The 72,089-nt window shown below is 39.5% G+C and overlaps 2 protein-coding genes across 2 annotated transcripts; one reads left to right on the top strand and one right to left on the bottom strand.

The window, feature by feature from the left end:
- Window positions 1-15,791: 15,791 nt before the first annotated feature.
- On the top strand, window positions 15,792-33,316 carry LOC308648167 (mortality factor 4-like protein 1; the record flags this gene model as incomplete). The annotated part of the gene is made up of 7 exons (XM_081292850.1): window positions 15,792-16,930; window positions 26,949-27,029; window positions 29,905-29,930; window positions 30,410-30,498; window positions 31,287-31,388; window positions 32,573-32,661; window positions 33,127-33,316. The coding sequence occupies exons 2-7, from the start codon at window positions 26,971-26,973 to the stop codon at window positions 33,314-33,316; spliced, it is 555 nt and encodes a 184-aa protein (XP_081148976.1). The 5' UTR covers window positions 15,792-16,930; window positions 26,949-26,970.
- A 7,596-nt stretch (window positions 33,317-40,912) lies between these two features.
- LOC308648433 (mortality factor 4-like protein 1) lies at window positions 40,913-52,170 on the bottom strand. Its single transcript, XM_081293175.1, has 9 exons — window positions 51,696-52,170; window positions 50,219-50,299; window positions 47,318-47,343; window positions 46,750-46,838; window positions 45,861-45,962; window positions 44,587-44,675; window positions 43,949-44,121; window positions 43,492-43,576; window positions 40,913-41,663 (listed from the first exon to the last, which is right to left on the bottom strand). The coding sequence occupies exons 2-9, from the start codon at window positions 50,275-50,277 to the stop codon at window positions 41,579-41,581; spliced, it is 708 nt and encodes a 235-aa protein (XP_081149301.1). The 5' UTR covers window positions 50,278-50,299; window positions 51,696-52,170; the 3' UTR covers window positions 40,913-41,578.
- Between the last annotated feature and the right edge of the window lie 19,919 nt (window positions 52,171-72,089).

Below are 72,089 nucleotides of genomic sequence, written 5' to 3'. Positions count from 1 at the left end.
ACCAAGCCAGCACCACCTCGCTGGAAGGTCCAACTCCAACCACTGTTCTTCATTTTTAGGGCACATTTTCTCCACTTAATTTTAACTGAACTCAATCATGAGTTCTGTGAAAAATCACTGCCAAGAGCTTTAATCTTCCTGTGCAGATAATTTGAAAATTCGTTTCAAAAATTTATTTCTGTCGGTGTCTCTTTACACAGGAAATCCTTGAGATGTGACCTAACAGCAAGAGCTCAGTTTAAAAGCCGGTGTTATGTCTTGTTAAGGTGCCACGCTTTGGACACCTTGATGGTCCCATGCCCGTGGGAGCCATCATTAATGGGAGCTCAACTCACTGCTAATTCAAAGCGACTTCACTTGCACCCTACTGAACAGTGAGGCTTATGCCTTCCCTTTAAAGGTGGAAGACCACCGTCTCCCTTGCAAAGGAAAGCATTCTACAGAAACTCCATTTAACAGCCTTCCCCAGAATTCACATTGAATTTCCTCACTTCCTTGATCCTTCATCCTTCTGCAAATATTATACACACCCCAGAATCTACTGACTTCTCCAGGGATTTGTTCCCACACTGACAAGCCAAAAAATAACCACCACTGTCTTGGAAGCGCAACCTCCCACAGACTTCGTCTTCTTAATTGTTTCTCTAAGGTAATACTGATGAAAGGAGTTTGTCTGCTCCCCCCACTTTTTTTAAGATGTATTTTAGCATTTACTTCGTGGTAGGCACTTACATTCCCAACAAGAGAGTATTATTAACTCTTTTTACCACCAAGTGAATAGAGGCTCAGAGAAGCCATGCTATTTCCCTCATGACACACAGCTTGTAAACAGCTGAGTCAGAAACTGAGACAAAGCTCAAATGAAGGCTCCTGTATTCTCTTTACTTTACCAGATTGAGAAAGAAATAAAAATAAGATGAAATTTTCAAGATGAAAAATAATTTCCAAACTCAATCTTCCAAACTTATTTTCTACTTAATTTATTATAAACATAAGTTAATAAGTGAAAAGGTCCAACGAGGCCACATCCTGACTCTGTGCTCTTATTGTTGTGACCTTACCATCCATACAGAGCACAAATTTACTGTCCTCTTGCTCCTTAATGTGCAATGTGATTGAATACAAGGGACATTTCGGAGGCTGAGCTTCATGCTAATCATCCGTTCCATAAAGCTTTGGTTGCTATTCTTTTCTTAAACACTCAGGAAATAATGTTTAGGTTGGGACTAAAAAAGTAAAACAAAATGACGTGTATGATCCAACCGGACATGTGCAGTGCACGTTCACCCTCCATTTAGCCATTGTAAAAGCTGGAAGTTTCTGGTGCATCTTTCTAATCACCTGCCAGGCTAAGAAAGCTGGAGAATGTGGGGTGGTTAAATGCTATGCAAATTGATGACCCTCCTTACTCATCAATTTATGTCTAGAAAATGAATTGCCCTGCTGTTTATGTCCTGTCATGGAAGAGCATTTGATTAACTTCTTTTTTCTTTATAGAGTTGACTAACAATTATTTGAAAGGTTGTACTAAAATGCAAACCTCAGGGCTGAGAAGGTAGTTCAGGGGGAGAGTGTTCACCTAGCATGCTGGAGGCCCTGGGTTCATCCCCACACCACACACAAGAGAATCGTAATGACAATAAAGATAATGTGCAGAACCCAGACGTAGCCTATGTGAAGAAGGAGCTTCCCCTGAGGCACAGTTATTTATAAGCAGTAATTGTCTGAGCCCACTGTTTCCCACCCAAGCCGATCAATGATTTAACTTTCTTCACTTTTGCAATAAGAAAATTGCAAGTGATCGTCCCACCGTGGCTTTATTTTTAATTTATCTGTAGATGCTGCATTTTGTATCACCTTGCACTTGACTTTGTGATGTTGATCTGCAAACTTGGTGGTGAGGGAGGTGCATGCTAGGGACCCTGACTGGGTTGTGGAGATTCCCAGACAGGGTGCCACAGCAGAGGCCAAGGCACTCTGTGTTTAGTTGCTTAGAGAATCATGTTATTGACCATCGTAATAAATGGATTCATTTTCATACACGTGGATATTCTCAATATTTTATGTTCCTGCAACTTTGCCCATTGAATGCATTGCCACAGGCAACCAGTAAGTAGATGTGCATATCATTATTCAGCTGGGCCTTTCCAGATTACCCAGTGGCCCCATGCATGCAGCCAAGAATGTCTCACACACTTGCTTACGGCAGGTGTGCCCAGCCAGCCTGCCTGGGGCACAGGGCCTGGGGTGAGTGGTCACTTTCTCTCAGGAGGTGAGTTCCAACACGTCCAGCATGAGGGAGGAGAGCAATGAGCACAGAAGGGTGTCGAGGCAGGTGGACAGGCCAAAGCTGGTCAGCTTCCTAGAAGGGCTTCAGCTGAGAGGCTGCTCAGAGGGGCTGTGCAGAGCTGCAGTGCGGAACCTTCCATCTGAGGAAGAGAGGAACGTAGCCATTGGCTCACTCTGTCTCAGCGGATCTCTCTGCCGGGCATCTCCTGTTTGCATCCCCTGGTTCTGAGGGCTGCAAAGAGGGAGCCCAACACCGTGTACTGCAAGGGTGGAGCCTCAGCCAAGTCCCAAGTGCTGAGAGGGTCTGTGGGTGCAGGGTCTGGCCATAGCACAGGAGGCTGTGCTCAGCCCAGGGAGCTGGGCAGCTGGGTGCTTGCAGACCAGCTGGTGGCCTCTGCTCCCCCTAGAGTCTAGGAGAAGGCAGGTTGGAGGGCTGAGAGACAGGAGGGGACGTGAGAATCTGCGCCTGAGAGGCTGTAGCACTGTGGCAGGCAGCAGGTGCCAGAGTTCCTATGGGACTGTGTCCCAGGAAAGCCACTCCAAGGTCCAGAACTGTGCTCACAGGCATTGTGACCACCTGGTAATTCTCCAGCATTATTTCATGAAATTTTTAATTTTCATGGTTTTGTCCATAGAACTAGATTTTCGCATGCTTCCAGATATTCATGTTGATGTAAAAGACATTTCTAATGCAGTAGGTGTTGGAAACTCTGAAAAAAAATCATGGAACGCACTGGGTCTCAGCACAGTGGCATTTCCCGCTGGGCCACAGAAAACAATGTGTGTGCACAGGACCTGGTGACCCAAGGCCTGCGCACGGTGGCAGCCAGAACTTGCAGCTGATCTAAGTTGGGTTGCCCCTGGTCTAAGGGTCCTCACTCGTCCTGCAACACGATGAAATGAGGGAGCCAACAGGCACCACGGCAAGCCTGGGCCTCCCACAGGCCACAGGGACAGCCAGGGACTGGCAGGGCAGCTGGAGCTGTGGAGTTCTCCCTCTCTGTGTGTGTCTCCCTCTTTCTCTGTCTCCTCTCCTCTTCTCTTCTCTCTCTCTCTCTCTCTCTCTCTCTCTCTCTCTCTCTCTCTCTCTTCTTTTCGCAATACTGCCTTAAATACCTTCCAAGTAACACTCTCAGTACAAATCACAGCAAGAGTGAATAGAGACCGGAAGGAGACATCCGAGAGGGAGGAACCCATGAGTGAGATGGACCCTGCGTGTAAATCAGGGATCCTTTACTGTGATCCAACCCCAGGGATAAATTCTTTTGAACTTTAAGAAATTAGTCAGATTTTGAATGCATGCTGGTTATCAAATGATATTTGAGTACTGCTAGTAAATTCTTTGTGTGACATCTGATTTTTTGAGGAGTGTATTTTGTTTATTTCACTTCTGACTTCACTGGAGAATGGTTGATGAGAATCATCCACCCTCGAGGTGTGGAAAGCAATGTTTGGGAATAAGCACACACTGAGATGTGGCCACACCGTCAAGACATTCACATGTGATGGGGATTTGTGAAATGGCGGTGCTGGCTGTGATTTGCTTAAATATTATAAGAAGAAGAGAAAAATGGTAATCAATAGTCAATGTTTATGGTTGGGTGCTGGTATTTTATATAGATTTGAAATTTACTTATATCAAAATTTCTTTAAAAATATCAAAAAGTTCTTTTCCTTAATTCACACCCTGGTTCCATTTCAAAAAGTTGTGTGTGTGTGTGTGTGTGTGTGTGTGTGTGTGTGGTAGGTGTGTGTAGCATGTGTGTGAGATGTGGGGTATGCATGGTGTAAGTGTGTACGTGTGTGTGGTAGGTATTGTGTGAATGAGTGGATCTGTCTGGTACATCCACAGTGACATAAAACAGAACTATCAGGACACTCAACAACAAATCAAATAAAACTCTAGAATTTCACCCAGATAGTTTTTACTTCTGAAAAAAAAAACTGGACAGAAATTCTACTCCTTGAGGGTGGCCTTTCAACTGGCTACGATTCTGCTTTTAGGTACTGCTTTAGCAGCACCTGGGACAGGTTTCGCCTCCTAAGGATAACCAGCAATCCTTCTTTCAAGGCAGGGACTTGTACTTATTGATGATACAGTCAATAACTCATCAAATCAATATTTGAATTCCTTATTTCAAGAAGCATACAATCTAGAAAGAGTAAGAACACCTATTTTTTTTTATAAAATAGGTTGTACCTTGCCATTTCTCAGGGAATTGAAGATAAAAAATGCTTGGAGCTCAAATCCCTTACATTAAATGGCAGAATATATTTGTGTATTTACATATACCTAGATCCTATATATTGTAGTCACCTCTAGGGTAGTCACAACACTTGAATTCTGCTCTAACTAGCTGTTGGACTGCGTTGTTTAATGACAAGAGAGAAGCGTCTGCACATGTTCAGTATGGAGCCAAGCTTCTTCCCGAATTCTCTCCTTGCAGGCTTGGCTGCATCTGCAGAGGAGACAGAGAAGGCCTGCTGCCCTGGGCAGGGTCTGATGGCCCACAGAGTGTCCCACAAGTGTCTTGCTATTGGCTCCACTTCAGAAGGTGTTCAGACAAAGAATTATTTGAACTGCTTTCAAAAACAGCAAAGAATGGCTTTCAGAAATGGCAACTAGAAAGAAATAAGAAATGAAGGACGGACGGGAGAGAAAGGAATGATGAGGTGCGTCAAGGAGTAAATGTGCGATCTTGTTTGCAGAAACCACCGCTGTGTGCTTTGTGATTCTATCTATCCATCCCTCCATCATCTATCCATCATCCACCTGTCGCTGTTCTGTCACCAAGCTCTAGTGTAGGTAGGCATTGCACAGGGTCTTACTCTAAGGAATACTGGCCAGGTTCCGTTGGACACCCTTACCACTTTCCAAAGACCCTTGTACTTATGTTATAGTCCATGACCACGAGCACATGTGGCTTGCAGCACTGACAGAGCCTGTGGCCCATGGGCCACAGCTGTGACCAAAGAATGAACTCTACCATTTTTAACCTCTGATCTGAATTTTAATTTGGACTGTCTATCATCTGGCTTATTATGTAATTTATGATTTATTAATACAAAATGAAAAAAATATGGGGATGATGGGAGAGACGAGTTGCTTTTAACAGTCACCTTACTTACTTTTGAATTATATCTGAATTCTTAATGCCTTGATATATAAATTCATCCTTATTTGGTTAATCTATACTACTATATTATAATATATCCATCAGACTGAACCTAGTATATGCACAGTGTACTACTGACATGGAGGCATAATGAGACTCACTGGGTTAACCCACTGAACCTCTTTCCACAAGGGTCATGTTTCCTCTTTCATCCCTTTACTTTCCTCCTCCCCCTCCTCCTCTCCCTCCCCCTCCCCCCTCCTCCTCCCCCTCTCTCCCTTTGCTCTTCCCTCCCTCATCTCTCTCTGTCTTGGAAATCTGCCTTGGTATTTAGAACTCAGAGCACCCCCTGGTGCCCTTCTTCCCTTGTCTTAGGAGGCTTTCCCCTGCCTGCAGATCTTGAGATCTCCTTGCTTTCTCTGTGCACTAGAACTTTAAAAACTCAGGCTGAAATAAGAGTAAGAGTTGTGAATGAGCAAATGTTAGGCCCAAGTCAACTGACAACACACAAGCTCCTTGACTCTCACTCTGAAAACAGGATCCGGGCTTGTAATATGTGACAGTCATCTAATATTTTGGAATTGACAAGTGACCTATTTTCTTCTATCAAAGCTATTATTTCTAAAGAATGAATTATTAAATATAGGTTTTATTTTAAACTCGAATTAAAGTGCAGATCAATTTAGATCTGCTGGATGTGGAGCCTCTCGCTGGAGCCGCGCCATGAGATAGAGCTTCGGCATTTGTCTAGCGCCATCTGCTGCCCAAGTCGAGCAGGAGCAGGCCTCTCGTCCCTGTGATTCAAAGCAGGCCCCTGCACAGGAGCTTGGGCTGTTTACTGCAGCATGTGATTGGAAAGGAAGAGAGATTAGGCGAAGGAAGGCTGGAAAAGCCAGGTAACAAAAACCCTTAGGTAGAGCTGGGAAATTAAGATAGACACAGGCACATGCACATACTCCAGTAAATGATCATAAACATTGAGGTCAGAGACCCCTAGGCAATAGCGGGGTGCATGCACACCCACACCTGACACCCATGTAAACAATCTTAAATAATTACCATAGTCATTCAATCAGTAATCAATCAACTACAGGCTTTTCAACAACTCCAAGAATTTACTTCATTAATAAAGGATGCTACTTTTTATATTTTTTTTCTGAAGACAATTTTTCTTAGGAGAACAAGGAATAAAAAGAATTTTAGTGAAAAGGGGGAAAAATAGCCATGCAGATCCCTTAGCACATCATATAATGATTGGAACAAAAGTAAAGTAAGCTCCGCGTGGTCTGAACAATGGCAAAATTAGGGAATACAAATGGCTTCAGATCTCTTCCCCTGCTGGGTAATAACATGAATTTAACTATGCAGGCCACTTTTAGAACTCAGTCTTCCACTCATCTGTTTCTATGGTAGGATCTGACCCTTCACGACAAGAGAATTCATATATTGCAATCATTGCTTCTTCAAAAGAGAGTCGAACTCATGAGCAATACATTTCACCTAGAATCTGTGAAAGTGGTTGTGCAAAATTTATACCTCCCTGAAACTCAGAGCAAATTGTCAGAAAGCACAAGTGGTCTGCTTTTGTAAAGATATTAACTGCATGCTGATTACAAATCTTTACTAATTTTTTCACTTGGTTCTTTGAGTTAGATTTCTTTTAGTTAGACTGTGTTTAAAATTTAAACAAATCAGCATATTTCAATACCTCCTCAATTTTAACTATACAGGGATGTTTATTCTTGCAATATTCGAATTTTTAACTTAGCAAACAAGGTGACAATTGGTTATTTAGAAGTCCAATAAGAAAGCTCGTATTTCAAGCTAGTTTATATTTACATGGTTTTTCCTGTGTTATTTTCCAAGATGGCAATTGTGACCTCTTTCCTGGGGCCGGCTGCACCAGTTTACATTTGGAGTCATTTCTCAGTTTTATAGGAGTGTCTTATTTATCTTCTTGGACCTAAATGAGTTCAAGTAATAGAAGGCAAGAATAGAAAGCTGTAGGAAGCCTGGGGGTGAGAATGGATAAGAAGGCAAAGACACTTCGATATGAGAAGGCTCGCCCTCTCCCAGTTCACACATGCCACACATTACATAACCTCATGAAAACGCGATAGGAATACAATAAATTCCAAACAGAAAGTGCTTCTGCTCAACAAAACCAAATCGTTCTCTTTATTTAGTGACTGGTTTTTAAGAGTTCCATGTTCCAAGTTCACAATGTCGTGACTGGGGTTTACATAGGATGACATTCTTCTTGCATCTTCTTATTTATAATGCCACTTGCTTGACACTCAAAGGTCTGTCTGCCATCAAAGGCCATGGCAGAGAAAGAAATGGAGCTGAATGAAATTGCAACTAAACCCAAAGAGATCAACAAGAGTCCAGCCTGTGGCCAGGGCCTGACTTTCATAAGACCTATAAGATCTGTGTGCCATAAAAGTATATGGTAGTGAATCCTATGGTAATTTCTATGGTAATTCTTTAGATTAAATTTTTGCTGACCATAAGAAACTGCACTAAAGCAATAAGGGGGAGCATCACAGTAGGCTCTTCAAAGGAGAACCAGACTGGCAATGTGCTTACCCTTAAAGGGGCGCAGATCTGGCTCAGGGAGATACAAGCCTAAAAACCTGGTGGCTCAAATCTTGTGACTAACAGATTCGTTTTCTTTTCCTCAAGTGAAAATGTTTAAACAGCTCATGTTTCTGAGCGAGGGAACAAGGCGCACTGTGACCACGTACTAAAGCATTTCACTGGAAAGGAGCTCCTTCCTACCTGGGGAGCTGCGGACGTGTGCGTACACACCAGGGTCCCCAGGTCCTGCTCCAGACTAACGCCTCTCTTGTCCATCATGGAGAACGCACCACCCCACTCTAAGGGCAAAAACCCTGCAGCCCGCTGCCCTCGTCTGTTACCGGTCATTCTCCCTGTGCTGTGCCCTGTGCTGTGCTTTGGTTTTCCTCAAGAACAGAGTCTGAGAAATGATTGGAGAGTGAGTCGATTATTCTGGAGATGATTCCAAGGAACATTAGGAAGAAAGTTCAAGATGTGGCGAGCGAGGAACAGGAGGGAGGGACAGGAGAAAAGCAGTCGTGCATGACCAAGTCACTTCCTCCCGAGGACTCGGGGACACGCAAGACACATGAGGGGTGTCGCACAGGAGGGGAGCCCAAGGCCAAAACTCTAGTCTAAGACCACAAATGTCTTCCACATTCTAGAAATGTAGGCATAGGAATTGTGTATCCTGTGTGTCCTCCTGTCCTTTGGGAAAAGTCAGGTACAGGGGAATGGGACAGAATCACTACCTCTTGACAATATTATCCCACTGACCTTTCAGGGCCAGTGCTATGGATTTAACCCGGGGTCCTCCACCACTGAGCCTGCACCCCAGCCATTTTGGTCTTGGTTTTAGGGTAGGGTCTCACTAAGTTGCCCATGCTGGCCTTGAACTTGTGGTCCTCCTGTCTTGGCCTCCAGAGTCACTGGAGGTTGTACATGTCTTAAAAAACCCCTTAAACAATCATCATAGAAATGATGTGGGATACAGAGAGACGGCATTGCTATCATCAGTTCGTGGATCAAGGAGAATACTGTCCAGTAAAGAGGGCACTGGAAGGGAGGCCGGCACTGTGGAGTGACACAGGGCAGAAACCAGGGGGTTAGGAGGCCAGAGAAGTGCGTCTAACAAATCACACTTACTTCAAAATATCACAATGTACCCGATACACCCACACACTTTTTAATTGTCAATTGCAATAAATAAACACAACAATTAGGAAATCACTTAGGCCTCCCAGAATTCTGTCTTCCATCTCAGGAACTAACAACCTGACCTCATTTCTTTATTGAGGTTCACTTCCTTTGATTAAAGAGTAGCATTACATTGTAATCACCTAAACACTGGTTTATTGGGGGCTTTGAAACCATCTCCCCCTTTTGCTCTGGATTTCCTTCTCGGCCGTGCTGATCTGGTTAAGATCTCAGAACTGTGCTGCCTCCTGCTTGTTCATGGTGCAATGGGCTCCCCTGGGCCGCAGTGGATTCCAGTTCCAGGAGAGAGGTAAGGAAGAGCACACCACTGCGTCCTCCCGAAGGTCCACAAAGGATGAGACAAAGAGGAGGTGGCCTGGGACCTCGCCCACACACGGACTCCAATTGGCTGCAGCCAAGGGAGTCCAGTGCGTATTGAAGTTGGAGCACATGAGCCACGTGTTTGTTTCAGGGACAGAGACAGGAGACTATGGGGTGGGCAGGTCAGTGTTGAGGAGCCCTTAGTCACGTCTGCGTTGCTGATACTGCTGCCTGAAGAGAGCACTTTGGGGGCCCTGCTTATCCCAGGAACTCTCTGGCACAGAACCATCGCCTTTAAATGCCACCTTTCTTCTCAGCCCCAGCCTCCGAAATCCTCCTTATTAAATAGACACATCTCCTGTGTTCCCGAAGCTCACACGGCCTATATTAGGTTTTAGATTTACTTACTTTGAAGTGTTCTAGCACAGTAACTGGAAATGAGATGGAAAGTCTCCTTTCTCCTGTGCCCGAGGTGGGCATTGTGTGCTCGGTACAGACCCCGCGTGTATACATGCGGAGATAACTTGAAGCCAGTCTTTTGTCTTCAATGCATTACTCTCTTTGTGCATTTCTTTTCTGTACACAGAGTAAAATTCCAGGTTTTTCTTTTTCCTGCCACTCTGGTCACCAAGGGCCCTGACTAAAGCTGCTCCCTATTGTTTCACAAGACTCTGCAGAGAGACAACTCCAGCAATGCTGCACCCCCAATTTGCCGTCTTTGGACTCATCAAGCACCCACAGTGAGCCAGGCCCATCTGGAGCCTCACGGAAACCAGAGGAAGCCCCTCCTGCTCTCTGTCCACCACCAAAGTTCCCCACTCTCAGGAATCAGCTACCAACTCAGCCTGGAGGCTCTGGTTACCGCCACAGACCACCCTCCTGCCCCGTCAAGGGCCTGTCGGCACCTGGTCCAGGTCTGCTCCCGCCTCACCTGCAGCTCTAGCTAGTTCCCCGGCGGCTGCATGGCCTGTGCCTCGCCCACAGGACAAGGTCCATCTCCACCCTTCTCACTGGGCTGTCCATGCATGTGTCTCCCCAGGATCCCCTTTCCAGACTGCGCCCCACAAGGGGACAGGGACGACACCTGCTTTGCCTTTGAATGCATAGTGACTAACATGCTCTAGAAATTCAACAGCCACTCAATGGGCAAGCAACTGACAAGTGGTTGAATGAGTGGTCTATGCGACTCTGCCTGCCCATCTGTCTGTCTGCCTGTCTGTCCGCCTATATAGCCTCCCTAATCTCACGAGGCTCCTGCCTACAGTGGCTGCCTCCCTGAGGTCAGAAACTAGATGTTATATTATTATTTTTAATCCTGATCATCCCTATCTTATTTTATAAGCTCATGTTTAAGTGCTGTATTGTATTTGGCAAATGACAAAATCTCCCTGCAAATGTTTAAGTAAGTATTTTAAGATCTTCCGACCTCACCCCTCTGACGTCTAGAGCAAGAAGCACACAGCAGCCCACTCCTCACCACACCACTCATCACACCGCTGGCCTTTCCCGGCACTCTGTTCCCTAACCTGCTGGAGTGAGTTCATTCACAGCCTGGGATTAAAAGCCAAGGTATTTAAGCAACATTTTCTTGTTTTATTTTTCAATGATTTTTATGAAGAAGAAGAAAAGTGGTGCTGGGTCATGTAATGAAGAGAACATGACATTGGGGTCAGCCAGCCTGGAACTGAACCTCAGTCCTGCAATTGTTGGCAGGGATGTGGGGAAAATGGTGTCACTAGTACATTGCTGGTGGAATTGCAAATTGGTGCAACCACTATGGAAAGCAGTATGGAGATTCCTCAGAAAACTTGGAATAGAAACACCATTTGACCCAGCTATCCTACTCCTCAGCTTAGACCCAAAGGACTTAAAATCAGCACACTATAGTGACTCAGCCACATCAATGTTTATAGCAGCTCAGTTCACAATAGCTGAGCTATGGAACCAACCTAGGTGCCCTTCAGCAGATGAATGGATAAAGAAATTGTGGTACATATACACAATGGAATATTAATCAGCCATAAAAAAGAATGAAATTAAAGCATTTGCTGATAAATGAATGGAACTGAGAATATCATGCTAAGTGAAAGAAGCCAGGCCCAATATACCAAAGGCTGAATGTTCTCTCTAACATGTGGATGCTAATCCATAACAAGAGAGGGTAGAGAGGGGAAGTATAGAAATTCATTGAATTAGACAAAGAAATAAAGAGAAGGGAAGGGGGGAATAGAAAAGACAGTAGGATGAATCAGACTTAACTTTTCTATGCTCACATATGAATACATGACCAGTATAACTCCACATTGTGGGTTTTTAAAATTTTTATATTTTTGTAGTTGTACATGGACAGAATGCCTTTATTTGTTTATTTTTAGATGGTGCTAAGGATCAAACCCAGTGCCTCACACATGCTAGGCAGGTGCTCTGCCACAGAGCTACAGCCCCAGCTATAAAATTCACCATTACAAATGGTGGTTGTCAGTGTATTCTGATGCAAACCATCACCACCCTCCAATTCTGGACATTACTATCACTCCTAAAATAAATCCCCATAACCACTAATGCCAATCCCCTTATTCCTCATCAACCAGCCCTGAACAACCAATAATATTTATTTTCTGTTTCTCTGAATTTGTCAATTATGGGCATTTTATAAATGCAATCACAACATACCTTGTGACTGGCTTCTCTCACTTAGCATAGTGTTTTCAAGGTTAATTCATGTTGTGCCAGGTATCAGTACTTATCTTTATTGTAGGACCATTTCCCACTGTGTGGAGATACTGCATGCTGTCGATTCATTCATTGGTTGATGGTAATGTCAACATGAACATTTGAAACATTCTAGAATCACTTGCTAGATTTTGTGTAGAGATTTGTTTTAAGTTCTCTTGGGTCTATACCTAGGAGTGGAATTTCTGGGTCATAAGACAACCTTATGTTTAGCACTTTTTAGAAAGTCCAAAGACATGGCAGTGTTGTACATTCCCCAGAACCACTGGAAGAGGCTTCCCCTTCCTTTGATCCTCTGAAATGCTTATTGTGGTCCCTGTGTTTGACAACAGAGATCACAGTGACCCCAAATGGCATGTCCTATGGCTCTGCTTTGTACTTCCCTGACGGCCGATGGTGCGGGCCATCTTCTCAAACGCTTGTGGGCCACTTGTTTATCCTGTTGGCACAATATCTATTCAGATCCTTCACTCATTTTAAAAGATTTTTTAAAATTCCTGAGCTGAAAGAGTTTTTAAATATGTTCTAGATGCAAGTAATGTGTCAGTTGCAAGATTCGCTCATCCTATCCCATTCTGATTGTCGTCTCTGCACTTCCCCAACCGAGTCCCTTGATGCACATTTTTAGTTTCAATGAAGTCCAGTTCGTTTGTATTATTTTTTTGGCTTGCGATTTTTCTGTCTTATCTAAACCCCTAAAAAGAGCAAACAGCATGGTCTTCCCAATTGTGGCAGCTCTAATGCTTTTGTCTTCTCACCACAGTGCTGCAATGCTCAGCCCTTATGTTTAGGTCTGAGCCGTTTTGAGTGAATTTCACACGCTGCGTTGGGCTGGGTTCTAGCTTTGTCGCTGTGTGGGTGATGTCTAGTTGTTGCAGCACTTTTTTTGATAAAAGTTCACTGAGGTCTTGGTCAAGTATCAACTGACCCTAAATGTAAGGATTTACTTTTAGACCCTCATTTTCCTGCCTGGAACCCAGGACTACACTGAATCAGGCAGCCCTGTCTTGACTCTAGCTAGGCGGGAAGGTTTGGAGTATGTTTCTGGCAATTTTGCTCCCTCATTGAAGAAGGTTTGAGTCTTCCGGGAAATTGCATTTCCACATTAATTCCTCAATTGGCCAGCTAATATTTTCAAAGAAGCCAGCTGACATTTCCGTAGGTACTGCATTAAAGCTGCAGCTCCACTGGATTTTCTTCTTAACTATATCGATTCTTCTGACTCAAAAACTTGAATTTTATTTCATTTATTTGGGCCTTCTTTAACTTTATTAAAGAAGATTTTGTACTTTTCAGAGTATAATTTGAAACTTCTTTAGTTTAGGTAAAAGTACTGCTGGGCTTTTTTCTGTTTTTTTTTTTTTTAATCTACTGGAAATGAAGCTCTCTTCTTAATAATGATTTCAGATTCTGAGTGTAGAGTCATAAAACTGGCTTTTGTCCTTTATCTGGTAACTTGAAAGCCCTGACTTGATTTTCGGCTCTAATAAGTTTTTTAATTGGATTCCTCAGCATTTCCATATCCAGGGGTGGATCAGCAGTTGGAGATAGTCTTGGTTCTTTATCCACCTGGATGCCTTTTTGTTTCTACATTTCCCTCCCTCGTGGGCTGCTAAAACCTTGTGCATGTTCTTGAATAGAAGAAGCAGGAGTGCCCCTCCTGGTCCTGCTCCTCATCCCAGGGGGAGAAGCTCAGTCTGCCAACGTTGGGTGCTGGGTCAACGGGCAGCTTTCCTACATGCCCCTCAGCAGGTTGGGGAGGCTCCCCTGCTCCTGTTTGGCTGCGTGTTCTTATAATAAAGAGTGGCTGGGTTTGGCCAATGCTTTCTCTGCGTTGTTGAGATGACAGTACAGCTCTAGTCCTTTATCACATTGGTGCAGTCACAATCATGCACTACATGAGGATGTTCTGGTCAGTGCTAGACTATATTCACAGCAGTGGCCCCACGTGACCCTGCCTAGACCTGCTGTTGCCAGCTCAGCTTGTGCAAGTACATGCTATAATGTTTCTGCAACACAAAATCACTAATCAACAAACTAAAACAAAAAAAAATCACTAATGACACATCACATTTCTCAGAATGCATTGCCATCATTAAATGACATATGATGCTTTATATGTATGTGTATATATTATATTATATGTATATATATATATATATATATATATATATATATATATATATCATATGCAATTTTTATTATACATACATAAAACTTTTAATGTTTTTCTGGATTTGTCTTGCTAGTGTTTTCTTGAAGAATTTTACATCTGTGTTTGTAAGAAATATTGATCTGTAGATTTCTATGTGATGCCTTTTTACTTTATTGGCATCAAATTTATAGTGAACTCATGAGTTGGGAAGTGTTTGGAAGAGTGTGGAGCATTAATTTTTTTATTTGTTCTTTTTAGTTATAAATGATAGTAGAATGTATTTTGAAGTACTAGTATTAATTCATCTTTAAGTGTTTGCTAAAATTGAACAGTGAAACTATTGAGGCCTTGACTTTTCATTGTAAGTAGATATTTCTATTACTAATCACAATGCAGTACATGCTATAGGTTCGTTCAGATTTTATATTTCTTCATAAATCATTTTTGTCTTTTTAATATTTTGTTCATTTGTTTTAAGTTATCTAATTTGTATAAAGATATTACACATCTTTATATCTAAAATATAGATACTTTTAGAATATTTTAATTTTTGTAAAGCTGTTAATAGGATTCTATCATTTCTGATTTAAATAAATTTAAACATTCCATTCTTATTAGAAAGTGATTCTAAAGATTTTTAAAAATTTGTTACCTTCAAAGAATCAGCATTTGTTTTTCTAGTTTTCTATTATTTGTTAATTTTCTTTCCTTTATTTTATTAATTTCTGATCCATTTTTATTATTCCTATCCTGGTGCCAATTTGGAGTTTAGTTTGCTTTTCTGTCTCAAGTGTCTTAAGGTGTAAGTTTAGGTGGTTGGGTATCAATAGTATACCCAGCTCTCTGTGTCCTTGCACAATCAGATTTAGCTATATTCCCTAAGTTTTGGTATGCTTTGTCTTCATTTGCATTCATTTGAGAGTATTTCATAATTTCCTTTATGACTTCTTCTCTGTCTTATTATTTTTTTGGTGTTCATTGTTTAATTTCTACACACTGAGCTTCAAATTTCTGGGCTTCAATTTGATTACACTGTTTGGAGAGCACATTTGACCAATTTTAATCTATTAAATTAGTGAATGCCTTTTTATAGGGTTAAAAGCTTTTAGGGTTTATCTAGGAGCACATTGTAGTATTTCTCCTGTTTGAAATTATCAAGGCTTCCTTTTAGAGTTTATCCTAGAGAATATTTCATCTACAAGTAAGAAAAAATGTATTGTTATTTTTGCTAGTCTAGATCTACAGATGATTTTGTTAGGTGTGGATGCTTTATGTTATTCATGTCTTCTAATTCCTTACTCATCTTTTGCAGAGTTTTTTTTTTCCTGTTCCTGAAGGAGCTCCCTCGGTACACCACCCCCTCCTGACCTCTAGGTAAATGCATGTTTTAAAGTTTTCTCTAGGAATGGTGTTGAGGATTGCTTTTTATTTATTTTTCCTTTGGCTATATTCTATAAGAGGTCAGAGGTGGGAAATTGTTAAAGACATTGCTTTGAGAACACACCTAATTGTGTCACTAAAGGAGCTCCATCAGCAGGAGAAAAGGCTCACTTTGTTCAAAAAGTTCATCATTCCCTAAGAAATATTGTCCTTAAATGAACACCAGCAGAAGTGCCAGAATGCCTTGTCAACATTATAATAGAGTGATTCTATTCTACCTTTTAGTGTTTAAATAAATCCTCTGGTCAGCCTTGGAAATTTGTGTATTCATATGTGAGTGAATGAAAAATAGAGTGGTATAATCTGATAAATCAGTGTAATACTTTAATGTACAAACTTACTTGAGTAATCTAGATGGTGAGTGTTGGTAGAGTTTCTAATGTGTTTCTGACATACTGTGTTTGTTTTTTGTCAGGGATACTGAAGTATTTTGCATGCATTCTCATAATAACCCTATGAGATATAGGTACTTAATATCTAATTATCCCCCGTTTTACAGGTGGTGAAAATAAGTCAGAGAGCTGTGTAATTTAGTTATTACACATAAGTAACAAGATAATTGATTTTAGGGTTTTTTTGTTTGTTTCTTTGTTTAGGTCAATTTATTATGAACTTTTTTTTTTTTTTTGGGTGCTGGGGATTGAATACAGGGTTTTGTGCATGGTAGACAAGCACTCTACTGAGCTGTATCCCCAGCACCTATTATGAACTTCTGTTTCATCTTTGGCAGTTGAAAAATTTTAAGATATTTTCGTTCCATAGGCTAATTGCTTAGACAGTCTTTAGCTATTTCTAAAACTGATTTGAATAATCTTTTAAATTTGGAATGCTGCTTCTCAGAATATGAAGTTTTCCTTCTTTACAAAACAACTTTAAATAGATTTTCATTTTAGTTGAGAATGGATTTGTAGTACCATTTCCCATTATTTCAGAAATCCAAGGGCTTGCCTCTTGGATCTTTAAAAATTAATTGGAGGATAGAGTCTGAATCATCATGAAAATGTTTTTGAATAATATTTTTATTCCTTTTCAGTTGGGATGAATGGGTTCCAGAGAGCAGAGTGCTCAAGTACGTGGACACCAATCTGCAGAAACAGCGAGAACTCCAAAAAGCCAATCAGTAAGTTTGTTTTGAGAAATGAATATAGAAGTGAAATGTCTGTAAATTAGATTTGGGACAAAGAATGAGCAATGGGAATCAATGTTGGCTGCCTGCCTGCCTATAAAATGATTATTGGTACGTGTCAGTGGTTGTGCTATGCCTTTGACTTCAAGTAATCAGACAAGCCTTTTCTAGGTAAAGGAAATAGCAACCTATCATTGTTTGCATCTGTCTTTAGAGGTTGGTTGAAAACACAGCTGCATGTAGTTGGGAATTGCTATAGGTATAAACTCATTGTTAAAACTACAGTAAGACTACTGTCTTACCTCTTGAGCTCTGTGGAAGGCACAGTTGGTGGGGGAAACGAGGTATTCCTGTTATTACACATCTCTGGGAACAGGGCAGAAGGGACTCTTTCAGACTATGTGTGTATGGTCTGTAAGATAATTGTTCTCATTTACATTTTTTTAAAAGAAAATTTTAAAATATTTATTTATTTTTTTTAGTTTTTGGTGGACCAACATCTTTATTTTTTATTTGTATGTAGTGCTGAGGATCGAACCAGTGCCCTGCGCATGCCAGGCCAGTGTGCTACTGCTTGAGCCACATCCCCAGCCCTCATTTACTTTTAAAGCTGAAGTGTGTACTAAAAATATTGGAATCAAATTAAAAGAAAACATTGGGATTAGTGAATTTTAAAACAGAAATGGAATTTTCAGTTATATGAGACACCTATTACGGTCACTCTTTACTACATTGATTTTAATTTTGGTAGATATGAAAGAGCCAAATATTAGGCCTTACACTCTTTTCCTGAGTTTTGATTTTTGTAAATATATTGTCATTTGTTTAACTTGTTGAAAACTTGGTTCCAGAAGTGTATAAGCTTGGGAACCTTGATTTGAATATAAATTCTAGATTGACATTAAGCTGGCAAAATTCATTTTTTTTTCATAAATACTTATTTTTTTAATGTTTATTTTTTAGTTGTAGTTGTGTTACCGCTGTTGACCGGTGACGAGTCCTTGCTTCCCCGATGTTGAAGAATAACACCAAAGAAGCACGCTGAGGCAAGGTCAGAGTAGAAAGTAGAAGTTTATTAGAGGACAGAGGAAAAGACTTCTCCCAGAGGAAGAAGGGGACCCAAAAGGTGGAATCCGTGGAAGTGCAGTTGTTTCCCCTTTTTATAGGTTTGGTGATGGAATGTAGGTGGGAGGGGTTGGGACACAGGTGGGCCAAAGAAGTCATCCGGGCAGGAAGGACTTTATTATCACTTCTTTGGGATGGGGTATCTTTAAGTTGCTGGGGGCTGTTTATTAACACTTCTTTGAGGTGGACTATCTTCAAATCTGTTGGGGGCTGTTTCCTGGGCTCCATTAACATTCCATTGTCCTGTGTTTTTCCTGAGTCATTCCCAGCATGGCCTCCATTTTAGATTTCACTCGGTTTTAGACCCGATTTACCTAACTACACTGACTACCTAACTTTAAATCTGGCTTCATTCCCCCCTCTAATTTGGGGAGCTCCTTACTGCTGTAAGGAATGGGGGCGAAGACCGTTCTGGCTTCTTCAGGCTGACAAAAGGGGCGATGTTGGGGCAAGCAGTTTTGGAGTCCCCTTTTAAAAATCGGGTCTATCGAGTGGTCCATGATAGAAGTCCAATTGAGAAGTAATAGGCTGGAGGGCCATTTGAGCGATGGGCGGTCTATAAGAGAAACAAGAATTCATTAATATTGGAACCATATTGATGCAGCAATAAATACCACAGCACAGGAATATGCCAATAAGTATGATACCAAAGACAGAGACTAACAATGTTTTCCACCAGGAAGTACCGGAGAACCAGGAGCTAAGATATTGTTCCCATGACAAAGTTGGTGAGGACATGGCTTTTATCTGAGTATGTAAATCTTTAAGGATATTTGTCACATTGCCAGAATTGTCAGGGATGTAAACACAACATTCAGTTTTAATAATAGCACAAGTACCACCTTGGGCTGCAGTGAGGACATCTAAAGCCATTCGATTTTGTAAGATGGCCTTCCTCATAAGTGTTATTTCAGTATTAAGGAGAGAGATACTTTCCTCAACATCATGGAGGGCAGTTTGAGTATAATTGTTTAAAGTCTCCACATGCCACATTACATCTTCTAAACCAATTTGTGGGATAAACAAAGAAGCTAGATGATCATACCAACGAAACACAGATCGTCCCCATCTGTGTTTGAGATTGAGGAGGTTTGCTGGCTGTGTTATATTTGGGGTCCATCTCCCCTGCATCCAGGGGTACCCAATTGTACACCTTCCTATCCAGCCTGGGGGAAGCCAGGGCCATAGGTTAGTTCCACATATCCATTGAGTCCCATTGGGTGCTGGCCAAATAGTTTTTGGCCTAGAAAGCCAATTTGTTCCAAACCAATCATTGGCTTGTAAAACTATAATTTTTTGACATTGTGACTCTGGGGTCCATCCTAATTCTCGAGTAGCATTAGGCCACGTGTCATAAGTATGGTTTCGCTGTTCCCAACAGAGTGGGGCCTTTTGGTTTAAATGCCCAATAGTGGGAGTGAGCCATAAATCTCCGTCCCAAATTTGATAATAACCATCTTTGTACCTGTGACATATTGATGGTGCAGGTAGTGGAAGGAGAGAATTAGATGGGCCTATATGGGATTTAACAGTAGTGGACGTCTGAAGGTTGGTCTGGTTTAAAGTGAAAATCTTTCCATGACCAGGTTGTGATAAAGTTTCATTTATAGGCCATAAATTAACATCTGCACGAGAGGCGTTTTGTAAATAGGGTCTTTCTTTCTTTTGTTGTAACATTAAGGATTGTAAATTTATCCAGTCCTTTCCTTGTAATGGGGATACCCACCAAGGTAGTCCAGAAGTGCTGGAAAGGGGTAATAGTCCACATATCCAGCAATTATCTTTCTGTAACCTAATAGCATACTGTTGAGCCCACATTAGAAAAGAGTTAGCTTCAGTTGGTCTGTTTATGGTAACAAGGAGAAAAAGAAGGAAAAGTTTACATATCACCATTTTCTCTGCGGAAGAGATATTTTAGGTCCTCTACTGGAGTGCAGGAGTATCGTTCCTCAGTTTCTTGGGAAGAAGAAGTCTCTTTGGGTATCGGCTCAGGATGGCAGGCCTTAATCCGAGAGTGGTGGATCCAATTCTCCTGTCCCAGCACCTTTACTGCAGAAGGGGTGGATAAGATTACAGAAAAAGGTCCTTTCCAAATAGGGTCTAAGTTTGGAGAGTTTGAAGGGATGGTCTTAATCATAACTAGATCTCCAGGCTCATATAGAGGTGGAGAAATACCTGGCTCAGACATAGGATATTTGCGAATTTCAGCTTGAAATTTGGCCAATTTTGTGATATGAGTTACTAGATCTGCAGTTTCTTGGTCTTTAAGAATATCATTTCTTAGGAATGGTCTCCCGTATAGGAGTTCAAATGGGCTGAGCCCTAATGTCTTTGGGGTGTTTCTAATTCTGAGCAGTGCTAAAGGAAGCACCTTAGGCCATGGGTAGTGGGTTTCTTGAGTGAGTTTTCTTAGATGTCTTTTTAAAATATCATTAGTTTTTTCTACCTTTCCTGAGGATTGAGGTCTCCAAGCACAATGGAGATGGTATTTAATGCCTAAGGCTTTTGATATCCCCTGAGTGACAGCTGCCTTAAATGCTGCTCCATTGTCGCTCTGTAGACTTCGAGGCAACCCAAATCGTGGGATTATTTCCTGTAATAATGCCTTGACTACCTCTCTTGCTTGTTCGGTCCGGGAGGGGTAGGCTTCAGTCCACCCAGTAAAAGTATCTACCATAACTAATAAATATTGGAATCCATTACTCTTAGGCATATGAGTAAAATCAAGTTGCCAGTCTTCCCCAGGGAATTGTCCTGTTCTTTGTAATCCTGGGGGCTTTTGAGTAGAATTATGTGGATTATTTCTTTGGCATGTGCCACAGGCTTTGACTATTTGGTGAATAGTTTTTGAAAGATCCTTTCCTTCAAATATCTCTCGGGTTAATTTGAGAGTATTTTCTTTTCCTAAGTGGAAAGATTGATGTAAGGTATGTAAAATCTTCCACTGGGAATTAGCAGGTAAATAAAGTTTGTCATCTTCCATTTGAATCCACCCAGAGGGTAAAAGAATACCTCCCTTAGATAGTGCCTTGTTAGTTTCCTCCTGGGTGTATTGAGGTCTTATCTCTGGGGGAGGACCTGTCCATATCAAAGGGGCTAAGGTAGTTATCTGTGAATTACCCTTAGCAGCCTCCTTGGCTTGTTGGTCTGCTAGTCTGTTCCCTTCTGCTATCTCATCTATTCCCTTTTGATGTCCTTGGCAATGAATTACTGCTACCTCTTTGGGTAAATGGACAGCTTCTAGCAGTCTTAAGATTTGCTCATAGTTCCTTATAGACGTTCCCCCAGTAGTTTGAAATCCTCTTTCCTTCCAAATTGCTGCATGTGCATGCAGGATTAGGTAGGCGTATTTGGAGTCAGTATAAATATTAACTCTCTGTTGTTTCCCTATTTCTAATGCTCTTGTTAGGGCTATCAATTCGGCTAGTTGAGAGCTTGTGCCTGGGGGCAAAGATTGTGCCTCTATGGTGTCATGTAAAGTCACCACAGCATATCCAGCTTTGCGTTCTCCTTGTTCCATGAAGGAACTCCCATCTGTGAACATGGTGAGGTCAGGATTGGATAGGGGAAGGTTTTGAAGGTCCTTTCTAGCTGAGTAGTTTATAGACAGGACTTGTTGGCAGTCATGTTCAGGATTTCCCTCTAATTTCTCTGGGAGGAAGGTAGCTGGGTTTAAACTAGAACAAGTCCTTATTTGAGTTACAGGTCCTTCTAAAAGTAGGGTTTGATATTTTAGAAGGCGATTGTCTGAGAGCCATAGTTCACCTTTTGAATTTAAAATTCCTGAGAGATCATGGGAGGTGTAGACAATAAGGTCTCTTCCCAGGGTGATTTTAATAGTCTCAGGAACTAGCAAGGCCACAGCTGCTACTACCCTCAAACAATGAGGCCATCCTGAAGACACAAGATCAAGCTCCTTACTGAGATAAGCTACTGGCTGTTGAGCTGGTCCCTTCTTCTGTGTGACCACTCCTAGGGCTATCCCTCCTCTCTCAGTAACAAATAGGTTGAATTTTTGTTCAGTGGGTAAGCTGAGGGCAGGGGCTTGGAGTAAGGCCCCTTTTAATGCCTTGAAGGCTTTAATCTGTTCTGGTTCCCATATGAGGGAAGTCGTTCCTTGGCGTAGTGTTTCTTTGAGGAGGCTATAGAGAGGTTTAGCTATTTCCCCATATCCAGGGATCCAAAGCCTGCAGTATCCAGTTATCCCTAGAAAGCCTCTAAGTTGTCTTATGGTCTGAGGTAGAGGATATTGTCCTATGGGGGTTATTTTTTCTGGTCCTAGCTTGCGAGTTCCTTGAGACAGCTGTAATCCTAAATATTGAACTTGTTTTTGGCACAATTGAGCTTTTTTCTTTGAGACTTTATAACCTTTATCAGCTAAGAAGTTTAAAAGTTCTTTAGTAGCCTCTTGACATTCCCTTTTAGTGGAGGCACACAAAAGTATATCATCTACATATTGCAGGACAGTCAGAGATGTCTTATCTCTAAACTCTGTTAAATCTTTAGCTAGGGTTTGACCAAACAGATGGGGACTGTCTCTAAACCCTTGGGGTAATACAGTCCAAGTTAATTGAGATCCACTATCTGGCTCTTCAAAGGCAAACAGATATTGTGATTGGGAGTCTAAGGGTATACAAAAAAAAGGCATCTTTTAAATCTAACACCGTGAACCAGGCAGCAGTTGCTGGAATCTCAGATAACAGAGTGTATGGATTAGGAACCATAGGGTGGAGAGGAACAACTGCTTCATTAATTATTCTCAGGTCCTGAACTAGTCTCCATTCCCCATTGGGTTTCTGAATTCCTAAAATGGGTGTGTTACATGGGCTATTGCAGGGCACTAAAAGTTCCTGTCTTTTGAGGTTCTGAATGATCTTCAATAAACCCTTTTTTGCCTCTGGGCGTAGGGGATATTGTCTCTGATGTGGAAAGACAGAGGGTCCTTTAAGACTATTTTGATTGGAACTGCACTTTTCGCCCTTCCAATTTTGCCTTCAGTAGCCCACACTTTAGGATTTATATCACATTCTAATAAAGGCAGACATAATGGTCCTCTTGGTCTTAAATTCATTGTAACTGACGCTTGAAGATTTGAAAGTATGTCTCTCCCCAATAAAGGGGTAGGACATTCTGGGACTATCAGAAATGCATGAGAAAACATCACCCCGTCCCACTCACAACTCAGTGGGGGAGTAAGCCTTCTGGTAATAGGCCGTCCAGACACCCCTTGTATGGTTACAGTATTAGAGGAAAGAGGTCCAGGATAGGAGGTGAGTACAGAATAACTGGCGCCAGTATCTAAAAGGAAGTTGACCTTTTGGCTCCCTACGAAGAAGCATACCCGGGGCTCACATGCGGTGATAGGAGTCATGGGAGCCAAGGTTGAGCCCGGGCCCCTCAGGCCTGTGTAGAGGGGTCTGACTTCAAGGACTTACGCCCCTGAGGACAGTCACTCTTCCAGTGATTGCCTTGACATTTGGGGCAGGGCCGTGGAGGCGGTCGCTTGGCCTTTGGGCAATCCCGTTTGAAATGTCCTTCTTCTCCACATTGGAAACAAGTCCCTTTCGTGGATTGAGGAGCATTTCGTCCTCCTGCACCCTGGGAGCTTACTCCTCTGAGAGCAAATACCAGCGCTTCAGTTCTTTTTCTGTCTCTAAGCTCTTTCTCCTTTTTTTCCTCTATATCTCTATTATAGAAAACCGAAGTAGCAATTTGGAGGATGTTATCTAAAGATTGATCAGGGCCATATGCCAATTTTTGTAACTTCCTCCGGATGTCTGGGGCTGACTGAGTGATAAATTTGTCTTTTAAAAGTAGTTGGCCCTCTGTGGATTCAGGATCCACGGTGGTGTGTTTTCTCATTGCCTCTCTGAGTTTCTCCATGAAAATAGCAGGGCTTTCCTGGGGGCCCTGAATAATTTCTGAAATCTTAGAATAGTTAATGGGCTTTTGCTTGATTCTCCTAAGGGCTTCAAGGATCAATACTTGAAAATGGCTAATTTTCCAAGCGTCTTGCTCATCATTTGGGTCCCACTCAGGATCATTTCTGGGAACTGACTGTGCTCCAGTTGGGTAATTAGGTTTGCTTTTAGTCTGTTCTGCTGGGGAAGGAGCAAGGTGTAGTTCATCCCCAAATTCCTCAGCTGCTCTTAGAGTTGCTTCTTTCTCATTGAAAGTTAAGGTCTGGTTGAGTAATAGCATAACATCTTTCCAGGCAAGGTCAAATGCCTGGCATAAGTTTCGAAATACCTCAATATATCTATCTGGGTCCTCTGAAAATCTCCCCAAATCAGTTTTTATCTGCCTTAAGTCTTGAAGGGAGAAGGGGGTATGCACTTTGATTGGCCCAAATTCTCCTCCTGGCATCTCCTGGAGAGGTAATACATTTGGTTTGTCTGTTGGGGCAGACGCAGGGGGGCCAGGATATGGAGGACAGGAAGGCTGTTGTTGCGCACCAACAGTCGATGGGGATTTGGTGGGTTCTCCTGATTCTTTTTCCTCAGTAGGTGAGTCCCCAAGACTTTCTCTCTTCATGGCAGATACCATGGCTAAGTCTACTTTACATTGTGGACATAATTTGCATAATATAGGATTTTCCCTTAGAGCAAAGAAAGCCTGAACATATGGCACCTCACACCATTTCCCTTCCTTTTTGCAAAATTTATCAAGTTGTAAAATAGTATTAAAATTGATACTTCCCTCTGGTGGCCAGGTTTCTCCGTCAGGGAGTTTGTATTGAGGCCAGGCCTGGCGGCAGAAGAAAATGAGGCGCTTTTTCTTGAGCGTTTGGGGGTCAAATTTATCCCAATTTTTCAATACGCGGGTAAGTGGCGTACCTGACGTATTAGAGAGTGAGGCTCCCATCTGAGTGGAGAGAGAAAAAACAGAACTCAGGTGCCCGCGCCGGAGAAAACTGTTGATCTCCCTAAGCTTGAGCCTCCTAAACGGTCCAGAAAACCCGTCTCTCACCTTGCTTTGCCAAGGGGTTTCTGGTCCCCTTTAGCAAAGTGCTAGGGTCTCAGTTTGCCCTGTGCCAGAGACCCTGGGAGGATTCAGACTTAAGGGCCTTACTGCTTATCCTCCCGGCCACTAAAACCCATTGAAAAAGAAAATTGTGCACTTTTTGTTGCCTTTGCTCTGTAGACTAAAGGAGCCGCCTAAGTGTTAAGGGATATCTACTGGTTGTAAGGTAGCAGATTACCTTAGAGTTGATAAGATTAAGGAGTTGATTCTAAAAATGCTTCTCTTAGCAGCTTAAGGAACACAGCACATTTTAAACATTGGGCGGTAAAACAGACTATTGAAAGTTACCTATGCACCTTAGGGAACCTGGGCAGATCTTACTAATTATCCCATGCCTTTTTCTCAGTCCTACAGCCTGAATTGCTAACATTTCTGACCTGCGAAGGAAGGGGAGCATCCAGGAGGGATTGGATGCGGGGTTGGGAGTGTTGCATGGCCCATACGGAGGCAAATGTGATTGGGGCTTTCCCTCAGTGCCATTCATCTACCGATCACCCTAGATACCCCTGAGGGCTGTCAGGAGGGGGCTCAAGAGAAAGGAACCTTTGGAAACGTCTGAGGGTAGCCCAGACTGGAATTCCGCAGTTGTTCCAAACTCCTTCCTCCACCTCCACGCATCCGAGGCAGATCGGGATTCGGGACACTGTGTACTCACGCCAATTGCTCTCCCGGGCCCAGACAGAAAAGTTGGAAGCGGCTTTGACAGAACCCAACACGCCTGCTCTGTATTGAACAGGTGATTGAGAACTGCCTAGGCCAGGAAACCTCTCACCCGAGTCTTGTAGAGTGGCGGCTGCACTAATTGCGTTTAAGTAGCCGTCGGGTGCCCACCTTACCCTCCAGAAAGAAAGAGAAAGATGCACCTCAAACAGGCATGGGGTGCGTACAGAGGCGCTTACCTCGGTGTAGAATCTCGGTGATCGGACCTCCAATATATGTTACCTCTGTTGACCGGTGACGAGTCCTTGCTTCCCCGATGTTGAAGAATAACACCAAAGAAGCACGCTGAGGCAAGGTCAGAGTAGAAAGTAGAAGTTTATTAGAGGACAGAGGAAAAGACTTCTCCCAGAGGAAGAAGGGGACCCAAAAGGTGGAATCCGTGGAAGTGCAGTTGTTTCCCCTTTTTATAGGTTTGGTGATGGAATGTAGGTGGGAGGGGTTGGGACACAGGTGGGCCAAAGAAGTCATCCGGGCAGGAAGGACTTTATTATCACTTCTTTGGGATGGGGTATCTTTAAGTTGCTGGGGGCTGTTTATTAACACTTCTTTGAGGTGGACTATCTTCAAATCTGTTGGGGGCTGTTTCCTGGGCTCCATTAACATTCCATTGTCCTGTGTTTTTCCTGAGTCATTCCCAGCATGGCCTCCATTTTAGATTTCACTCGGTTTTAGACCCGATTTACCTAACTACACTGACTACCTAACTTTAAATCTGGCTTCAGTTGAACTGAAACTATTTTATTTGTTCTTATGTGGTGCTGAGGATCAAACCCAGGGCCTCCCAAGTGCTGGGTGAGCACTCTCCTGCTGAGCTAAAGCCCTAGCACCACCCCCTTTTTTCAAGTGTATAATCTAAGTTTTATTATAATGTTGATCACAAATGTGCACCCTTTAAAACAGTAACAAAAGAACCATCAACAACGTACATGGAGAAATCCTTGCAACTAAACACAATGTCTTAAGGTCTGGGACTCTGAGCATGCTGCCCACAGGCTGGAGGAGACATCTTCAGGTTTAAGGCAAGGGGAAACCTACAAAAGGCACAACCACTGGCTACCCCTGGAAGAACCTCTTAGTTATTTTCTTATTTTTATGATGGTACTTATTATTTTTATGATGATCTTAATTGTAATTATTTTTGAAGGGAGCAGTATGCAGAGGGGAAGATGAGAGGGGCTGCTCCAGGAAAGAAGACATCTGGTCTGCAACAGAAAAATGTTGAAGTGTAAGAAGCTCTTTGTTTTAATTTTGCATACTGTTTTATAATTCAAACTTAATGCTCACTATGTGTTAGACTTTATTGAAAGTGGAAACTTTTTGGCCAGGTATGGTTAACTCACATATGTAATCCAAGTTCCTCAGCTATTAGAAGGTTGAGATAGGAGGATTGCAAGTTTGAGGCCAGTCTGGGCAACTTGGTGAGACTTGTCTCAAAAAGTAAAAAGGGCAGGGGGTGTGGCTTAGTGGTAGAGTGCCACTGTGTTCAGTTACCCAGTACCATCAACAAAAATAAAAATAAAAAACAACTTTGGAACATGGTTAGAACTTAAAATCTAACCAAGACTAGTGTAGCCAACTTAGCAGGACTGTCTCAAAATAAAAAATTAAAAGAATTGGGAGCTCAGTGGTAAAGTGCTCCTGGGTTCAATCCCCCAATACGGCCAAAAAAAGAAAAGAAACAATTTTTCAGAAATGCTTATTTTCTACTTCAATATTTTTCTTGGAAAAACAAGTCATTTTAATGAATGGTCATGCACCCCCCCCCCCACTCCTTAAGGGTTTCGTATTTTTAAAAATTTTTTTTTAACAAAAAAGTTGTTGATGGTGTGTATATGCTGTGATGAGAATCACAGTGCCTCACACATGTGAGGCAAGCCTTTACCACTGAGCTACACGCCCAGCCCCTCATGCACTTCTTGTTAAAGGAAAAAAAAAAAAAAAAAAACGTGCTTTCAAGTGTGATTTATCTGAAGAATTTACTTTTCTTTGAAACCAGAGAAATCTTTACTCATGGTTTTAGAGTTAACAATCTTTTTTACTAAAGTCTTAAGTGTTAGTGATAAAAGGTAATTATACATTTTGAGGGCCAGTAGTTTTAGTATTTTACTGTGAGAATATAATTAGTTTGGCAAGGATTAGATGTTATTTTTTTCAGGGTGATCTATGTTCTTGTTCTTTGGAAAGTGACTGTGTAGTAGTATTCATTAGAATTTGATTAGCAGTTGAGTTCTTAAAAGGCATTCATTTTCTTTTTTTTAAATAAAAATGGAGTTTTATCAGTAAGTAAAACTTTGGTTTATAATTAATTCTTTATCACTGTGCTAAAAGTTGGTATAGAAATCAAGTGGCAGTGTGCCTAAGATGGGGTGGGTTTTTTTTGTATTTGAGTATAAAGTGTTATGAATGACTGAGTTACTACATGAGGTAAAGTTTTTAAATTCAAAGTTCTCATCCTTGAAAAATGGAAACCTCGACAGTTGTCTACTGGATCTTTTAACTACTGAAGAAGGAGGATCCCAAGTTCAAGGTTAGCCTGCCTAAACTTAGCAAGACTCTTAGCCTTAAAAATTTTTAAAAACAGGGAGGGGATTAAGGATGTAGCTCAGTGGTAAAGTACCCTGTGCTTAATACCCAGTGCCACCCCTCATCCAGAAAAAGAAGCAATTAAATATGTTGGGGATTTTAAGGGTTATTATTATTTTAAGGATTCTTATTTTGCTTTGAGGTTTTAATGACTTTCGTGTCCAGTTTTGTGCTAGTGTATCTTCAGTTTTTGGTAACTGTATATAGTTTTCTCTGAATACATATTAATGCTCCTGGCTATTATAAGATACCTGGAGAATCAGATTTACATTCACTACTTTAGAAGTCTGGGTTTTTCATGTTTGGGTGCATGTTTCTCAATAGGGAATGTGAATTTTGTTGGCATTTAGGCTTAATGTAGTAGGTTGTGCTTTGGTGATTCATTATTTAGTGAGTCAAGAACTTAAAATAGAATCTAGCAATTTATTATTTAAACAAAATAGAATCTAGCGGTTTCTGTTTTGATGATATAAATCAAATATCAGCAATTTATTGTATGAAACATTGCACATTTTGAGACACAGTTTACTTTGCATGCTTCATTAATAAAATGAGCAAGAATGTTGAAGCAGTAGTACATAGGTAGCCCTTACTACTAGGATTCATTGAAGTACAGTTTGAGATCAGTTGTGTCAATATTTTTAATTTTACAGAGAGTGAATAAAGATTGAATGTAAAGTCTTTTTGTCTTCATCTATTGTTAGCATGTATAAGTAAATTCTATGTTTTATCTTGACTCAAATACTGTCCCCATAATATTTTATTATTAACGTTAACTTTACAGAGGCAGGGGAAAGCCTATACTTCAGATTTTTCTTTTTTTAATAACCAGACGCAAGTTAATTTGATTTCTGGCAGGGGGATAACCCCAAGACCTATAGAACAGTAAAAAACAAGATTCAGGTGTTACGATAAGATCCAACTAGAAGTAATGTATAATTGTAGATTATATATGTCAATGGTTTTCTTTGTGTTTTGGAAATAATTATGCAAAGAGACAAAACTTTTATAATTTGGCAGATACAAATAGACTCAAGTTATGTTGCTATTATAGATAGAGATACATCAGGAGGAAAGTATAGTATTGAAAATGAGGGAATATAGTTTTAGGGGAAAAAAGTAAAAGTTTAGATCACTGGACTAACATGATTGGTGTTTAAGGAATGTACAAATCTAAAATGAAAAATTAGTGTTTTGGAAAGGAAAATGAAAATAATTAAAGTATTACAGCTTTTAAAACTCCTTTTTTTTGGTGGAACTAATAAAAATTCTTAAACTTTTAACACATAATTCTGGAAGTATGTCTCCTAAAGCATTCTTGGCTTATTTTTTCCACTTTGTGGAGGAAGATGAGAATTTAAACATCAATAAAAATATTTGTGTTTGAGCCCTAAACTATGATTTAAGTACCTCATCCATAAAGACAGTACTTTTTTGTGAATTTAATCACGATAAAGGGGAAATTAAATAGTTTACTAGAAATAACTTTGTTTTTCTTTTTTCCCCCCTCCTTTTAGGAAAACCAAAAAGAACAAACAGAAAAGTAAGAAAATTAACTTTCTTTAAGTTAACCTATTTTTGTCTTTATAGCATTTGTATTTTAAATTCACTATTTTAAAAACTGACATTTTGAAGTAAGCTTAATATATCTATTAATGGTCTAAAATATGAATCTCCCCGGTAATGTTATAAATAGAAATGTACACAGTGGTAGAGGCCTAACTGATCTTGTTTTTTTTTTTTTTTTCCCCCACTGTGGAGAAACTAGTAAGGATTTCATTATTTTCATCTGCTTTAGTCTCATGTTTTTAATCAGTGGAAGATGGTGATATTGTTAAGTATAGCCTGTACTAAATGTTTGGTGGAGATATTCATAAAAGTTGTTTCACGTAGAATTATGATTCTTAGACTCAAATAACAAGCCATGTGATGGAGAAATAATGAAGGCATGTTAAGAGTTTTCTATAGAGTTTCTTATTTTATTTGCTTACCTCTCCCCGCCAATCCCCACCCCTTTTGTAGCACCTGGAAATGGAGATGGTGGGAGTACCAGTGAGACACCTCAGCCTCCTCGGAAGAAAAGGGCCTGGGTAGATCCCACTGTTGAAAATGTAAGATTTTAAGTTTTTTAATAGCCTGTTAGATTTCTAGTCTAAGTCACAACAAGAAGTAATCATAGAACTTTGGTTCCCCAAAGCATTGCTAACATGCTTAACTAATGAAATTTCCTATTTTGGGGTAAAGGATATATTTGTATGTATCTTTGTTTCCATGTGTAGCTCTAGATTTTCCCTACCTTCAATTTGTCATTGGTGTTTAAGACTATGTGTTAGATTGGGTAGACCTACGGGGTCACAATAGATGGTTTATTAAATTTCAGCATGGTTTAATAAAACCATGGCAAATACTATGAAATCCTATGCCTTTCACATATGTGTGCATGAATATAATAGTTTTAGGATTCCTACTTAAGTAGTATAGTAATGTGTTTTATTGTTATATATAATATGCAAAGTTAGCGAATTTGTTAATAAGAGTTCTAATTGACATAACATTACTGAAGTTGAAGTTTCTAAGTAACAATAGTTACTAGCTATTAACTTACTAACTTACAAACATTGGTATGTTCTGAAAATAAGTACTTTGGGACAGATTTTGAAGACAACTTTTATGAATTAATGATGTTCCTTTATAGTTGTATTGGGGTGCTCATGTGAACATTAGCAATGAATGGGAAAACTAAAAACTAAGCCAAAATGCTCCATTTCCAAAAGAGGAAATTCACCAAGAATTTTTACCTTAACATAAACATGCACTAAAAAGTCTTAAGAGTTGTTGTTAAGCAAAGAAAGGTTTTTTATTTTTATTTCCTCTCTGTTTTTTTTTTTTTTTTTACTAGGAAGAAACATTTATGAACAGAGTTGAAGTTAAAGTAAAGATTCCTGAAGAGCTAAAACCATGGCTTGTTGATGACTGGGACTTAATTACCAGACAAAAACAGGTAAGTTGAAAACTAGACAGATTATAAGCTCTGTGCTATGTACTTGTGAGCACAAAGAAGATGATACTTGAATTTTGAAGCATGACTGATAAATAATATTTTATTTGAGAGACTGAAAATTACTTCAGGAAAAAAAAAGCACTTGGAGAGGAATAAAATACGTAATTATTTTATGACAATTTTAAAGAATGTTGGATATAGCTGATATTTGGAGGTTGCTGGGGCTGGAATTCATCCAGAAAATTAAGAGAATCTTTTTTTTTTTGGTCATTGGAAAATGAAAGATCTGCACATAGCATTCTCTGTAGAAGAACCTGAATCTCATTAAGGTTCTAGGACTCATTTTCTACTTTATATGATGGGACTGTTGAGTAGAGAGGGACATGTTAAACCTCACAATAGTTACTTAAATGCAGAATGAGAACACATTAAGTGATTTCTTTAAGCAGACAAATGGTGTAGGTAGGGCGGAGGTTATGGATGACTGATGATTGTGAGACTCAAGAGACTATAGATGATGTGGTCTTGGTCTGAATTCTGATTTGTTGGGAGGATTATACAGCTGCAGCTAAGCTGTCAAAATTTAAGCTATGGCTCTCCTACTTAATAGCCATGGCCTCAGACAAGCTCCTTGGTCATTTTGTGCCTTCGTTTTTAATACATTTAGTGGAATAATAGTCCCTACCTCATAGTATTGATAACGAGGACAAGAAAGGCAGTTCTGTTACTGCTTCAGAGTGAGTCTAGCACATAAAATGCTAACAGTAAATAATGCCTTCATAATATCATTGAAATGTGGTGTATTCTATATGTAGAGATTATATGTATGACCAGCAGATTGTCAGTTTTAGAGTTGTATCTTCAGGGGCTTGGGATATAGCTCAGTTGGTAGAGTGCTTGCCTCAAATGCACAAGGCCCTGGGTTCAATCCCCAGCACCCCCCCACTCCCCCCCCCCCAAAAAAAAACAAAGCTGTATCATCAGTAATGATAGTCACTAGCTTATGTAACTGGAGCTAAATATAATTAAGATTGTAGTTCTTAGCAGTGTTATCCATGTTTCAAGGGCTGAATAATAATGCCTTCTCCTATTTTGAAACTTTTGTTGCATGAAAGCTTACCAGTATGATTTTTCACAGAAAAAGAATATTTTTATTTACGTAGATTTTTGTTTTGTTTGCATAGCTCTTTTATCTTCCTGCGAAGAAGAATGTTGATTCTATTCTTGAGGATTATGCAAATTATAAGAAATCTCGAGGAAACACAGATAATAAGTAAGAATTAACCCCTTTAATACTCAGAGAATCTTTTTCTTAAGTATTTTTATTCCCAAATAATCTCCAAAGTTATATTTTTGGAATATTAGTACCATCAGTAGAATTTCACTGGTTTTATTCAGGGGCTGGCAAACTTTTCCTAAAGGTTCAAATAGTGAATATTTTAGGTAAAATTGAAGCAGTTGTATAGGTACTTATGGAATCATTTAAAATTTAACCATTTGAAATTATAAAAATCCTCTTATTTTGAGGGCCAAACTTGGCTTCAGCATATTTCTGAAACTTATTTTATGTATCCTTGTTAAATTTTTTATTTAAAAAAGAAAAACCTCTCTCTTAGCAGTAGTTTGTTGTCACTACTAGTTTGACCTTGAGTTCCTTACCCTTGTGTTGGTTGGATTAATTTCTTTTTCAGTTTTCAGTGACCAGTTGTAGAAATAAATGGTTTTTGTTCATTTTCAGGGAGTATGCTGTTAATGAAGTTGTGGCAGGAATAAAAGAATACTTCAATGTAATGCTGGGCACTCAACTGCTCTACAAATTTGAGAGACCACAGTATGCTGAAATCCTTGCAGATCATCCTGATGCACCCATGCCCCAGGTGTATGGAGCGCCACATCTACTGAGTCTAAAGTCTAAAGCACTGGTTTGATCTTATAAGATAATTTTTTTGTATTTGTATTTGTTAGTTTTCCCATATAATAAAACCTAAGTCTTAAAGGAATTAGGATTTATACCTGTTTTAAAGTCTTAAATGATTACTTTGTAACTGGTTAAACAAACAACTGTTATTTAAGTTATAACAATATAGTTGACACCCAGAATATGTGTGACTAGGTATAATTTATGCATCTGAGAACTATATCAAAGTCTTGTCTAAGTGTTATATAAAAGTTTATAAAATGAAAGTTTCTGTAAGTTTACCAGCAAGATAATCAATAAGTGCTCTCTTTTGTACATGGTCATAGAAAGGCCACGCTGTCATTTGAAGACCTGTCTTATACCTGTTTACTTTGACTAAGTCAATTTCTAATCATTAACATTGTTTCCTAAACGTATAAGAGATTTAAGGCTATCCTTTGATTTTTGTTAACCCAGGGAGACCTGATTATTGTTACCATAAACTCTGGATTCTTAATTGTACTTTAGAAGTTACACTTGGTTAAAAGCAAAGCTTAAAAGAATACTTGGCCACTATATATGTTCTCCAAACTAAAATTATCTGTAGCAAAAGTCTCAAATTTATATAAAAATAATGAATTGGTTTGGTATTTATTCATGTCATTTAATGTATTACAGCTGGATAAAGTAACCTATTGTCAATAAGTTATTTATACAATTTTGTGTTACTCTTCATACTGGAATTGGAATTTAAATGCATTTTTTAAATATTTATTTAGTTATAGTTGGACACAATACCTTTATTTTATTTATTTTTATGTGGTACTGAGGACTGAACCCAGGGCCTTGCACATGCTAGGCAAGTATTCTACTGCTGAGCCACAATCCCAGCCCTTTAAATGCATTTTTGAAAGATAATAAGGAAAGTCTGATCTGTTTAAAAGTAATATTGTAGGGCTGGGGATGTGGCTCAAGCGGTAGCATGCTAGCCTAGCATGCGCAGGGCACTGGGTTTGATCCTCAGCACCACATAAAAATAAAGATGTTGTATCCACCAAAAAATAAAAAAAATAAAAAAATTATCTCTTTAAAAAAGTAATATTGTATAACATGAAAAACATTTTGCCACTTTTCCACACAAAAGTTAAAACTCTCTCAGCCTTTCCTTTATTCATGTATTCTCAGGAAACAATATATACAAACTTTATAAAATGACATTTAAGAAAGATGCAAAAACTTCAGAACTACAACACCTTACTTGAGATAAACGAAAAGCCCCACCTTCACTTGAGATAAGGCTCTCCACCTCCCACCTTACTGCACGTTAGAATGGCTCCAAAATAAGCCAAACTTCAGCTCATTTAAAGTTGTGTTCAAAAGATTGATTTTTGTTATAGATTACTATGATCTCAAACAGGATATGATGTTTTACAACTCAGCCAAAATTCAAGATAGCTATTGCACAAACTATTGTTTTTACTCTTGTTAATTTCATTTTGTATTTTTCTTGTAAACCTTATAATTGTTGCCTATTAATGTTTTACAGAGGTACTGCTTCAAGAACATGACCTGGGTTAATAAGAGATAATAACCTACAGGAACTGATAGGATATAAGGCTAACTTCCAGGACAAATACAGACCCCAATTAAATATAAGGGGTGAATGATTATAAGGTTATAGACATTGAAATTAAAGCCCAGAACTCTTTAAAAAAAACTGGTGAGACTGGCTTGCTGGATGTTGACAATCAAGACTTAAAGATTGAGGCTAAAACAAAAGGGCCAAGAAAACCAATGTTTGGCTCTTACCTTGAGTCAGCCTGAACCCAGGGAAAGAGAGAACTTCCCTAAAAGGCTTTGCAACTTTGGTTTATGGGCCACATAAACCTATCAATCACGGAGACTAATGAGACTACTAGAGAACTGAAAGCCAATCGGCGCACCTGCTACAAAGAGGAGGGTCAATGAAGAAGAGAGACATACCTGATGCTTCCAAGGGAAGCCACCTCATCAAGGAGACCCTAATCCATCCTACCTAGCAGATAGCACTAAAAGAGCTAAGAAGCTGCTCTCAAGTTCCCCAAGAGTGATCACTGTGGGAACTCAGCTGGCTTTTTTTTGGCGAGGATGTTTACCAGGGATTGAACTCAGGGGCACTCCATCACTGAGCCACATCCCCAGCCCTATTTTGTATTTTATTAATAGACAGGGTCTCACTGAGTTGCTCAGTGCCTCACTGTTGCTGAGGCTGGCTTTGAACTCAAAATCCTCCTGCCTCAGCCTCCTTAGTTGCTGAGATTATAGGGGTGTGCCACAGCACCTGGCTCAGCTGACTCTTAACAGCAGATGGGAACAAAGTAAATTTGACCAGCTTAGTCTTGAACACCTAGCAAAAAACAGTTATAACCAAAAATACAGCCATACCTGGGCACTTTAGAAGAAAATAATTCTTTTAAATAGAACTTGAGTCAGTCTCACAGCCCTGATGCCCCCAAACTTCTGAGGTTTGTCCTTTGTGAGGCTCATATTTGCCCCTGCCTACAAAATTAAACTGGCCTCTGTACCTTAATTTTCCTTACTTCTCAAACTGACGTTTTACCCTACAACCAAAGCCTACCCATTCTAATAGCAACACACACCAGATGTAGGACAGCCCCCAAATTATTCCCATTCATGTGGCTAGAAACATCCACTGGGATTAACACAGGACCAGCAGGATTAGGAACCTCTATATTCATTATAAAAACAGCACAGGTTATTGCAGATACCCAACAAGTTACTGATTTGGTACTGACTTTACAAAATCAACTGGACTCCCTGGCATCTGCCGTCCCACAAAACCAGTGAGGGAAGAATGCTTTTTCTATGTAAATCAATCAGACAAGGTTAAACAGCTCCAGGATCACCTGGAATATGGAAAACAGGCTTAACTCAGTCTGGAATGGTGAGTCTTATATGGAAAATTAAAAACTGTTATCCACCTTAATTTTCCTTTTATAAAGAATTCTAACTCATAGCATGTGTATTCAAATGCAATATGATGCCTCACAAAATATGTGTCATGTTACGTATGAAAGCTTTATGTTGCAGCACTTATTAATCAAACCATAGAGCAAAGTCAAGGACAAACTGTTATGATTCTCAAAAGACCAGTAGCTACCTGACTCCCTGTAAAATTAAAAGAACCATGGCAGGAAACATCTTCAGTAGCATTCATGCAAGAGTTGCTAAGACATTTAAAGCACCGGGCTAAGGGGTTTATAGTTGTTAATAACTGGTATTGTTGGTTTTGCTGGCCTCATTGCCTCTGCCTCCGTGGCAGCAGTGGTCTTACACCAACAGGTCCAAACAACACATCATCTTCAGCAATTATAATAAAACCTGGCAAACTCAAGTACATACTGATCAGGAAATTCTAAGTGAGGTGCAGCAACTAAAAGATTGTGTTATATGGCAAGAGCAAGTACAAGATGTACGGTGGTCTCAGAGACTTCAGTGCCATTATATTACTCCTTTTTGTCTTACTACAGTTCAATACAATGACACTGAGGTTCAATGGCACAGTGTAAACAATCATCTAATGGGACTTGATCCTTTTCGTAATAGATTCTTTGGCTATGTTAAAATTACAATCTTGGGGCTGGGGTTGTGACTCAGTGGTAGAGTACTTGCCTAGCATGTTTTGAGGCACTAGGTTCAATTCTCAGCACTGCATATAAATAAATGAATAAAATAAGGGTCCATCAACAACTAAAAATAAATATTTCAAAAAAAATTATAATTTCAGGTCCTGGCCATGGTTAATGCCCAAACACCTACTTTTAATAATGAATTTGGGACAGTTCAGCTGAAGGAATCTCCTCCCTCAACCCTACACATGTAGCTGGATTACTAGCCTTAACTATACTGTTAATTGAATTCCTGTTCTTATTTTGCATAATTTGTTGAGCAGGATGGCAATGACTAAACCACCAGGAAAAACAAGTTCCAAGATTAATCATGCTTGCCATCCAAAGGAACAAAGTCCATGAACTCATGGGAAGATTACCCAAATCTGATTAGGCCTTAATTAAGAATACTAAAGCATTTAGCTATATTACATGCCAAAATTATTTTCACAGCACTAACAATTTAGACTCTTTCACACTAGAATTATTCTAACACTAGTAGGCTAATTAATCTTCATCATATATGCTACAATTATTTCCCCTAACCTAACGGAACATTTAATCTCCCCATTGTTTTTTCTTTTCCCCTATTTTCAGTTTTACAGTATTCTTAATAAAGTGGTCAGCTCAGTCACAACATCCCTCTTCCCATGGCTGTCAGATCTCCTGAAGCAGCATAAACAGAATTAACATCGTTCACAATGGCCTCAGGAACTTCACCCACACATCCCCCTCTGCATGCTCCCCATATCCACTTGACAAGAAGGTTCCTTCCACCACATCGCACACTCCTAGAAGGAAGTTAGAGACTGCATTGCCCAATTCATTTCTTCCTTTCAGAGTCTGGAATATTTGATATGGAAAATGACAACCCCCACCCCAAATAGTGTGGCCTGGGAAAAGGGAGTGAAAGCCAGATGCTGGCCCCAGGTGGGGAGAAGGAACTTCATCAAACCTGTCAATCTCTCCCAAAGCAAATCTTCTCCAGATGCGGAACAGACCCCTGACCCAAAATTCAAATTCCTGAGCACTCAAACTAACACATGCATTATCAATAAACCAGACCCCAAATTCCTGAGTGCCTAAAGTGATATGTAGGTTAACAGGCTCATTAACCCACATAAGCCTAGTCCCTTTCTTTATTCAATGGCTCATTTTCCACCAGGAGAGTGGGCCCATCAGAACCATGAGTCCATTTTGGAATAAAGGCTTTTGGCTGATATGTGAAGTTTTCATCTGGCCCAATCTCTGTGCTAATAGGAAAGAGCACATCTGATAACTGATAATGTTCAGTAACTCATCAGTAAATCTGTGTGTGTGTGTGTGTGTGTGTGTGTGTGTGTGTGTGTGTGTCTGGGAGGGGTTGGCAGCTCTACCTCTTAGCTGTATGTCCACAGGCAAGTTACTTAACTTTTGTAACCTTAATTCCTGTTTAAAATATACAATACAAAAATTATAAAAGCTACTATCTACAAACCCTTCCTTCTACTTGGTTGAAATGAAAACATTTAAGACTAAAAATTCTAGACTACAGCGTGAAGATAGCAATCCAAGAGTCTTACATGTGGCTGAGGCTCAAATTGCAAACAGTAGCAAGTACAAACATTTTTCTAAAATTATCTAGTAATATCTAAGGTACTAGTATTAATATTTAATTTTTTTTTACAAAAAAATTTTTTTTGTAAATGTTTCATTTACTATAATCATTAGTCCACAGATTTTTTGTTGTTGTTGGGGTAGAAAGGTACTGGGATTTGAACTCAGGGGCACTCAACTACTGAGCCACATCCTCAGCCCTATTTTCTATTTTACTTAGAGCCAGGGCTCACAGAGTTGCTTAGTGTCTCACTGGCTTTGAATCCCAAACCACCAGGATTACAGGAGTATGCCACCATGCCCAACCACAGGATTATTCCCATCTACATAATTCCAGCTAGTCTACTACCACCACTCAAGTTTTGTGAATTTTTTTGGTGCATGTGTGGTGATGGGGGTCGGGGACAGGGATTCATTCAACATAGAGGCACTTATTTTTTTTTTTGGTGGGGGGGGGTGGCTAAATTGCTTAGGGCTTCACTGAGTTACTGAGGCTGGCTTTGAACTTGCAATCCTCCTGCCTCAGTCTCCCAAGTCACTGGGAGTACAGGTATGTGCTATCAGGACCAGCTTCCACACAAGATATTCTGAAGCCAAATTAAGAATTACTAATAAAACACAATAAAACATTTTACAACAATTACAATTATTTTCTTTTTTACTATCAGGCAAATATGTTAGTGCTCCATTCTAAAGCTATATTTAAACTGGGGTAGAGATACTTAATGAATTAAGAAAATTCTGATCTTGGGACTTCATGAATAAAAAATTTTAAAACTTCTATAAAGATATATAGTGGTTCTCAAAAAGGTAGTCCAGGGATCCTGTGGTCCCTGGGATATTTTCAATCTGTAAGGCAAAAAACCATTTCAAATAATTTGGATTCTCCCATTATGTATGTACAGTTTTCCAGGTCAGATACTACCACTCAGATGGCTAAAGAAAGTCTGTAATCTTTTTTAATTAATTTCTTTCTTAGTTGTAGATGGACATAGTACATTTGTTTTATTTATTTTTATGTGGTGCTGATGATCGAACTCGGTGCCTTACAATTGCTAGCCAAGGGCTGTAAACTGCTGAGCTACAAACCTAGCACCTGTATTCTTATTATTTTTTTTTTGGTGGTGCTGGTGAACCCAGGGGCTTATGCATGTGAGGCACGCCCTCTACCAACTGAGCTATATCCCCAGGCCCTAATCTTATGTTTTAAATGTTTTAATTTCTGAGGTGGTAAATGATTATATATATATATATATATATATATATATATATATATATATATATATATATATAAAATCCATATGAAACAAGAACTCTTTAGAAACCTCAGAAATATTTTTTTTTTTTTTACTTTTTGGTAATAGGGACTGAACACAGGAACACTTAACACTGAGCTATATCCCCCAGTCCTTCCTAAGTTGCCCAAGGGTGGCCTCAAACTTGCAATTCTCTTACCTTGACCTCCTGAGTCTCTGTAATTACAGGTGAGTGCCACCATGACCAGCAACATTTTTAACATATTAAAAAAAAAAAACAAAGATCCTGAAACCAAAAAGGTTTGAGGGGTTGCTCTTACAGGAAATTGGTCTGTTAAATTAAGGCACACATTAACACAAATTAAAAATAAGAGACATATGAAGACCATCATGGTTGAATAAAGATTAACATTAGTAACATTCTTTGCTCCCAACAAAAACATTCCCCAACTGTTAATCAGTACAGTTGTGATAAAAGGGAAAAGTTAAGAAGGCTGGAAAATAACTATGGCTAGGAATAACAAAAGCAAATTCCACTGCCCTTTTATTGTTTTTCTCTATTATCCTCCCTTCTCAAACCCCACTCCCTCATATGCTACTACAGTTCTTGCCTTCTGAACTTATCATTCCAATACTTTGTAACAAGTATCATCTCAAACCTATATCCAAAACCACTTCAGATCTAATATCAAAGGGGAAAAATATCTGCCATTTTTAATATTATACATTGCTCTTTTTACTTCTAAATTAAACACCCTAAATTTAAACAATGAGCAAGCTGTCACATAGATAAAAATGTCTTTAATGCTCAAAACTGGTAACAATCTGTGAAAAATGAGACACTGTCATGTAAACGTCTAGCTTTTCTGAAGACCACAAATACGAATGCTGCTGCTATGGATTAGCTTGGGATGCCAAAGCTAAGCTTCTTATTCCATAAAGATCAAACCAGAAAAAAAAATACCCACCTGGAAAAAAAAATCACTACCTATCACAAAAAGATATACAGTATACAAAATGTTCATTTCTTAAGGTTTTGCTCTCGAGGAAGGCAATGTCCTTCCCCCCCCAAAATATTTTTGAAACAAATCCAGACAAGTACATTGCTTTTTGAAATTTAAAGAAAAAATTTATTGAAGATTTGAAAAACAATTCCTAAAAGATTTGACTTTTCCAGAAAACTGTAGCTACACAATGCATTGCGTCTATCATGTTAAAACGTGCATAAGACACAAATACAAAAACCATGAAACAAGCCACCATTCTTCAACAATTTGAGCAAAGATATAATGCCTAAGGAACAACATGGATGACTTGCGAAGGATGGGCTCTTTACTTTAAGCACCATTAAAAAAAAAAAAGGAGCACAAATGGATGAGTGTGTTCAGTTATATACACTGAATTGAACCTTTGGCACTAGGAATCAGAGCATTTTGTCATATAGCATTAACACATATTATAAAAGTGCGTAGTGTCAAAGGAATAGAACCACCAGCATTCAAAAGCAGCTTTGTCAACTAGGCAAACACTCTACAGCATGTCTCTCTGTTGTCCATCATTGAATACACTGGTAGCAACTTTGAAATGAAATTAAAAGAAAGGAAAAAAGGAGCAGTAACCCCTTTTATTTTCTCTGTTTAAATTCAAACAGAAAACAAACATCAATTTTGTTATACACTAACATCTTCAAAGTACATCATTTGTACAAGAGAAGGACTAAGAACAAAAATGTGTTTACAGAGATCCAAACACAAGTGAATGAAGTACACCTCCTCACACTGCTTTCCGATGGTATTCAGGAGGGGCGACTTCATAATCGCTGGCACTAAACAAAGTTGCAGAATTCTTTGCCAGGTACCTAAAAATTAAATTTATTCATTAACAAATTTTTAAAAATCTTATCTTGATACAAATCTCTTCCTATATAACATAGAATATACATAAGCCTATTTACATTTTACTAAAAATAATAATCACTACTTCACATAAAAACCACATTAAGTGGGCTGGGGATGTGGCTCAAGCGGTAGCGCGCTCGCCTGGCATGCGTGCGGCCAGGGTTCGATCCTCAGCACCACATACCAACAAAGATGTTGTGTCCGCCGAGAACTAAAAAATAAATATTAAAAAAATTCTCTCTCTCTCTCCGCCCCCTCTCTCTCTCTTAAAAAAAAAAAACCACATTAATTATAATCCAGGCAAAGAGATCATACAACATACAGCTATAAAGAATAAAGTATCCTTCCTCATTTCTAAACAAGGAAGAATTTTTGTCTTCATCAACTTTGAACAATTCTTAAGAAACAGCTATTATCCTAATATATGGCAGTATTATCCAAAAAGAATACTGTAGATATTGCTTTCAGTCCTTCAATATTCTTAAGTATAGACTCAGAAATTTACAAGTAAATCAAGCTTAAACTTAAAATTCACACCACAAAAAAAGAACCTGAAATTTCAAATGGTAGTAAATTTTTGCTTTCAAAGGAAACTGAAGTTGGGCATGGTGGTACATGCCTATAATCCCAGTTCAGGAGGCTGAGGCAAGAGGAACACAGGTTCGAGAATATAACTTAACAGGACCAAGTCTCAAAATAAAAAATAAAAAGTGTTGAGGGTGTAGCTAGGTGACAGAGCACTTCCTTGGCATGAGAGAGGCACATTGGCTTTGATCCCCAAGAACCATAAAATTAAGTAATTAAGGTCCAGAGAAGATAATTATCTCTGGCAGAACAAAGGTCATAGATTCCCCAGGTCCATGTTGCAGTTACAAAGTTTTGTTTTGTTTTGAAATAAAATGCATGGTTATTGTACAAAAATCCAAGTATAGAAGTTTTCAAAGTAGAAAATAAAAACACTAACTTTTCCTACCAGTAGGCTCAAGATAATTAACTATGACTCATATATGGAAAATCAAATGTTTTGCAAAAATTGAAATGTTTCTCACCAAATGAGGGGAATTATACCACGCCTCACCACTACTAAAAAATTTAATTTTTCTTCAACTGACAACATTGCTATCTTTCCTTACCAGTATTTGGAGCAACCTCATCATTTAAAAGCTGCTTGGTTGTTTAAAATTCACTGTTATAAAAAATGCTCTTTCCAAAGATGTAGCAACCAGTATTTCCCTTTTCTCCATTTCTTCAATCTTTTGTTTTTGTGGTGCTGGGGATTGAACCCAGGGCCTTATGGATGTGAAGCAAGCACTCTACCAACTGAGATATATTCCCAGCCCATTTATTCAATCTCTTAAACTGAGATTGAAGAAATGGGGAAACACCTGTAACAAGAGGTACTTTACTGATCAACAATTTCTATTTTATTACACTGTTGAACATGCTTTAATGATCCTTTCTACTACTGCCATTTCTATAAATCTCCTGTGACATACTTTTCATTGGTTTGTTCATCCTTTTACTGAATAAAGAAAACATGTCTTCTTTGTGAATTAAAGGTAATTCTTTTATACACAACAGTACCAGAATATGAAAATATTACTCTACATTTTTAAAATTATCTTAATAGGTTTGAGATTTAAGCACTTATATGCCAACTCTATCATTTGTTACATTAAATACCTATCTACATTGTTTTAGCAATTAGTATCAATCTCTCCTATCTCACCAATTTTTAGTATATCATACCAATTCTTGCGTTTAATTTCAACCATACTTAAAACTTACTTGAGGAAATCATGAAGATAATTCAGTAATAAAGCAAGGCTCTTCTCATCCAGAGGTGTATAGGCCAACATTGCTCCAATTCGTACTACAGAAACAAAAGAATTTAGCAAAGTTATATATAAAGCAGCAACATAATCCCAGTTCAATTATGTGAGCAAATACAACCATCAAAATTTGAAAATTACATGATTTTAAAACAAGTTTTGCTATTTAACCTTTAGACAAGAATTCAAATTGCAATGAACCTGTGCAGATTTGTCCCTCCCATTTTTGTGGTGCTGGGCATTAAACCCAGGGTCTCCTTCATGGTAGGCAAGCAATCTACCACTCAGCCATACCCCTAACCCCTGTAGTCAGGGTTTAGGATGTTAATGATTTTACCACTCACTCATTTAGGGAACAAAAAAAATTATTAAAAGCTAATAAATAAAATCACATTTTCCAAAAGGTATATTACCAAATAATCTCAGTAGATGTGGCGCTCCATACACCTGGGGCATGGGTGCATCAGGATGATCTGCAAGGATTTCAGCATACTGTGGTCTCTCAAATTTGTAGAGCAGTTGAGTGCCCAGCATTACATTGAAGTATTCTTTTATTCCTGCCACAACTTCATTAACAGCATACTCCCTGAAAATGAACAAAAACCATTTATTTCTACAACTGGTCACTGAAAACTGAAAAAGAAATTAATCCAACCAACACAAGGGTAAGGAACTCAAGGTCAAACTAGTAGTGACAACAAACTACTGCTAAGAGAGAGGTTTTTCTTTTTTAAATAAAAAATTTAACAAGGATACATAAAATAAGTTTCAGAAATATGCTGAAGCCAAGTTTGGCCCTCAAAATAAGAGGATTTTTATAATTTCAAATGGTTAAATTTTAAATGATTCCATAAGTACCTATACAACTGCTTCAATTTTACCTAAAATATTCACTATTTGAACCTTTAGGAAAAGTTTGCCAGCCCCTGAATAAAACCAGTGAAATTCTACTGATGGTACTAATATTCCAAAAATATAACTTTGGAGATTATTTGGGAATAAAAATACTTAAGAAAAAGATTCTCTGAGTATTAAAGGGGTTAATTCTTACTTATTATCTGTGTTTCCTCGAGATTTCTTATAATTTGCATAATCCTCAAGAATAGAATCAACATTCTTCTTCGCAGGAAGATAAAAGAGCTATGCAAACAAAACAAAAATCTACGTAAATAAAAATATTCTTTTTCTGTGAAAAATCATACTGGTAAACTTTCATGCAACAAAAGTTTCAAAATAGGAGAAGGCATTATTATTCAGCCCTTGAAACATGGATAACACTGCTAAGAACTACAATCTTAATTATATTTAGCTCCAGTTACATAAGCTAGTGACTATCATTACTGATGATACAGCTTTGTTTTTTTTTTGGGGGGGGGAGTGGGGGGGTGCTGGGGATTGAACCCAGGGCCTTGTGCATTTGAGGCAAGCACTCTACCAACTGAGCTATATCCCAAGCCCCTGAAGATACAACTCTAAAACTGACAATCTGCTGGTCATACATATAATCTCTACATATAGAATACACCACATTTCAATGATATTATGAAGGCATTATTTACTGTTAGCATTTTATGTGCTAGACTCACTCTGAAGCAGTAACAGAACTGCCTTTCTTGTCCTCGTTATCAATACTATGAGGTAGGGACTATTATTCCACTAAATGTATTAAAAACGAAGGCACAAAATGACCAAGGAGCTTGTCTGAGGCCATGGCTATTAAGTAGGAGAGCCATAGCTTAAATTTTGACAGCTTAGCTGCAGCTGTATAATCCTCCCAACAAATCAGAATTCAGACCAAGACCACATCATCTATAGTCTCTTGAGTCTCACAATCATCAGTCATCCATAACCTCCGCCCTACCTACACCATTTGTCTGCTTAAAGAAATCACTTAATGTGTTCTCATTCTGCATTTAAGTAACTATTGTGAGGTTTAACATGTCCCTCTCTACTCAACAGTCCCATCATATAAAGTAGAAAATGAGTCCTAGAACCTTAATGAGATTCAGGTTCTTCTACAGAGAATGCTATGTGCAGATCTTTCATTTTCCAATGACCAAAAAAAAAAAAAGATTCTCTTAATTTTCTGGATGAATTCCAGCCCCAGCAACCTCCAAATATCAGCTATATCCAACATTCTTTAAAATTGTCATAAAATAATTACGTATTTTATTCCTCTCCAAGTGCTTTTTTTTTCCTGAAGTAATTTTCAGTCTCTCAAATAAAATATTATTTATCAGTCATGCTTCAAAATTCAAGTATCATCTTCTTTGTGCTCACAAGTACATAGCACAGAGCTTATAATCTGTCTAGTTTTCAACTTACCTGTTTTTGTCTGGTAATTAAGTCCCAGTCATCAACAAGCCATGGTTTTAGCTCTTCAGGAATCTTTACTTTAACTTCAACTCTGTTCATAAATGTTTCTTCCTAGTAAAAAAAAAAAAAAAACAGAGAGGAAATAAAAATAAAAAACCTTTCTTTGCTTAACAACAACTCTTAAGACTTTTTAGTGCATGTTTATGTTAAGGTAAAAATTCTTGGTGAATTTCCTCTTTTGGAAATGGAGCATTTTGGCTTAGTTTTTAGTTTTCCCATTCATTGCTAATGTTCACATGAGCACCCCAATACAACTATAAAGGAACATCATTAATTCATAAAAGTTGTCTTCAAAATCTGTCCCAAAGTACTTATTTTCAGAACATACCAATGTTTGTAAGTTAGTAAGTTAATAGCTAGTAACTATTGTTACTTAGAAACTTCAACTTCAGTAATGTTATGTCAATTAGAACTCTTATTAACAAATTCGCTAACTTTGCATATTATATATAACAATAAAACACATTACTATACTACTTAAGTAGGAATCCTAAAACTATTATATTCATGCACACATATGTGAAAGGCATAGGATTTCATAGTATTTGCCATGGTTTTATTAAACCATGCTGAAATTTAATAAACCATCTATTGTGACCCCGTAGGTCTACCCAATCTAACACATAGTCTTAAACACCGATGACAAATTGAAGGTAGGGAAAATCTAGAGCTACACATGGAAACAAAGATACATACAAATATATCCTTTACCCCAAAATAGGAAATTTCATTAGTTAAGCATGTTAGCAATGCTTTGGGGAACCAAAGTTCTATGATTACTTCTTGTTGTGACTTAGACTAGAAATCTAACAGGCTATTAAAAAACTTAAAATCTTACATTTTCAACAGTGGGATCTACCCAGGCCCTTTTCTTCCGAGGAGGCTGAGGTGTCTCACTGGTACTCCCACCATCTCCATTTCCAGGTGCTACAAAAGGGGTGAGGATTGGCGGGGAGAGGTAAGCAAATAAAATAAGAAACTCTATAGAAAACTCTTAACATGCCTTCATTATTTCTCCATCACATGGCTTGTTATTTGAGTCTAAGAATCATAATTCTACGTGAAACAACTTTTATGAATATCTCCACCAAACATTTAGTACAGGCTATACTTAACAATATCACCATCTTCCACTGATTAAAAACATGAGACTAAAGCAGATGAAAATAATGAAATCCTTACTAGTTTCTCCACAGTGGGGGAAAAAAAAAAAAAAAACAAGATCAGTTAGGCCTCTACCACTGTGTACATTTCTATTTATAACATTACCGGGGAGATTCATATTTTAGACCATTAATAGATATATTAAGCTTACTTCAAAATGTCAGTTTTTAAAATAGTGAATTTAAAATACAAATGCTATAAAGACAAAAATAGGTTAACTTAAAGAAAGTTAATTTTCTTACTTTTCTGTTTGTTCTTTTTGGTTTTCCTAAAAGGAGGGGGGAAAAAAGAAAAACAAAGTTATTTCTAGTAAACTATTTAATTTCCCCTTTATCGTGATTAAATTCACAAAAAAGTACTGTCTTTATGGATGAGGTACTTAAATCATAGTTTAGGGCTCAAACACAAATATTTTTATTGATGTTTAAATTCTCATCTTCCTCCACAAAGTGGAAAAAATAAGCCAAGAATGCTTTAGGAGACATACTTCCAGAATTATGTGTTAAAAGTTTAAGAATTTTTATTAGTTCCACCAAAAAAAAGGAGTTTTAAAAGCTGTAATACTTTAATTATTTTCATTTTCCTTTCCAAAACACTAATTTTTCATTTTAGATTTGTACATTCCTTAAACACCAATCATGTTAGTCCAGTGATCTAAACTTTTACTTTTTTCCCCTAAAACTATATTCCCTCATTTTCAATACTATACTTTCCTCCTGATGTATCTCTATCTATAATAGCAACATAACTTGAGTCTATTTGTATCTGCCAAATTATAAAAGTTTTGTCTCTTTGCATAATTATTTCCAAAACACAAAGAAAACCATTGACATATATAATCTACAATTATACATTACTTCTAGTTGGATCTTATCGTAACACCTGAATCTTGTTTTTTACTGTTCTATAGGTCTTGGGGTTATCCCCCTGCCAGAAATCAAATTAACTTGCGTCTGGTTATTAAAAAAAGAAAAATCTGAAGTATAGGCTTTCCCCTGCCTCTGTAAAGTTAACGTTAATAATAAAATATTATGGGGACAGTATTTGAGTCAAGATAAAACATAGAATTTACTTATACATGCTAACAATAGATGAAGACAAAAAGACTTTACATTCAATCTTTATTCACTCTCTGTAAAATTAAAAATATTGACACAACTGATCTCAAACTGTACTTCAATGAATCCTAGTAGTAAGGGCTACCTATGTACTACTGCTTCAACATTCTTGCTCATTTTATTAATGAAGCATGCAAAGTAAACTGTGTCTCAAAATGTGCAATGTTTCATACAATAAATTGCTGATATTTGATTTATATCATCAAAACAGAAACCGCTAGATTCTATTTTGTTTAAATAATAAATTGCTAGATTCTATTTTAAGTTCTTGACTCACTAAATAATGAATCACCAAAGCACAACCTACTACATTAAGCCTAAATGCCAACAAAATTCACATTCCCTATTGAGAAACATGCACCCAAACATGAAAAACCCAGACTTCTAAAGTAGTGAATGTAAATCTGATTCTCCAGGTATCTTATAATAGCCAGGAGCATTAATATGTATTCAGAGAAAACTATATACAGTTACCAAAAACTGAAGATACACTAGCACAAAACTGGACACGAAAGTCATTAAAACCTCAAAGCAAAATAAGAATCCTTAAAATAATAATAACCCTTAAAATCCCCAACATATTTAATTGCTTCTTTTTCTGGATGAGGGGTGGCACTGGGTATTAAGCACAGGGTACTTTACCACTGAGCTACATCCTTAATCCCCTCCCTGTTTTTAAAAATTTTTAAGGCTAAGAGTCTTGCTAAGTTTAGGCAGGCTAACCTTGAACTTGGGATCCTCCTTCTTCAGTAGTTAAAAGATCCAGTAGACAACTGTCGAGGTTTCCATTTTTCAAGGATGAGAACTTTGAATTTAAAAACTTTACCTCATGTAGTAACTCAGTCATTCATAACACTTTATACTCAAATACAAAAAAAACCCACCCCATCTTAGGCACACTGCCACTTGATTTCTATACCAACTTTTAGCACAGTGATAAAGAATTAATTATAAACCAAAGTTTTACTTACTGATAAAACTCCATTTTTATTTAAAAAAAAGAAAATGAATGCCTTTTAAGAACTCAACTGCTAATCAAATTCTAATGAATACTACTACACAGTCACTTTCCAAAGAACCAGAACATAGATCACCCTGAAAAAAATAACATCTAATCCTTGCCAAACTAATTATATTCTCACAGTAAAATACTAAAACTACTGGCCCTCAAAATGTATAATTACCTTTTATCACTAACACTTAAGACTTTAGTAAAAAAGATTGTTAACTCTAAAACCATGAGTAAAGATTTCTCTGGTTTCAAAGAAAAGTAAATTCTTCAGATAAATCACACTTGAAAGCACGTTTTTTTTTTTTTTTTTCCTTTAACAAGAAGTGCATGAGGGGCTGGGCGTGTAGCTCAGTGGTAAAGGCTTGCCTCACATGTGTGAGGCACTGTGATTCTCATCACAGCATATACACACCATCAACAACTTTTTTGTTAAAAAAAAATTTTTAAAAATACGAAACCCTTAAGGAGTGGGGGGGGGGGGGTGCATGACCATTCATTAAAATGACTTGTTTTTCCAAGAAAAATATTGAAGTAGAAAATAAGCATTTCTGAAAAATTGTTTCTTTTCTTTTTTTGGCCGTATTGGGGGATTGAACCCAGGAGCACTTTACCACTGAGCTCCCAATTCTTTTAATTTTTTATTTTGAGACAGTCCTGCTAAGTTGGCTACACTAGTCTTGGTTAGATTTTAAGTTCTAACCATGTTCCAAAGTTGTTTTTTATTTTTATTTTTGTTGATGGTACTGGGTAACTGAACACAGTGGCACTCTACCACTAAGCCACACCCCCTGCCCTTTTTACTTTTTGAGACAAGTCTCACCAAGTTGCCCAGACTGGCCTCAAACTTGCAATCCTCCTATCTCAACCTTCTAATAGCTGAGGAACTTGGATTACATATGTGAGTTAACCATACCTGGCCAAAAAGTTTCCACTTTCAATAAAGTCTAACACATAGTGAGCATTAAGTTTGAATTATAAAACAGTATGCAAAATTAAAACAAAGAGCTTCTTACACTTCAACATTTTTCTGTTGCAGACCAGATGTCTTCTTTCCTGGAGCAGCCCCTCTCATCTTCCCCTCTGCATACTGCTCCCTTCAAAAATAATTACAATTAAGATCATCATAAAAATAATAAGTACCATCATAAAAATAAGAAAATAACTAAGAGGTTCTTCCAGGGGTAGCCAGTGGTTGTGCCTTTTGTAGGTTTCCCCTTGCCTTAAACCTGAAGATGTCTCCTCCAGCCTGTGGGCAGCATGCTCAGAGTCCCAGACCTTAAGACATTGTGTTTAGTTGCAAGGATTTCTCCATGTACGTTGTTGATGGTTCTTTTGTTACTGTTTTAAAGGGTGCACATTTGTGATCAACATTATAATAAAACTTAGATTATACACTTGAAAAAAGGGGGTGGTGCTAGGGCTTTAGCTCAGCAGGAGAGTGCTCACCCAGCACTTGGGAGGCCCTGGGTTTGATCCTCAGCACCACATAAGAACAAATAAAATAGTTTCAGTTCAACTACAACTAAAAAATAAACATTAAAAAAAAAAGTATTTATGAAAAAAAATGAATTTTGCCAGCTTAATGTCAATCTAGAATTTATATTCAAATCAAGGTTCCCAAGCTTATACACTTCTGGAACCAAGTTTTCAACAAGTTAAACAAATGACAATATATTTACAAAAATCAAAACTCAGGAAAAGAGTGTAAGGCCTAATATTTGTCTCTTTCATATCTACCAAAATTAAAATCAATGTAGTAAAGAGTGACCGTAATAGGTGTCTCATATAACTGAAAATTCCATTTCTGTTTTAAAATTCACTAATCCCAATGTTTTCTTTTAATTTGATTCCAATATTTTTAGTACACACTTCAGCTTTAAAAGTAAATGAGGGCTGGGGATGTGGCTCAAGCAGTAGCACACTGGCCTGGCATGCGCAGGGCACTGGTTCGATCCTCAGCACTACATACAAATAAAAAATAAAGATGTTGGTCCACCAAAAACTAAAAAAAATAAATAAATATTTTAAAATTTTCTTTTAAAAAAATGTAAATGAGAACAATTATCTTACAGACCATACACACATAGTCTGAAAGAGTCCCTTCTGCCCTGTTCCCAGAGATGTGTAATAACAGGAATACCTCGTTTCCCCCACCAACTGTGCCTTCCACAGAGCTCAAGAGGTAAGACAGTAGTCTTACTGTAGTTTTAACAATGAGTTTATACCTATAGCAATTCCCAACTACATGCAGCTGTGTTTTCAACCAACCTCTAAAGACAGATGCAAACAATGATAGGTTGCTATTTCCTTTACCTAGAAAAGGCTTGTCTGATTACTTGAAGTCAAAGGCATAGCACAACCACTGACACGTACCAATAATCATTTTATAGGCAGGCAGGCAGCCAACATTGATTCCCATTGCTCATTCTTTGTCCCAAATCTAATTTACAGACATTTCACTTCTATATTCATTTCTCAAAACAAACTTACTGATTGGCTTTTTGGAGTTCTCGCTGTTTCTGCAGATTGGTGTCCACGTACTTGAGCACTCTGCTCTCTGGAACCCATTCATCCCAACTGAAAAGGAATAAAAATATTATTCAAAAACATTTTCATGATGATTCAGACTCTATCCTCCAATTAATTTTTAAAGATCCAAGAGGCAAGCCCTTGGATTTCTGAAATAATGGGAAATGGTACTACAAATCCATTCTCAACTAAAATGAAAATCTATTTAAAGTTGTTTTGTAAAGAAGGAAAACTTCATATTCTGAGAAGCAGCATTCCAAATTTAAAAGATTATTCAAATCAGTTTTAGAAATAGCTAAAGACTGTCTAAGCAATTAGCCTATGGAACGAAAATATCTTAAAATTTTTCAACTGCCAAAGATGAAACAGAAGTTCATAATAGGTGCTGGGGATACAGCTCAGTAGAGTGCTTGTCTACCATGCACAAAACCCTGTATTCAATCCCCAGCACCCAAAAAAAAAAAAAAAAGTTCATAATAAATTGACCTAAACAAAGAAACAAACAAAAAAACCCTAAAATCAATTATCTTGTTACTTATGTGTAATAACTAAATTACACAGCTCTCTGACTTATTTTCACCACCTGTAAAACGGGGGATAATTAGATATTAAGTACCTATATCTCATAGGGTTATTATGAGAATGCATGCAAAATACTTCAGTATCCCTGACAAAAAACAAACACAGTATGTCAGAAACACATTAGAAACTCTACCAACACTCACCATCTAGATTACTCAAGTAAGTTTGTACATTAAAGTATTACACTGATTTATCAGATTATACCACTCTATTTTTCATTCACTCACATATGAATACACAAATTTCCAAGGCTGACCAGAGGATTTATTTAAACACTAAAAGGTAGAATAGAATCACTCTATTATAATGTTGACAAGGCATTCTGGCACTTCTGCTGGTGTTCATTTAAGGACAATATTTCTTAGGGAATGATGAACTTTTTGAACAAAGTGAGCCTTTTCTCCTGCTGATGGAGCTCCTTTAGTGACACAATTAGGTGTGTTCTCAAAGCAATGTCTTTAACAATTTCCCACCTCTGACCTCTTATAGAATATAGCCAAAGGAAAAATAAATAAAAAGCAATCCTCAACACCATTCCTAGAGAAAACTTTAAAACATGCATTTACCTAGAGGTCAGGAGGGGGTGGTGTACCGAGGGAGCTCCTTCAGGAACAGGAAAAAAAAACTCTGCAAAAGATGAGTAAGGAATTAGAAGACATGAATAACATAAAGCATCCACACCTAACAAAATCATCTGTAGATCTAGACTAGCAAAAATAACAATACATTTTTTCTTACTTGTAGATGAAATATTCTCTAGGATAAACTCTAAAAGGAAGCCTTGATAATTTCAAACAGGAGAAATACTACAATGTGCTCCTAGATAAACCCTAAAAGCTTTTAACCCTATAAAAAGGCATTCACTAATTTAATAGATTAAAATTGGTCAAATGTGCTCTCCAAACAGTGTAATCAAATTGAAGCCCAGAAATTTGAAGCTCAGTGTGTAGAAATTAAACAATGAACACCAAAAAAATAATAAGACAGAGAAGAAGTCATAAAGGAAATTATGAAATACTCTCAAATGAATGCAAATGAAGACAAAGCATACCAAAACTTAGGGAATATAGCTAAATCTGATTGTGCAAGGACACAGAGAGCTGGGTATACTATTGATACCCAACCACCTAAACTTACACCTTAAGACACTTGAGACAGAAAAGCAAACTAAACTCCAAATTGGCACCAGGATAGGAATAATAAAAATGGATCAGAAATTAATAAAATAAAGGAAAGAAAATTAACAAATAATAGAAAACTAGAAAAACAAATGCTGATTCTTTGAAGGTAACAAATTTTTAAAAATCTTTAGAATCACTTTCTAATAAGAATGGAACGTTTAAATTTATTTAAATCAGAAATGATAGAATCCTATTAACAGCTTTACAAAAATTAAAATATTCTAAAAGTATCTATATTTTAGATATAAAGATGTGTAATATCTTTATACAAATTAGATAACTTAAAACAAATGAACAAAATATTAAAAAGACAAAAATGATTTATGAAGAAATATAAAATCTGAACGAACCTATAGCATGTACTGCATTGTGATTAGTAATAGAAATATCTACTTACAATGAAAAGTCAAGGCCTCAATAGTTTCACTGTTCAATTTTAGCAAACACTTAAAGATGAATTAATACTAGTACTTCAAAATACATTCTACTATCATTTATAACTAAAAAGAACAAATAAAAAAATTAATGCTCCACACTCTTCCAAACACTTCCCAACTCATGAGTTCACTATAAATTTGATGCCAATAAAGTAAAAAGGCATCACATAGAAATCTACAGATCAATATTTCTTACAAACACAGATGTAAAATTCTTCAAGAAAACACTAGCAAGACAAATCCAGAAAAACATTAAAAGTTTTATGTATGTATAATAAAAATTGCATATGATATATATATATATATATACATATAATATAATATATACACATACATATAAAGCATCATATGTCATTTAATGATGGCAATGCATTCTGAGAAATGTGATGTGTCATTAGTGATTTTTTTTTGTTTTAGTTTGTTGATTAGTGATTTTGTGTTGCAGAAACATTATAGCATGTACTTGCACAAGCTGAGCTGGCAACAGCAGGTCTAGGCAGGGTCACGTGGGGCCACTGCTGTGAATATAGTCTAGCACTGACCAGAACATCCTCATGTAGTGCATGATTGTGACTGCACCAATGTGATAAAGGACTAGAGCTGTACTGTCATCTCAACAACGCAGAGAAAGCATTGGCCAAACCCAGCCACTCTTTATTATAAGAACACGCAGCCAAACAGGAGCAGGGGAGCCTCCCCAACCTGCTGAGGGGCATGTAGGAAAGCTGCCCGTTGACCCAGCACCCAACGTTGGCAGACTGAGCTTCTCCCCCTGGGATGAGGAGCAGGACCAGGAGGGGCACTCCTGCTTCTTCTATTCAAGAACATGCACAAGGTTTTAGCAGCCCATGAGGGAGGGAAATGTAGAAACAAAAAGGCATCCAGGTGGATAAAGAACCAAGACTATCTCCAACTGCTGATCCACCCCTGGATATGGAAATGCTGAGGAATCCAATTAAAAAACTTATTAGAGCCGAAAATCAAGTCAGGGCTTTCAAGTTACCAGATAAAGGACAAAAGCCAGTTTTATGACTCTACACTCAGAATCTGAAATCATTATTAAGAAGAGAGCTTCATTTCCAGTAGATTAAAAAAAAAAAAAAAAACAGAAAAAAGCCCAGCAGTACTTTTACCTAAACTAAAGAAGTTTCAAATTATACTCTGAAAAGTACAAAATCTTCTTTAATAAAGTTAAAGAAGGCCCAAATAAATGAAATAAAATTCAAGTTTTTGAGTCAGAAGAATCGATATAGTTAAGAAGAAAATCCAGTGGAGCTGCAGCTTTAATGCAGTACCTACGGAAATGTCAGCTGGCTTCTTTGAAAATATTAGCTGGCCAATTGAGGAATTAATGTGGAAATGCAATTTCCCGGAAGACTCAAACCTTCTCCAATGAGGGAGCAAAATTGCCAGAAACATACTCCAAACCTTCCCGCCTAGCTAGAGTCAAGACAGGGCTGCCTGATTCAGTGTAGTCCTGGGTTCCAGGCAGGAAAATGAGGGTCTAAAAGTAAATCCTTACATTTAGGGTCAGTTGATACTTGACCAAGACCTCAGTGAACTTTTATCAAAAAAAGTGCTGCAACAACTAGACATCACCCACACAGCGACAAAGCTAGAACCCAGCCCAACGCAGCGTGTGAAATTCACTCAAAACGGCTCAGACCTAAACATAAGGGCTGAGCATTGCAGCACTGTGGTGAGAAGACAAAAGCATTAGAGCTGCCACAATTGGGAAGACCATGCTGTTTGCTCTTTTTAGGGGTTTAGATAAGACAGAAAAATCGCAAGCCAAAAAAATAATACAAACGAACTGGACTTCATTGAAACTAAAAATGTGCATCAAGGGACTCGGTTGGGGAAGTGCAGAGACGACAATCAGAATGGGATAGGATGAGCGAATCTTGCAACTGACACATTACTTGCATCTAGAACATATTTAAAAACTCTTTCAGCTCAGGAATTTTAAAAAATCTTTTAAAATGAGTGAAGGATCTGAATAGATATTGTGCCAACAGGATAAACAAGTGGCCCACAAGCGTTTGAGAAGATGGCCCGCACCATCGGCCGTCAGGGAAGTACAAAGCAGAGCCATAGGACATGCCATTTGGGGTCACTGTGATCTCTGTTGTCAAACACAGGGACCACAATAAGCATTTCAGAGGATCAAAGGAAGGGGAAGCCTCTTCCAGTGGTTCTGGGGAATGTACAACACTGCCATGTCTTTGGACTTTCTAAAAAGTGCTAAACATAAGGTTGTCTTATGACCCAGAAATTCCACTCCTAGGTATAGACCCAAGAGAACTTAAAACAAATCTCTACACAAAATCTAGCAAGTGATTCTAGAATGTTTCAAATGTTCATGTTGACATTACCATCAACCAATGAATGAATCGACAGCATGCAGTATCTCCACACAGTGGGAAATGGTCCTACAATAAAGATAAGTACTGATACCTGGCACAACATGAATTAACCTTGAAAACACTATGCTAAGTGAGAGAAGCCAGTCACAAGGTATGTTGTGATTGCATTTATAAAATGCCCATAATTGACAAATTCAGAGAAACAGAAAATAAATATTATTGGTTGTTCAGGGCTGGTTGATGAGGAATAAGGGGATTGGCATTAGTGGTTATGGGGATTTATTTTAGGAGTGATAGTAATGTCCAGAATTGGAGGGTGGTGATGGTTTGCATCAGAATACACTGACAACCACCATTTGTAATGGTGAATTTTATAGCTGGGGCTGTAGCTCTGTGGCAGAGCACCTGCCTAGCATGTGTGAGGCACTGGGTTCGATCCTTAGCACCATCTAAAAATAAACAAATAAAGGCATTCTGTCCATGTACAACTACAAAAATATAAAAATTTTAAAAACCCACAATGTGGAGTTATACTGGTCATGTATTCATATGTGAGCATAGAAAAGTTAAGTCTGATTCATCCTACTGTCTTTTCTATTCCCCCCTTCCCTTCTCTTTATTTCTTTGTCTAATTCAATGAATTTCTATACTTCCCCTCTCTACCCTCTCTTGTTATGGATTAGCATCCACATGTTAGAGAGAACATTCAGCCTTTGGTATATTGGGCCTGGCTTCTTTCACTTAGCATGATATTCTCAGTTCCATTCATTTATCAGCAAATGCTTTAATTTCATTCTTTTTTATGGCTGATTAATATTCCATTGTGTATATGTACCACAATTTCTTTATCCATTCATCTGCTGAAGGGCACCTAGGTTGGTTCCATAGCTCAGCTATTGTGAACTGAGCTGCTATAAACATTGATGTGGCTGAGTCACTATAGTGTGCTGATTTTAAGTCCTTTGGGTCTAAGCTGAGGAGTAGGATAGCTGGGTCAAATGGTGTTTCTATTCCAAGTTTTCTGAGGAATCTCCATACTGCTTTCCATAGTGGTTGCACCAATTTGCAATTCCACCAGCAATGTACTAGTGACACCATTTTCCCCACATCCCTGCCAACAATTGCAGGACTGAGGTTCAGTTCCAGGCTGGCTGACCCCAATGTCATGTTCTCTTCATTACATGACCCAGCACCACTTTTCTTCTTCTTCATAAAAATCATTGAAAAATAAAACAAGAAAATGTTGCTTAAATACCTTGGCTTTTAATCCCAGGCTGTGAATGAACTCACTCCAGCAGGTTAGGGAACAGAGTGCCGGGAAAGGCCAGCGGTGTGATGAGTGGTGTGGTGAGGAGTGGGCTGCTGTGTGCTTCTTGCTCTAGACGTCAGAGGGGTGAGGTCGGAAGATCTTAAAATACTTACTTAAACATTTGCAGGGAGATTTTGTCATTTGCCAAATACAATACAGCACTTAAACATGAGCTTATAAAATAAGATAGGGATGATCAGGATTAAAAATAATAATATAACATCTAGTTTCTGACCTCAGGGAGGCAGCCACTGTAGGCAGGAGCCTCGTGAGATTAGGGAGGCTATATAGGCGGACAGACAGGCAGACAGACAGATGGGCAGGCAGAGTCGCATAGACCACTCATTCAACCACTTGTCAGTTGCTTGCCCATTGAGTGGCTGTTGAATTTCTAGAGCATGTTAGTCACTATGCATTCAAAGGCAAAGCAGGTGTCGTCCCTGTCCCCTTGTGGGGCGCAGTCTGGAAAGGGGATCCTGGGGAGACACATGCATGGACAGCCCAGTGAGAAGGGTGGAGATGGACCTTGTCCTGTGGGCGAGGCACAGGCCATGCAGCCGCCGGGGAACTAGCTAGAGCTGCAGGTGAGGCGGGAGCAGACCTGGACCAGGTGCCGACAGGCCCTTGACGGGGCAGGAGGGTGGTCTGTGGCGGTAACCAGAGCCTCCAGGCTGAGTTGGTAGCTGATTCCTGAGAGTGGGGAACTTTGGTGGTGGACAGAGAGCAGGAGGGGCTTCCTCTGGTTTCCGTGAGGCTCCAGATGGGCCTGGCTCACTGTGGGTGCTTGATGAGTCCAAAGACGGCAAATTGGGGGTGCAGCATTGCTGGAGTTGTCTCTCTGCAGAGTCTTGTGAAACAATAGGGAGCAGCTTTAGTCAGGGCCCTTGGTGACCAGAGTGGCAGGAAAAAGAAAAACCTGGAATTTTACTCTGTGTACAGAAAAGAAATGCACAAAGAGAGTAATGCATTGAAGACAAAAGACTGGCTTCAAGTTATCTCCGCATGTATACACGCGGGGTCTGTACCGAGCACACAATGCCCACCTCGGGCACAGGAGAAAGGAGACTTTCCATCTCATTTCCAGTTACTGTGCTAGAACACTTCAAAGTAAGTAAATCTAAAACCTAATATAGGCCGTGTGAGCTTCGGGAACACAGGAGATGTGTCTATTTAATAAGGAGGATTTCGGAGGCTGGGGCTGAGAAGAAAGGTGGCATTTAAAGGCGATGGTTCTGTGCCAGAGAGTTCCTGGGATAAGCAGGGCCCCCAAAGTGCTCTCTTCAGGCAGCAGTATCAGCAACGCAGACGTGACTAAGGGCTCCTCAACACTGACCTGCCCACCCCATAGTCTCCTGTCTCTGTCCCTGAAACAAACACGTGGCTCATGTGCTCCAACTTCAATACGCACTGGACTCCCTTGGCTGCAGCCAATTGGAGTCCGTGTGTGGGCGAGGTCCCAGGCCACCTCCTCTTTGTCTCATCCTTTGTGGACCTTCGGGAGGACGCAGTGGTGTGCTCTTCCTTACCTCTCTCCTGGAACTGGAATCCACTGCGGCCCAGGGGAGCCCATTGCACCATGAACAAGCAGGAGGCAGCACAGTTCTGAGATCTTAACCAGATCAGCACGGCCGAGAAGGAAATCCAGAGCAAAAGGGGGAGATGGTTTCAAAGCCCCCAATAAACCAGTGTTTAGGTGATTACAATGTAATGCTACTCTTTAATCAAAGGAAGTGAACCTCAATAAAGAAATGAGGTCAGGTTGTTAGTTCCTGAGATGGAAGACAGAATTCTGGGAGGCCTAAGTGATTTCCTAATTGTTGTGTTTATTTATTGCAATTGACAATTAAAAAGTGTGTGGGTGTATCGGGTACATTGTGATATTTTGAAGTAAGTGTGATTTGTTAGACGCACTTCTCTGGCCTCCTAACCCCCTGGTTTCTGCCCTGTGTCACTCCACAGTGCCGGCCTCCCTTCCAGTGCCCTCTTTACTGGACAGTATTCTCCTTGATCCACGAACTGATGATAGCAATGCCGTCTCTCTGTATCCCACATCATTTCTATGATGATTGTTTAAGGGGTTTTTTAAGACATGTACAACCTCCAGTGACTCTGGAGGCCAAGACAGGAGGACCACAAGTTCAAGGCCAGCATGGGCAACTTAGTGAGACCCTACCCTAAAACCAAGACCAAAATGGCTGGGGTGCAGGCTCAGTGGTGGAGGACCCCGGGTTAAATCCATAGCACTGGCCCTGAAAGGTCAGTGGGATAATATTGTCAAGAGGTAGTGATTCTGTCCCATTCCCCTGTACCTGACTTTTCCCAAAGGACAGGAGGACACACAGGATACACAATTCCTATGCCTACATTTCTAGAATGTGGAAGACATTTGTGGTCTTAGACTAGAGTTTTGGCCTTGGGCTCCCCTCCTGTGCGACACCCCTCATGTGTCTTGCGTGTCCCCGAGTCCTCGGGAGGAAGTGACTTGGTCATGCACGACTGCTTTTCTCCTGTCCCTCCCTCCTGTTCCTCGCTCGCCACATCTTGAACTTTCTTCCTAATGTTCCTTGGAATCATCTCCAGAATAATCGACTCACTCTCCAATCATTTCTCAGACTCTGTTCTTGAGGAAAACCAAAGCACAGCACAGGGCACAGCACAGGGAGAATGACCGGTAACAGATGAGGGCAGCGGGCTGCAGGGTTTTTGCCCTTAGAGTGGGGTGGTGCGTTCTCCATGATGGACAAGAGAGGCGTTAGTCTGGAGCAGGACCTGGGGACCCTGGTGTGTACGCACACGTCCGCAGCTCCCCAGGTAGGAAGGAGCTCCTTTCCAGTGAAATGCTTTAGTACGTGGTCACAGTGCGCCTTGTTCCCTCGCTCAGAAACATGAGCTGTTTAAACATTTTCACTTGAGGAAAAGAAAACGAATCTGTTAGTCACAAGATTTGAGCCACCAGGTTTTTAGGCTTGTATCTCCCTGAGCCAGATCTGCGCCCCTTTAAGGGTAAGCACATTGCCAGTCTGGTTCTCCTTTGAAGAGCCTACTGTGATGCTCCCCCTTATTGCTTTAGTGCAGTTTCTTATGGTCAGCAAAAATTTAATCTAAAGAATTACCATAGAAATTACCATAGGATTCACTACCATATACTTTTATGGCACACAGATCTTATAGGTCTTATGAAAGTCAGGCCCTGGCCACAGGCTGGACTCTTGTTGATCTCTTTGGGTTTAGTTGCAATTTCATTCAGCTCCATTTCTTTCTCTGCCATGGCCTTTGATGGCAGACAGACCTTTGAGTGTCAAGCAAGTGGCATTATAAATAAGAAGATGCAAGAAGAATGTCATCCTATGTAAACCCCAGTCACGACATTGTGAACTTGGAACATGGAACTCTTAAAAACCAGTCACTAAATAAAGAGAACGATTTGGTTTTGTTGAGCAGAAGCACTTTCTGTTTGGAATTTATTGTATTCCTATCGCGTTTTCATGAGGTTATGTAATGTGTGGCATGTGTGAACTGGGAGAGGGCGAGCCTTCTCATATCGAAGTGTCTTTGCCTTCTTATCCATTCTCACCCCCAGGCTTCCTACAGCTTTCTATTCTTGCCTTCTATTACTTGAACTCATTTAGGTCCAAGAAGATAAATAAGACACTCCTATAAAACTGAGAAATGACTCCAAATGTAAACTGGTGCAGCCGGCCCCAGGAAAGAGGTCACAATTGCCATCTTGGAAAATAACACAGGAAAAACCATGTAAATATAAACTAGCTTGAAATACGAGCTTTCTTATTGGACTTCTAAATAACCAATTGTCACCTTGTTTGCTAAGTTAAAAATTCGAATATTGCAAGAATAAACATCCCTGTATAGTTAAAATTGAGGAGGTATTGAAATATGCTGATTTGTTTAAATTTTAAACACAGTCTAACTAAAAGAAATCTAACTCAAAGAACCAAGTGAAAAAATTAGTAAAGATTTGTAATCAGCATGCAGTTAATATCTTTACAAAAGCAGACCACTTGTGCTTTCTGACAATTTGCTCTGAGTTTCAGGGAGGTATAAATTTTGCACAACCACTTTCACAGATTCTAGGTGAAATGTATTGCTCATGAGTTCGACTCTCTTTTGAAGAAGCAATGATTGCAATATATGAATTCTCTTGTCGTGAAGGGTCAGATCCTACCATAGTAACAGATGAGTGGAAGACTGAGTTCTAAAAGTGGCCTGCATAGTTAAATTCATGTTATTACCCAGCAGGGGAAGAGATCTGAAGCCATTTGTATTCCCTAATTTTGCCATTGTTCAGACCACGCGGAGCTTACTTTACTTTTGTTCCAATCATTATATGATGTGCTAAGGGATCTGCATGGCTATTTTTCCCCCTTTTCACTAAAATTCTTTTTATTCCTTGTTCTCCTAAGAAAAATTGTCTTCAGAAAAAAAATATAAAAAGTAGCATCCTTTATTAATGAAGTAAATTCTTGGAGTTGTTGAAAAGCCTGTAGTTGATTGATTACTGATTGAATGACTATGGTAATTATTTAAGATTGTTTACATGGGTGTCAGGTGTGGGTGTGCATGCACCCCGCTATTGCCTAGGGGTCTCTGACCTCAATGTTTATGATCATTTACTGGAGTATGTGCAAGTGCCTGTGTCTATCTTAATTTCCCAGCTCTACCTAAGGGTTTTTGTTACCTGGCTTTTCCAGCCTTCCTTCGCCTAATCTCTCTTCCTTTCCAATCACATGCTGCAGTAAACAGCCCAAGCTCCTGTGCAGGGGCCTGCTTTGAATCACAGGGACGAGAGGCCTGCTCCTGCTCGACTTGGGCAGCAGATGGCGCTAGACAAATGCCGAAGCTCTATCTCATGGCGCGGCTCCAGCGAGAGGCTCCACATCCAGCAGATCTAAATTGATCTGCACTTTAATTCGAGTTTAAAATAAAACCTATATTTAATAATTCATTCTTTAGAAATAATAGCTTTGATAGAAGAAAATAGGTCACTTGTCAATTCCAAAATATTAGATGACTGTCACATATTACAAGCCCGGATCCTGTTTTCAGAGTGAGAGTCAAGGAGCTTGTGTGTTGTCAGTTGACTTGGGCCTAACATTTGCTCATTCACAACTCTTACTCTTATTTCAGCCTGAGTTTTTAAAGTTCTAGTGCACAGAGAAAGCAAGGAGATCTCAAGATCTGCAGGCAGGGGAAAGCCTCCTAAGACAAGGGAAGAAGGGCACCAGGGGGTGCTCTGAGTTCTAAATACCAAGGCAGATTTCCAAGACAGAGAGAGATGAGGGAGGGAAGAGCAAAGGGAGAGAGGGGGAGGAGGAGGGGGGAGGGGGAGGGAGAGGAGGAGGGGGAGGAGGAAAGTAAAGGGATGAAAGAGGAAACATGACCCTTGTGGAAAGAGGTTCAGTGGGTTAACCCAGTGAGTCTCATTATGCCTCCATGTCAGTAGTACACTGTGCATATACTAGGTTCAGTCTGATGGATATATTATAATATAGTAGTATAGATTAACCAAATAAGGATGAATTTATATATCAAGGCATTAAGAATTCAGATATAATTCAAAAGTAAGTAAGGTGACTGTTAAAAGCAACTCGTCTCTCCCATCATCCCCATATTTTTTTCATTTTGTATTAATAAATCATAAATTACATAATAAGCCAGATGATAGACAGTCCAAATTAAAATTCAGATCAGAGGTTAAAAATGGTAGAGTTCATTCTTTGGTCACAGCTGTGGCCCATGGGCCACAGGCTCTGTCAGTGCTGCAAGCCACATGTGCTCGTGGTCATGGACTATAACATAAGTACAAGGGTCTTTGGAAAGTGGTAAGGGTGTCCAACGGAACCTGGCCAGTATTCCTTAGAGTAAGACCCTGTGCAATGCCTACCTACACTAGAGCTTGGTGACAGAACAGCGACAGGTGGATGATGGATAGATGATGGAGGGATGGATAGATAGAATCACAAAGCACACAGCGGTGGTTTCTGCAAACAAGATCGCACATTTACTCCTTGACGCACCTCATCATTCCTTTCTCTCCCGTCCGTCCTTCATTTCTTATTTCTTTCTAGTTGCCATTTCTGAAAGCCATTCTTTGCTGTTTTTGAAAGCAGTTCAAATAATTCTTTGTCTGAACACCTTCTGAAGTGGAGCCAATAGCAAGACACTTGTGGGACACTCTGTGGGCCATCAGACCCTGCCCAGGGCAGCAGGCCTTCTCTGTCTCCTCTGCAGATGCAGCCAAGCCTGCAAGGAGAGAATTCGGGAAGAAGCTTGGCTCCATACTGAACATGTGCAGACGCTTCTCTCTTGTCATTAAACAACGCAGTCCAACAGCTAGTTAGAGCAGAATTCAAGTGTTGTGACTACCCTAGAGGTGACTACAATATATAGGATCTAGGTATATGTAAATACACAAATATATTCTGCCATTTAATGTAAGGGATTTGAGCTCCAAGCATTTTTTATCTTCAATTCCCTGAGAAATGGCAAGGTACAACCTATTTTATAAAAAAAAATAGGTGTTCTTACTCTTTCTAGATTGTATGCTTCTTGAAATAAGGAATTCAAATATTGATTTGATGAGTTATTGACTGTATCATCAATAAGTACAAGTCCCTGCCTTGAAAGAAGGATTGCTGGTTATCCTTAGGAGGCGAAACCTGTCCCAGGTGCTGCTAAAGCAGTACCTAAAAGCAGAATCGTAGCCAGTTGAAAGGCCACCCTCAAGGAGTAGAATTTCTGTCCAGTTTTTTTTTTTCAGAAGTAAAAACTATCTGGGTGAAATTCTAGAGTTTTATTTGATTTGTTGTTGAGTGTCCTGATAGTTCTGTTTTATGTCACTGTGGATGTACCAGACAGATCCACTCATTCACACAATACCTACCACACACACGTACACACTTACACCATGCATACCCCACATCTCACACACATGCTACACACACCTACCACACACACACACACACACACACACACACACACACACACAACTTTTTGAAATGGAACCAGGGTGTGAATTAAGGAAAAGAACTTTTTGATATTTTTAAAGAAATTTTGATATAAGTAAATTTCAAATCTATATAAAATACCAGCACCCAACCATAAACATTGACTATTGATTACCATTTTTCTCTTCTTCTTATAATATTTAAGCAAATCACAGCCAGCACCGCCATTTCACAAATCCCCATCACATGTGAATGTCTTGACGGTGTGGCCACATCTCAGTGTGTGCTTATTCCCAAACATTGCTTTCCACACCTCGAGGGTGGATGATTCTCATCAACCATTCTCCAGTGAAGTCAGAAGTGAAATAAACAAAATACACTCCTCAAAAAATCAGATGTCACACAAAGAATTTACTAGCAGTACTCAAATATCATTTGATAACCAGCATGCATTCAAAATCTGACTAATTTCTTAAAGTTCAAAAGAATTTATCCCTGGGGTTGGATCACAGTAAAGGATCCCTGATTTACACGCAGGGTCCATCTCACTCATGGGTTCCTCCCTCTCGGATGTCTCCTTCCGGTCTCTATTCACTCTTGCTGTGATTTGTACTGAGAGTGTTACTTGGAAGGTATTTAAGGCAGTATTGCGAAAAGAAGAGAGAGAGAGAGAGAGAGAGAGAGAGAGAGAGAGAGAGAGAAGAGAAGAGAAGAGGAGAGGAGACAGAGAAAGAGGGAGACACACACAGAGAGGGAGAACTCCACAGCTCCAGCTGCCCTGCCAGTCCCTGGCTGTCCCTGTGGCCTGTGGGAGGCCCAGGCTTGCCGTGGTGCCGTTGGCTCCCTCATTTCATCGTGTTGCAGGACGAGTGAGGACCCTTAGACCAGGGGCAACCCAACTTAGATCAGCTGCAAGTTCTGGCTGCCACCGTGCGCAGGCCTTGGGTCACCAGGTCCTGTGCACACACATTGTTTTCTGTGGCCCAGCGGGAAATGCCACTGTGCTGAGACCCAGTGCGTTCCATGATTTTTTTTCAGAGTTTCCAACACCTACTGCATTAGAAATGTCTTTTACATCAACATGAATATCTGGAAGCATGCGAAAATCTAGTTCTATGGACAAAACCATGAAAATTAAAAATTTCATGAAATAATGCTGGAGAATTACCAGGTGGTCACAATGCCTGTGAGCACAGTTCTGGACCTTGGAGTGGCTTTCCTGGGACACAGTCCCATAGGAACTCTGGCACCTGCTGCCTGCCACAGTGCTACAGCCTCTCAGGCGCAGATTCTCACGTCCCCTCCTGTCTCTCAGCCCTCCAACCTGCCTTCTCCTAGACTCTAGGGGGAGCAGAGGCCACCAGCTGGTCTGCAAGCACCCAGCTGCCCAGCTCCCTGGGCTGAGCACAGCCTCCTGTGCTATGGCCAGACCCTGCACCCACAGACCCTCTCAGCACTTGGGACTTGGCTGAGGCTCCACCCTTGCAGTACACGGTGTTGGGCTCCCTCTTTGCAGCCCTCAGAACCAGGGGATGCAAACAGGAGATGCCCGGCAGAGAGATCCGCTGAGACAGAGTGAGCCAATGGCTACGTTCCTCTCTTCCTCAGATGGAAGGTTCCGCACTGCAGCTCTGCACAGCCCCTCTGAGCAGCCTCTCAGCTGAAGCCCTTCTAGGAAGCTGACCAGCTTTGGCCTGTCCACCTGCCTCGACACCCTTCTGTGCTCATTGCTCTCCTCCCTCATGCTGGACGTGTTGGAACTCACCTCCTGAGAGAAAGTGACCACTCACCCCAGGCCCTGTGCCCCAGGCAGGCTGGCTGGGCACACCTGCCGTAAGCAAGTGTGTGAGACATTCTTGGCTGCATGCATGGGGCCACTGGGTAATCTGGAAAGGCCCAGCTGAATAATGATATGCACATCTACTTACTGGTTGCCTGTGGCAATGCATTCAATGGGCAAAGTTGCAGGAACATAAAATATTGAGAATATCCACGTGTATGAAAATGAATCCATTTATTACGATGGTCAATAACATGATTCTCTAAGCAACTAAACACAGAGTGCCTTGGCCTCTGCTGTGGCACCCTGTCTGGGAATCTCCACAACCCAGTCAGGGTCCCTAGCATGCACCTCCCTCACCACCAAGTTTGCAGATCAACATCACAAAGTCAAGTGCAAGGTGATACAAAATGCAGCATCTACAGATAAATTAAAAATAAAGCCACGGTGGGACGATCACTTGCAATTTTCTTATTGCAAAAGTGAAGAAAGTTAAATCATTGATCGGCTTGGGTGGGAAACAGTGGGCTCAGACAATTACTGCTTATAAATAACTGTGCCTCAGGGGAAGCTCCTTCTTCACATAGGCTACGTCTGGGTTCTGCACATTATCTTTATTGTCATTACGATTCTCTTGTGTGTGGTGTGGGGATGAACCCAGGGCCTCCAGCATGCTAGGTGAACACTCTCCCCCTGAACTACCTTCTCAGCCCTGAGGTTTGCATTTTAGTACAACCTTTCAAATAATTGTTAGTCAACTCTATAAAGAAAAAAGAAGTTAATCAAATGCTCTTCCATGACAGGACATAAACAGCAGGGCAATTCATTTTCTAGACATAAATTGATGAGTAAGGAGGGTCATCAATTTGCATAGCATTTAACCACCCCACATTCTCCAGCTTTCTTAGCCTGGCAGGTGATTAGAAAGATGCACCAGAAACTTCCAGCTTTTACAATGGCTAAATGGAGGGTGAACGTGCACTGCACATGTCCGGTTGGATCATACACGTCATTTTGTTTTACTTTTTTAGTCCCAACCTAAACATTATTTCCTGAGTGTTTAAGAAAAGAATAGCAACCAAAGCTTTATGGAACGGATGATTAGCATGAAGCTCAGCCTCCGAAATGTCCCTTGTATTCAATCACATTGCACATTAAGGAGCAAGAGGACAGTAAATTTGTGCTCTGTATGGATGGTAAGGTCACAACAATAAGAGCACAGAGTCAGGATGTGGCCTCGTTGGACCTTTTCACTTATTAACTTATGTTTATAATAAATTAAGTAGAAAATAAGTTTGGAAGATTGAGTTTGGAAATTATTTTTCATCTTGAAAATTTCATCTTATTTTTATTTCTTTCTCAATCTGGTAAAGTAAAGAGAATACAGGAGCCTTCATTTGAGCTTTGTCTCAGTTTCTGACTCAGCTGTTTACAAGCTGTGTGTCATGAGGGAAATAGCATGGCTTCTCTGAGCCTCTATTCACTTGGTGGTAAAAAGAGTTAATAATACTCTCTTGTTGGGAATGTAAGTGCCTACCACGAAGTAAATGCTAAAATACATCTTAAAAAAAGTGGGGGGAGCAGACAAACTCCTTTCATCAGTATTACCTTAGAGAAACAATTAAGAAGACGAAGTCTGTGGGAGGTTGCGCTTCCAAGACAGTGGTGGTTATTTTTTGGCTTGTCAGTGTGGGAACAAATCCCTGGAGAAGTCAGTAGATTCTGGGGTGTGTATAATATTTGCAGAAGGATGAAGGATCAAGGAAGTGAGGAAATTCAATGTGAATTCTGGGGAAGGCTGTTAAATGGAGTTTCTGTAGAATGCTTTCCTTTGCAAGGGAGACGGTGGTCTTCCACCTTTAAAGGGAAGGCATAAGCCTCACTGTTCAGTAGGGTGCAAGTGAAGTCGCTTTGAATTAGCAGTGAGTTGAGCTCCCATTAATGATGGCTCCCACGGGCATGGGACCATCAAGGTGTCCAAAGCGTGGCACCTTAACAAGACATAACACCGGCTTTTAAACTGAGCTCTTGCTGTTAGGTCACATCTCAAGGATTTCCTGTGTAAAGAGACACCGACAGAAATAAATTTTTGAAACGAATTTTCAAATTATCTGCACAGGAAGATTAAAGCTCTTGGCAGTGATTTTTCACAGAACTCATGATTGAGTTCAGTTAAAATTAAGTGGAGAAAATGTGCCCTAAAAATGAAGAACAGTGGTTGGAGTTGGACCTTCCAGCGAGGTGGTGCTGGCTTGGTCTATTTCGGGGTATGGAGGAGCTCTTCTCTTCTATTAGGCAGGTGTGCTCTGCCCAGACTTCTTGTTGGGGCAGCCCTGGTGAGGGGCCATCCCTTCCGCCCACTGCAGGGTACATGGAGTCTCCAGGGCAACCTGCTCAGGGCTCCCTGAGGACCAGCGGCAGAGCCACGTGCACACGGGAGCTGCCGCCAGGGTGCGCCAGTGAGCAGCCGCCCTCCCCACCATCGCAAACTAGGGGAAGGAAAATGTGAGTGGAATCCCCTGTCTGTCACTCAAAGTCATCTCCAGGAGCTTAAAGAAAGCGAAGTCGCTGACTTCCGCTGCTGACTTCAATGACACAGATATAGAAAGTCTTAGTGAGATTTCCTCCTTATTCAAAATGGGGCCATATGCATTCCTTTTATAAGATGCATGACTGCAAGGATTTTAATTTGCTAAATGAGGGGCTGCTCACAATATGAGAATCATTTCAGTGCCGTATGAAAATAAAACAAGAATCGGATGGGTTAAGTAAGATGGTAGGACACTCTGAATTTTAACGTTGCCTACAGTTTTATGGGCAAAACTTTATAACACGTGTACTCACAAATACATATGGTTGTTAGGTAAAAGTGAAATGTGCTTTTTTGAATACCAATGTAGGACAGTTGTATTCAATGTCTGTGCATACACGGGTATCGTGTGTGTGTGTGTGTGTCACACGTGTGTATGTGCACACGTGTGTGTCTCCACAGATGGAACCTGATATTTTCAGGGTAGTAGGCCAACTCTGTGAAATGTTAAATGAAACATTAACATAAAACATTAAAATGCATGGAAATAAAACTTTATAATGTATATAGGAATTATTTATTGAACTTTTCCTAAATCAGAAGGTAGTTTCCTTGGGTCATGCAGAGGCTTTTAGTTACACAATCAAATTATTAGAACTCTTTAATTTGCTTGTGGGTGTCCATCGAATAACACTTTTAAATTAATAAAGTCAATAACTAAAATGACAACATAAAATAAAGACCATTATTAACTTTGGCTAAACATTATGATGATGACTTGGCTGATTTAAAAAAAAATTAAATTTGCAAAATGTAAAGTAAATGTAAAGTAAATCATGTTTTAGGTCTTCTGGGCAATGACTTCCAACCATTAAAGTGGACAGTTCAAGGAAATACACGGACAGCACAGTATTAAAAAGTGTGTTTTATAAATAGCTGCAAGATAAATGTAATTCAAGTCACTGTCTTTATTTATGTTCTAAAGATACCTCATTAGTATGGTATTAGTACTTCTTAGTTACAAATTGCACTTGTGTACATATGTGTATACTCTGAAAAAATGGTATGTATGTTCCTTTGGACACTTTGATAGCAATTTGTTATTCTGTCTGTCTTGTGCATTATCTAGTATCACTTGAGATGAGTCTACAGAAGTGATCAAAAAAATCCAGGGTGAAATCTTAAATGATGATTATAGGCTAAAGTCTATAAATACAGTATTATTTCATATGTAACATGGCAAAAGAGGCTTAGTGGTCCAAGAAACAAAAAAATGCTATTAATATAAAGCATGATAAGATTACCAAATATAGTTAGACATTGGATCAAATACAAGTCACTTCTGAAAAATTCCTCCACGTTTATTTTAGGAAACTTTCATGAAGAAAAGTGACATTTGGGGCTGGGGATGTGGCTCAAGCGGTAGCGCGCTCGCCTGGCATGCGTGCGGCCCGGGTTCGATCCTCAGCACCACATACCAACAAAGATGTTGTGTCCGCCGAGAACTAAAAAATAAATATTAAAAATTCTCTCTCTCTCTCTCTCTCTCCTCTCTCACTCTCTCTTTAAAAAAAAAAAAGAAAAAAAAAGAAAAGTGACATTTGACTTGCCCTTTGCTTTTATTTTAATTTATGCCATCTTAGAAAGGCAGTTTTAAATCAAGAGTATAGGTACATAATCTCATTTCCTAAAAGGCTTGCATATTCTGTTCAAATTTACTCCAAAAAAAAGGAAATACACAAAATAGCTCAGTCATCAAAACCATAAACTACATTGCCTGTTAACCAAACTAGATGATCATTTTTGATCGAATGATGAGAAGGTTTTCATTATTGATTAATCCAATTTGAGAAATGCACCTATTTAGATCCAAACTCCAGACTCTGCAGGGGCCCAGGGGGAGGAGACAGGAAGGATGATGGTGTCTCTGTGAGGAGACGAGGGCCCTGAGAGAAGGCTCTAAGACAGCGAGAATGAGAGTGTGAGATAAAAATAGAAATGAGCCCTTCCACTGAAATATCCAGCTGAGATTCGAATGTTACTAGATTACGTGTAAGATCTGGAATTCTTGTGCTAGAATCCGAATGCAGGAGTCTGTCAGCTCTCATGGGGGATAATAAAGATTCTCTCTACCTGTACTCACCTCGACGTTGAGTAAAGGACTCGGGACGGTGTGATGGGAACGTAACAGTGCCTGCCACTTGTCAACAGCTTAGGTCATCCCATGTCTTCTTTAAGGTTTCTTAAGCATTTATTCTTCTCAGATCATCTTCAAAACACACTATTAGATAAGTTTCCCCCCATTTTGTAAATTAAAAGGAAAACCTGAGGTGAAGAGTAATGACACTTCTCTAGTTCAGATCGCCTATGGCCTACATAAACCCAGTGACTAACGACCTACATATTTATGACCTCAGTCCCTGGGCATCCAAATGACTCCACCAGATGCCACCAGTGGACTACCAGTTCTTGCTTCCGGATCTATAGCAAGCGTGGCACAGTTTCCTACTTCTATGATCTGACGTGGTTGGTGGCTGTCACCTCTCCAGTTTCCATCTGACCTCTTGAGCTACAGGGACCCCTGCACTCTCACAATCACTCCTCACCATCAATTTTGATTTCTGAAGCCCTTGGGGTCAGACTTGGCTTTCCACCTGTAGCTACCCAAAGTCCCTTTCTGCTGTCACCTGATCACAGGACTTCAAGAACCTTCAGGTTGTCGCCTACACTTTTATATTTCCCGACCAGAAGTCCCTGAACAGTTTATCCATGGTCTTTCTCATGCTGGGAAAGGCAATTCCAGGTACTAATTCAAGAAACTTGGAGTTTTGTTGACTTCTGTTTTTCTTTTAAATTGATCTTCAAAGTTTTCACCTTCATTGTTTGTTTTAACATCAAAATGTGTCCATAATCCAGCTGCTTCTCGCTGACCACACCAGTGGTTCAAGCTGCCATGATCTTCCCTGGTTACCAAGTGAAATTTTACCGATTTTCTTTCTTTTTTAAAAATTTTTATTTGTTCTAGTTAGTTATACATGACAGTAGAATGACCTTGACTTATCATACATTTGAATCAGATGGAGTATAATTTCTCATTTTTCTGAGTGTACAGGTTGCAGAATCACATTGGTCATGCAGTCACGAATATACCCACAGCAATAATAATAATAATGTCTATTTCATTCTACTGTCCTTCCTTTCCCCC

The sequence above is a fragment of the Spermophilus citellus genome (assembly GCF_964194105.1).
Source record: "Spermophilus citellus genome assembly, chromosome: 4".
Taxonomy (NCBI): Eukaryota; Metazoa; Chordata; class Mammalia; order Rodentia; family Sciuridae; genus Spermophilus; species Spermophilus citellus.
This window is presented reverse-complemented; position numbering and strand designations above follow the sequence as displayed.

Excerpts from the sequence above, each read along its gene's own strand:
- LOC308648433 (XM_081293175.1), bottom strand. The coding sequence starts at position 50,277 with ATGAGAGGGGCTGCTCCAGGAAAGAAGACATCTGGTCTGCAACAGAAA. Across the intron at positions 43,577-43,948 it reads ACATCTACTGAGATTATTTG|TACGAATTGGAGCAATGTTG; the intron begins GTAATATACCTT and ends TTGTTTCTGTAG. Across the intron at positions 41,664-43,491 it reads TATCTTCATGATTTCCTCAA|GTACCTGGCAAAGAATTCTG; the intron begins GTAAGTTTTAAG and ends TTTAATTTTTAG.